Below are 70,025 nucleotides of genomic sequence, written 5' to 3'. Positions count from 1 at the left end.
TGCTGATGGCAGCGAGAGCCCTGAGCTGGAGGAGGCACGCGGAGACCCCTGCCAGTGCTGAGATGCTCACAACACCACTGGATCCACAAGATTTCCCACCCACTGGCCTGCGATCTTCCTGCATTGAGCATCATTGCATGTGTTGTGTGAATCTGAAGAGGACTTTATAGATTGGTATCGGACATATGGGCTAATATCGGACTTACGGACTTGATCTGGACTGGGCTGGGATGTTTTCTCAGTATTAAACTGCTCTTGTATTTAAGGTTCTTTCTTGTACACCTATGAGCGTCTATGAATTTGTTTCTCTAGTCCACGCAGACTCACACGAGATTGTTGGGAAATGTGGGGGCCTTGTTTGTCATTTGTGGACAGACAGTTCACCCTTTCACCTTGCCGGCCAGCCACAGGTGGTTCGCACAGCAGACCAGGGGGCTCCGGTACGTGAACACCCTCCCCTCCTGGGTGACTTGGGCAGAACAAAACCCCAGACCACCCTGCCCCCTGTGTTCACTGCCGTGGACTAGACATTGTGAAAAAGCAGGCGTGGCTCTGAAGGCTTGAGGGTTTGCTAGAAATAAAGACCTGCCCAAGGCCCGGCAGGAGCACAGAGCTTCCCTGTGAGCGAGGGATCTGGGAATTGTGGAAGACACGCCCAGAGCCTTGGTTTCTCCAGGACTCTCTCTGAGCTACTGCATGCCCCCTCCCTCGTGGTCTGGCTGTTTCTCCATTCCCTCTGCTGTTTCATAACTCCGTTTGCTGAAGCTGCAGCCGTGGCTTACACATTCTGGGGGGCAAGTGCTGGAAAGAGACGTATCGGTTCCCTCTGCCCATCAGGACACCCAGAAGGTGTCCCAGATGGTGCGTTCCTTCTCAGTGACCAGAGGAGGGACGCAGGACCCGCCCGGCGCTGAGCTGCCAGACACACTGGGATGGACGTGGCGTCTCAGACCTGTCGCCGGGGAGAAGCGCCAGAAGAGGGGGTTAGCGTGACCGCTTCCTCTTGACTGGCACTTGATGTGACGTGTCTGAAATGGTTCCAAACCCGACAGATGTTGCCGGCTTCAGAACAGAATGCATGCCACACGGCCCATTGGGAGCTCCAAAATGCACGTCTCATCTGCGCTAGTTGCTCCTCTTCAAAGCAACCCCCTGAAGACCGTTGCTCCTCAGCCAGCCGAGCGGTGGCTGCATCCGTGGGCTCAGGTCCGGGAACAGTCGTGAGGATGCGGCGGGAGCCGCAGGGTCTCCTGTTGGGCCTAGAGTCCCTGTAGGTCAGAACCAACTCCATGGTCCCTACCAACAAGAACAAGATGCAAAAAAAAAAAAACCACACAAAACTATGTGTAGAACGGCGTGCGATGTTGCCTTGCCTAAAATAGCAAAATACTGAACATCTCTTGGTCCGGTGGGATATTGGGCAACCATCCAGATGGAAAGTTCTGCGGAGCTCCAGGAAGCAAGTCTCCTCTCCACTCCCGGAGTCATTTATGACTCACAGCCTCACTACGGGGCAGGCTAGAGCCGGCCCTCTGGGTGTCCGAGGCTGGGAATCTTTCCCCGAGCACCGAGTCTCAACGTTCTCCTCGGGAGTGACTTGCGGGTTCAAACTGCTGGCCTTGCAGTAAGCAGCGCAAGGTTAGCCCGCTGTGCTGCCAAGCTCCTCCCTCTTTGTGCGAGGGTGTGATGCCACAAAACCAATATGCAGAAGCGAGCCTTGCCTCTCCTGGCAGGTTGATCAATGATACGTATTCAGCAATAAAGCCTGGCAGCAAGGGCAGAAAAGCTGACGTATTTGGGGTGGCGGGACGATGTGCTGCTTTTTCTTGCTTCCTGAAATATTGTCTTAAGACGGTTAGTGTGGACAACACGACTGGGAGGGGAAGGGGAGACACAATTCCTGTGACTTCCGAGGTCAACCTCTCTGGAACTGAACAGAATGCAGTATCCCAGGACAGGACTGACCCACCCTCCTCCAGAAACGGCCTGTCCCGGGGGACTGGAGCGAGGTGGTGGCCTTTGAACATTTGCATCCCCCTCTCCTCGCTCCTACAAGCAACAAAACTCAAGCGAGAATGTGCGCGGTTCTTCTCCCCCAACCAGTGCAATTTCCTTCCGGTCCTGCTCACGGAATGAGTCGTGTTCCCCCCTGTCTTGCCCAGGTCAGGCCCTGAGTTACTTCTGCTTTCAGGAGGGTGCAGCAGGACGAATCATCTGGGGTGGTGGCAGTGTACGGCTGACCCTGCCCTGCAAGTAACCTCTAGCTAACCACGTTCAGGATTTCCAAGTCTCCTACAAAGTCTGAGCTTGATAACTTCGCGCTTGATAACTTACCTTTCAGTCTCGTTTCTATCCATTTAGAACCTAAGTCCACAGCCTCCGTCACACCTCACAGGCGGCAGCCAGCATCCAACGGACTCCCAGTGATCTTCGTCTCCTGATCTTCATGCATTCGGGAGCCCTGATGGCACACTGGGTGAGGCATGGGGCTGCTAGCCGCAAGGTTGGTGGTTCAAACCCACCAGCTGCTTCATGGGAGAAAAACGAGACTCTACCCCAGGAGTCTCAGCTCAACCCCTGTCATTGAAATCAATCCCAATGCTCAGCGACCTTATGTGACCCGGGAGAACTGCCTCTGTAGGTCTCTGAGCTGCTCGCTCTTCGTGAGAGTAGAAAGCCCTTCCTCCAGAGGAGCAGCTGGTGGTTTCAGAATGCTGGTCGAGCAGTTAGCGACCTCAGAAACCCTACTTGTAGGGTCACGGTGCGTTAGAATTGCTCGCTTTTTATCCTGGCTTGCATGGCTAATAGGATACAGAAATGCAGTGGTGTGCCTTCCACGGCTAGTTTAGAAAAGACATCTCAATTTGTGCCTTCCTCCCTGGGATTGCTTTTATGGAGGGAAACAGCCACCATGCCATGAGGCCACTTAAGCAGCACTGTCACGAGACGTTCATGGAGAAGACCTGCGCTCTGTCACCAACACCAAGTCGCCGACCCTCTCTGCGTGGGCTGCAACCCCACGCAAGCCGTCAGATGACAGCTGCTCACAACATCACAAGACATCCTGAACCAGAACTTCTCAGCCAAGCCACTCCCGAGCCCCTGACACACATAAGCATGAGAGAGAAGATATTGTTGTTGGTTTAAGTCACTAAATCTGGAACCATGTATTATGTGTCTTTGGATAGTTAATACAAGCTACCATTGAACATGCCTGGAATACTATTCCTCTGCCTCTTTTGTCATCCTTAGACACTCCTGCTTGCTCTCCAGGGACCAACGCAAGCTGTCACCTCTCCTGACAAGCCTGACCTGATTTTCCTACCCACACCCAGGCTCTGTTGCATAAGCCACCATGAGAAGCCCCCATACGAAGATCTTCCTGTTTAGGAGTTCGTTTTTCCCACTGTGTTCTGAGCCTGACGAAGGCAGTAATTTTGAGTTCTCTAGATTCCCACGGTGGAGCATGGTACGTGACCCATCCGAGGAGAGTCGCTGTAATCGGAATCAACTCGACAGCAATGAGCTAGCCAGTGTTGATTAAATAAAGACGTCAGCTCTGGGAAGACAAGGAATTCCACTGGAGCAAAGGAAAACGCAGTAGTGAGAAGGACCAGTGATATCACTGTCGGACGGGTCTACTTCTTTGATCTTGTGAAGGCAAATCTAGAAAAAAAACAAACAACCCTGAGATACTGACATACCTGAGTTGGATCACTTCACTTCAGACCTAAGGTTAAGCATCATCCACTTTGAATTAAATTGAAAATTTCCCCTTTTTACTTTTCTAAGTGAATGTAGGAGCCTTTTTGTTCATGTTCTGCTGCTTGAAAAGACACAAGGTTAAAGAATTACTTGGTGCCTGTTGGGAATGTCTGTGCTGCTCTTTCTTCTCGATGGAAGTTCTGCTCTGTTTACTTTGTGGTCGCTCCTGGCTCGCTGTTGTTGTGTGTGTCTCTGTATATGAAATCAGGTGTGCTAAGTCTATAGAGACAGTAACTAGATTAATAATAGTTTCTTGGGGGCATGGCAAGGGAGGTTGGGGGGTAATGAGGCGATGATAACAGTGAGTGCAAGGAAGAAGGGAATTTTCTGAACTTGATTGTGGTGATGATTGTACAACTTTCTTTAATATGACTGTGGCAGTTACACAATCTGTCAACTTGCGGAGGGTGGAGTCTAGCCTGTCAATCAAGTCAATCAAATCATTCGGAGGTGCCACGGAGATAAATAGCTCACTGGAGGCCAGATACGCACAGACTCTGTGCTTCATCTTCCTGCTGACAAGACACATGGAGCTACGCTAGAGCCCTGGAGCTGGAAGAGCCACGTGGAGACCCCTGCCAGCGCTGAGATGCTTCCGCCGCCGCTGGATCCACAAGACTTCCCACCCACTGACCTGTGATCTTCCTGCATTCGGTACCATTGCATGTGTTGCATGAGTGTGAAGAGGACCTTATAGATTGATGTCGAACATATGGGCTAATATCGGACTTATGGACTTGATCTGGGCTGGGATGTTTTCTCAATATTCAACTGCTCTTGTATATAAAGCTCTGTCTTATTTATACACCTATGAGTGTCTATGAATGTGTTTCTCTAGTCCATCCTGACGAACACAATGACTGAACTATTGAATTGTATGATCTCTGAAAAAAAAAACCGTTAACAATCAGAATCTTTGTGTAGCTTTCAGGAGACTAGGAAATAGAACAGATAGTGTTAAATGAAGCTAGAACCTATAAATAACTTCGGAGCTAAGATAGGTCGATATCAAATCTTGCTCACATCCTGACTTCCACGTTAAAATTCTAGTGTGTGTCTATGAAACTTGTGGCCATCAAATCAATTCCAACTCACAGTGACCCTCGGGGACAAAGTAGAACTCCCCATACCCCCCATTTGGGTTTCTGAGGCGGTAACTCTTTGTGGAAGCAGATATAGCCTCATCTTTCGCCAGCTGAGCAACTAGTGGGTTTGAACTACAGACCTTCGGGTTAGCTGTCCAACACTTACGTGCCTCTGTGGCTGCTTCTGTGTGTCTATTAACCCTTCACAAGCTTGTAGAGGCTACGTTTGTTAAGACAGACTGCAGATGTGACAGGATGTTTCGCTAAGCAACCTTCAGGATGTAACCACACGTATAGATTGATTGATAATGGTCTAAGTTTACCGTTTACAAACCCTTGGTAACTTCTGCCATGCTTCCTCTACCACCCGGCCCCTCCCCGCTTCCCCTTCAGGCCTGGGAGCTCAAGTCCCTTGTTCACTACACCTTTTCAACCATCACTGTCGGCCTTGAAATGCTGAGCATTGGAACATCTTTCACCGAGATGTAAGCATATTCCCCTTTCAAAATGACTCTGTTATTTCATTTTCGTTTCTAGCAGTATATAAGGTTTTCACCAAGACACTCTAGCGCACACTGAGGGCTCGCCTCGCTCACACCCTGCAAAGAACCACAAAGACGAGGGAAGCTCCAGTGGGTGGGTCCAGAGTGTCTTTTGCCCTCAAAGCCAGATGGCAAGGCGTAATGACCATTGCAACAGCAGGCCAGCACAATGAGAGGACGGAGCTGAGTGCCAGGGTGATGGCAGGGTGGGGCGTGTAGTTGGGGTGTAGGGGGGGTCGTTCTGGAAGCTAGCAAGTGTCTCGCAAGGAGGAACTCTGGTTTCAGACACTTCCTGCTCACAGGGGAGAGGGAGGAAGTGCTGTTTAACAAGGGACTCTCCAGAAGGCTGAGGGGAGCCATGGGATGGGGGTCATTTCGCAGAATCTTCACAATGAGGCTAGAGATATCGAACATATGGGCTAATATTGGACTTATGGACTTGATCTGAACTGGGCTGGGTTGTTTTCTCAATGTTCAACTGCTCTTGTATATAAAGCTCTGTCTTATACACCTATGAGTGTCTATGAATGTGTTTCTCTAGTCCATCCTGACGAACACAATGATTGAACTATTGAATTGTATGATCTCTGAAAACAACCGCTAACAATCAGAATCTTTGTGTAGCTTTCAGGAGACTAGGAAATAGAACAGACGGTGTGGCTAGAGAATGGGAAGGGCTCAGAAAACGTCAAAACACACTGGGATTTGAGGAGTTGGAGAAAGGGCCAGTGAGAACCCCGGAAGGGGAGGGGGCGCTTGGAACTATTCAGAAAGCTTAAAAATCAAAACCAAATGCACTGCCATCGAGCCACGTCGACTCAGCGGCCCTAGGCCAGGGTAGCACTGGCCCCGCGGGTTTCTGAGACTTAGCTCTTTCGGGAGAGTAGAAAGCCCCGTCTTTCTCCCTCGGAGCGGCTGATGGTTTTGAACTGCTGACAGTGCACCCAATGAGTAACGACGAAGGAAGGACAAATTCAGATTTATAGATATGGAAATTAGCTGGTTGATCTCAACCACACAGTAAGATAACATTGATAGATGGCTATTAAGGATTGACTTTCAAAGAGAGAACACATTTTTTAAAATCTATTTTAAAAAGTCATTAAGGCCCCTTTTTTCAAAACCACATCTTTTATTTACAGTAAGAGGGACGTTCAATCAGTTCATGAAAAACGTTTATCGAAAGATTAAGCAATTATCCACTAAAGTGATTTAAAGGGAAAAAGAATAAGCAACCAAAGGAATTCCATCTCTCAATCTTTGAAGTGACGACTGGCCGCATGGGAATGTAAATGGTGATGTCTTGTGAGCATTCAACTCACCCAATCAAAAAATGAAAGAATTAAAAAATAAAGGCCAAAAGGCAAGAAAGGCGATTTTTCTTCCTCCTGGTGAGTTTAGATGTGGGTTTGAAGTGGCTCTTAATGGTTTTGAAGTTCTGAGCATTCCAAGGTCACAGCCAAGTGCTCGCCTTTCTGTGAAAACCATTCCAATTTGATGTATGTCCCCCAAAGTCAGAAATAACGAATACCCAAGTCTCTGACCATGATACCATAAGGTGAAAAATAATAACAATTAATTCAAATTCCATTAAAATGCTTGATTCTCAGAAATTGAAACATGTAAGACTGTAGAGCCATTGTTTGACAGACAACAAAGCAGCGTGTTGTGGGTGGATAGAGGAGGGCCCTGGGGGAAGGACGGCCGTACAACTCAGAGGTGGGACCCACGTCTCTGACTGTCCCGCTCAGACGTGGTCGAAGCGGAGCGTGTCCTCACCAACCTCAGCAAACATAAAGCCCGATAAAATAACTGTCATCTGTTTCCAATGATAGTGACACAGTGCTGGCGACAGAGCTTCACTGAGCATCGATTTGGGGCCCAGCACAGTTTGAAGTGTGTTCTCTCATTGAATCTCCACAGAAATGCTCTCGCGGGGGATTAATATCCTAGTTTCTAGATTTAAAGCATCCTGGGCCATGTAGAAGCTACGGAATGTTATCCCTCGTTTTCACAATATCGGTAGGGATGGGTTGGGCAGCAAATAACAAAATGTAATCTGTCACAGAACGAGATGAGAGGGGGGTCCCTGGTCTCTAACTCAGTAGCTCTGGTCTCCTCTCACTTCGTTTGAAGAGCCTTAGGCTGAGCTGAATGACGGCAGTCAAGGGCCTCTTGACTGCCATGCAGTTTCTCCGCGTGTCCTTTTCCATAAGAAAATATGGTGCCCTCGGCTAGAGTGTGGCTTCCCCAGCGTCGACCACTGCAGTTGTTTTGGGTCTTGTGGGGCCTCCCCAGTGAAGTGATGAACCCATCGATGTCCTTAATTAATGTACTGCTAATCAAAAGGTTGGAAGTTGGAGCCCAGACAGAGGTGCCACAGCTGAATTCCGAAAACTCAGCCAGTGAAAATCCCAGAGAACACAATTCTACTTTGGTACAGAACTTACGCAACGGCAATTTTATATGTATAAGTACACATATGCACATACACACATACAGACACATACACATGTGAATACACATGCATATTTAAATACACATACAGGTATACATACACATGTACAGACACATACAGATATGCATGTGTGTGCGCGCACATGCACATGCATGTGTTCATGAACACTCACACTTACATGTGTGTACATACACGTGTACATACGTGTACATATGCACCTGTGCATACACATATACATACACATATACATATGCATGCACATACACATACCTCAGACATTTAAGGATGTAGATCAGTGGTTCTCTACCTTCCTCATGCCATGACCCCTTCATACAGTCCCTCATGTTGTGGTGACCCCCAACCATCAAATTATTTTCGTTGGTACTTTATAGCTGTCGTTTTGCTACTGTGATGAATCGGGTGACCCATGTGAAAGGGCCGTTCGCAGGTTGAGAACCGCTGCTCTAGACTTTAAGGACACACACGGTCCTTGCTGTCAGGGACCGCGCGCTCTAAGCGGGGCGGAGCGCAGCAGACCCATCGTCCAGTGCTGCCTCTCAACCCTGCGGACTGTAACACACGCAGGCCTTTCTGGTCCGTTTCCAGCAGGCTGCTCCGCCCGCAGCCATCACGTTAGAAACAACCAGAGATTCAGCTCGCTGCCGGCAAGTCGACCCTGAAGGACAGAGTAGAAATGCCCCTTTCGGGTTTCCAATACTTTACATCTTTCTTTTCTTTCCTTTCAGGTTTGTTTTCCTTCAGCGTCTAGTCTTTTTTTTAACTATTTATTGGGAGCTAATACAGATACCATATCATTCCATCGTTCAATCCCATAAAGCAGGACTGTACAATTGCTACCACAATCAGTTCCAGAACATTCTCTTCCTGCTTGGACTCTTTGATAGCGACTCCCCTTTAACTGCCCCCCTCACTGTATCCACCAGGAATCCTGATCCTGCCTGTTTTCTCTCCATAGAGACAGCCGGTTCATCAATCCTGGATTCCATGCGCCAAGAAACAGAAAACCCTAGAGCAAAATCCAAGAGGGCTACCCCAGTGACAAAATGCATCAGACACACACTCACTCACACACACACACACACACGTTGAAAACCAGCTCAGGCCCACAGTGTGTCTGTCAGAGGGGAGGATCCAGGTACAAGGTTTTCATTGTTCCAGTCGGTTTACCACTTGGCTCTCCTATGATCCACTCTGTTGGGTAACCAGTTTATTCCCATCCCTCCAATGTGGACAGAGGGGAATCACCGAGGCTCATTCCCTGTGTAGATCTCACAAACGTAGCTTGGGTTCCCACTGTCCTCCACTGCCTTGTCTGCACACCACCACCTCACACCGGAAAGCTTCACAGGGGTAGACACCCACGCTTTCCCCCACGGAACGAACATCTACTGGGTTCGAACCACAGAACTTGTGGTGAGCAGCCCACTTCGCCACCAGAGCTCCTGCCGGGCTAAGAGCATCAATCCCCCTGCCCCATGTCTAAAGCGGCTCTAAACCAATCACTTTCAGAAGCAGCTACAGAAGCACCGCAGCTGCCTCACACCTCAGGTGGGAAAATTCTGAGTGGTGTATTTTTTTTAATCATTTCTCAGATGAAAGTCCAGTCACCCACTGAGATAAGACGCTTAATATTTTACCTATTCTTGTCTACTTTCCTTTCCCTGTGCCGTTTCCCTACTCCTCTGCCAGTGACCCTCGAACCTCCCAAAGAAGCTACTTAAACTCCCATCAGTGGGATAGGCTTCCGCATGAGGCCGAACCAAGAGGTAATAAGCGAGAGTGCGGCGATGGCTACAAGGAGGTCAGAGCTGAGCTACATCCGAGAGGGTTAGGGGAGAACAGAAACCTGGGCCTGCACCAAAATGGCCTTGAGGAAGGCAGACGCCGGGCCTGTGGCAGCCAGCCTACAGTGGCTTCAAAAATAAGCAGATCTGATGTCTGCACCAGAGGGGGACAGGATGCCACTCTCTGGATCGTGAAAGAAGAGGAAATGAGGACAGGGCCCTTGCTGGATGAGAACTCTACCGGGTCTGGACCCACGGAGAGGAGCTCTCGACAACTCATTTAGGAGGAAGTGCCAAGGGAGATGGAGCCCCTGGCTAGTGCACTCGGCTGCTAACCCAAAGGTGGAAGGCTTGAGTCTACCCAGAGGTGCTTCAGAAGAAAGGCCTGGCAATCCACTTCTGAAAACTTAGCCACTAAAGACCCTGAGGGGCCCCACTCTGCTCTGACACACAGGGGGCTGACATGAGTGGAAGTCAGCTGGTTTGCTAAGGCAACGCCACCAACAAAGAAATCAAGACAACCAGTAACCAGAGAGAGCACAAAATGTTAAGCAAGAAAGGACAAAGCGGGCTACCAAAAGATGTAGCATCTAAAGTCTTAATGGCTTGAAGGTAAACAGACGGCCATCTAGCGGAGAAACAACAAAGCCCACATGAAAGAAGCACACCAGCCTGTGAGATCACAAGGTGCCAAAGGGGTCAGGTGTCAGGCATCAAAGACAAAAAAAAAATCATAGCATTGTGAATGAGGGGGAGTGTGGAGTGGGGACCCAGGGCCCATCTGTGGGAAACTGGACATCCCTTTGCAGAAGGGTTGTGGGGAGGAAACGAGCCAGTCAGGGTGCAGGGTAGCAACGATGAAACAGAATTTTCCTCTAGTTCTTGAATGCTTCCTTCCTCCCCCCACATCCCCCCCCTATCATGATCCCAATTCTACCTTACAAATCAGTCTGGACCAGAAGATTTACACTGGTACAGATAGGAACTGGAAATACAGGGAATCCAGGACAGATGAACCCCTCTGGACCAGTGGTGAGAGTGGTGATACAGGGAGGGTGGAGGGAAGGTGAGGGAGAAAGGGGAACAGATTACAAGGATCTATATATAACTGCCTCCCTGGGGGACGGACAGCGGAGGAGTGGGTGAAGTGAGATGTCAGATGGTGTAAGATATGACAAAATAATAATAATTTGTAAATTATCAAGGGTTCACGTGAGAGGGGGAGGGGGGAAATGAGGAGCTGATACCAAGGGCTCAAGTAGAAAGCAAATGTTTTGAGAATGATGATGGAAACATATGTACAAATGTGCTTGACACAAGGGACGGATGTATGGATTGTGATAAGAGTTGTATGAGCCCCCAATAAAGTGATTTTTAAAAAAGAAAGAAAGGACAAATCAGGATAGGTGACACACCTGACCCATAAACAGCCTTCACACCATCTTACTAATATCAACCCAGAGCCCTGCCTGAGTGAAAGGAGAGATTTAACTATATGAACAAACGGGGGAAAGGAGAGAGAACGGGGTAACAGACAGCAGAGCTCTCACAGCCATGGGAGAAAGCATGATCCACAACACCTGACACTGGGAAAGACAGAGGCAGCGCTCTGAGCGTGCTATTGAGAGCTATGGAGAAAAATGCAAAAGGCACCGCTAGAGGAATCGAGATGACTGCCCTGGGGAGGGGGAGGTAGAGGAAGAGGAACACGGGGAGCACTGGGTTTCTGAGGACCCTTGTGTAAATATTTGACTCTTTAAACCAGCGTTCCTCAAACTTGTCTGAATGTAAGCCCAGTGAAAATGGGAACCTGACTTTACACCCCGGGAGCCCCACGTTAGTGTGAGGCTGTGAATCCATGCGTTCGCGAATGTATTGCCAGGTGGTGTGAAAACTGACAAACCACACCTTAAAATGCAGGTTTGACCACTGCATCGTTTGATTATTCTTTGACCCAGAAACCCCACTTTTAGGTACCACCTAAAATAAATGTCAGCATCTATGGGCTAGGAAATGGATGCAAATATGCTCATCGCTTGTTGTTGTTAGGTGCCGCTGAGATGGGTCCTATTCACAGAGACCCCCGTGCACAGGGGAGTGAAACCTGCCTTTCCCTGCCCTGTGCCGTCCTCACCAGTGTGCATGTGCTGAAGTTCTTTGGGCGCTACACTGCCCATCCCAAGAGGACACTGCCCATCGCACAATGGATACACGGAATATCTTACAGCCAAACGGAACACCGTAGATTAATCCTCGCGTCGTGATCTTCGATTGGCTGCTCCCTGGGAGTCAACGGTCTTACGGATTTATGCTGACTGTCAGGTCTGACCATGGCTGTATACCAAAGGGGATTGTTGCAGACACACTGAGGTTAAAAGGTAGCACCTATCGTTTGAACTTCCTCTGATCCACGTAAATTCATTCCGGTTTTTAATATCTGCGGTTTTCTTCTCAGTGGAGGGTCTTCCTTTGTTATTCTTGTTCGGTTGGTTGGTTCTTTCCATGTCTGAAACCTGGGAGCAGTCGATCTAGAGAGATGGGAGCAGGATGGAAATGTCCTTGGGCTGCGACGGCAGGGGGGCTTGGAGGGAGATAGGGAGCTCGTCACGATGAACACAGAATGAAGAAAATGGGGAGACGGGGAAAAAGAGGAGCTGATGCCAAGGACTCTAGTAGAAAGAAAATGCTATGAAAATGATGAGGGCAATCTATGCACAAATGTGCTTGATACCGTTGATGGATGAATTGTTATAAGAGCTGTAAGAGCCCCCAACAAAATAATTTATTTTTTAAAAATGAAGAGATGTTCTAAAACTGACTGTGGTCATGATTGGACAACTCTTTTTAATGTGATTGAATTGTAGGCTATATGAATTATATGCCAATAAAACTGTTCTTTTTAATAAGAATGGGTTGGAAGGGAAAATAAATAAGAATATTTCTTTAAAATTTTAAGTATGAGTTTTATGAAATGAATCCATCAACAGTTCCAGCAGAACAGAAGAGAAAAAGGAAATCCCGCTGTTTTTAGAGGGGAGCGCAGAGCGGTGCAGCTGAAACGATGTCTGAGACTGGCTTTCGATGAACCGCGTGAGATCGATGAACCACGCATAGCCCAGGCTCGACCACTGGGGAAGCTGAGTCGCGGTAGACAGAGATCCTGGGGTACTCTTCTCACTGGTTTGTAGATTTGAAATTTTATTTCTTTTTCTTCCCCCAAAAACCATTTTATTGGGAGTGATACAGATCTCCTGTCATCAAGCAGTATTGGACAACTGCTACCACAACCCGTTTAAAAAAGACTTGACCTTTTCATAATCTCTTTTGGATGTGTGTGTGTGTGTGTGTGTTTTATACCTTTTTTTACAGAAAAATGCATTTTATTTAATGACCAAGGACACAGACAGAAATATGAAAACAATATTTGCTCTTTCCACATGGGATGCATTTTTAAATCCATGTTCTTTCATTAAATGCTAGTTAATTTTATAAGCTATTAATGTTATACTCGATAATGACTCTAGAACACTAATACTGTCTAATTTATCACTTAAGGGGCACATGAGTCTTCCTCCTCTTGGGATTGGGTCTACCAGCGTTCTCGGCACTCAGAGGAAGGATAGGGACCTCGAACCGTGTTCCCCATGGGCGTGGGACTGGCTTTCCTTCCCAGGCCCCACAGCTGAGAGAAACGACCATAAGTCTGTGCTGTAAACAGGATTTCACTTTCTCCTCAAAACAATCCTGTGAGGTAGGGGCGGGAACTATGATCAGATTCTCTTTACAGATGCTGAAGTTCAAGTCCAAGTGCGGTGCAGTGATTTCCCCAGTTAGCATTTCCCTGGTCAGAGGCGGGGGGCCGTGGGAGAGCTGTGGAACTTGGACTTTATGGGGCGGGCTCTTTCCTCCAGACCCCCTCATAGAACATGCGAAAACACAGTTCTTCTCACTACTTTATTTGGACATTGTTGACTCAAGTTATTAAACAAAAAGCTGATTCGACAGTTATGACAAACTTATACCAGAGATTCAAACTGGCTCATTCTGGTTTGACAGCCACCCCCTGGGAATCTGCATTTTCCTCCCATGAACTTCAAGATCTTCAGGTGAGGGATTCTTAAGAGAATCAGATCTTCTTAAAGGAAGGTTCAGCTGGGGTGGGAAGGCGAATTCTCAGCAGGGAGGTAAACGAATAAACCAGTGTGAGGCCCTGGTTTATACTTTTTTACCAATAAAAACTTAGGCCACGAAACATGTATTTTGGGGAAAGCACTGTTTCTTTGACGGCAGTCTAGAAGAACAAAGGCAATATGACCCCAAAGGCCGAGGAAATTGAAAACGGATGGCAGGCTCCAGAAGGAAATCATTCGTAGGCTTTGGCCCCTTTAAGTTTTCACTTGTCAGCAGGACTCAATGGAGAGCGTTATCGCAGAAGAAACTTGAAGCTTCGGAAGAGGATCTGAGTCGTGATGAGATTATTCAAACTCAGATCTTGAATGGGTCAGGATGGGACCCCATGGTCTTCAAAAACGTGATACTGGATGCTCTCCCGGAGAGTTACGATTTGAATGCCACAATACAAACAGATTCATACTTGTGTCCTTTGATGATCCATCGTTTCTTTAAATGAGGCCCATGTTAGAGTTCGCAGATACAAAACTGCCCCGGGTCCAAGGTGCCTCCAAGCCTATTCCTTCATAGCATGCGTTTAGAGGAAGCAACTCCAGTCCCAGGTGACGATGCCGTGGCCAGGCCCCTTTTATGCAAGGCCAGGAGAGAGGAAGGCTAGCCCAATTGATGACGGCTGGGAAGGAAGGGTGATACCTCACCCAATACCGGACATCGCAGGATTTAAAAACTTAAAAATGTAAAACAAAAAAACCATGTAAGTGTATGATCTCTGTGCGGAGCATCTTATACTTCTTCCAAAAGAACCCTGCGCTCGGGGGTCAGGGCCTCTGTCTCCTGGCCCTGGTTCGGCACTAACTTGTCCTGGTGCTTTGAACACTAGGTTCTGTGGCTGGACCTTGGTTTCTCCACCAGTAATATGAGTGATGTAAGTCAAGCCGTGGCTGAAGTTCCCATTAAGAAAGGAAGAAGGGAAACCAGACACAAGAGATAGTCCTGGCAACAGGCTTCCGGACCGTCTCCACAGCAGACAGACCTCATTCCAGCCCTCCTGTAGACCCACCCTTGAATTCCTACCCACCTCCGCTTCCCAGGACCAAGGGTCTGGCCTCTGTTTCTTCCCCATTCCTCTCTCTGGGAGAACTGGTGTTAAGCCCTTCCCCCCACATCCCCAAACCCAACCCCTAGCGACTTCCACCGCCCCTGCGTGCGCTCCCCACTCAGAAACCCAGGTGGCCCAGCCTACCTTCCGGGCCATCGAAGGCCTGATGGTTCACAGAGCCACTTCCTTCACCAGCCGGGAATAGTCCTCTGGCACTTAAGGGGTGGCACGGCCAGGCATCGCAAATCCAGCCCAGAAAGAATGGAGCTTGATCCTCCACAAGAAAGAAGCACCATTGCCACCCACCCCACCCCGGGAGCAGCTCAACTTCAATGGGTCACCTGCTTCGCTGCTGCGTCCTCCCCACTCGCAGGCCAGCTTGACTTGTCCCCAGCACTCTCCGCTGTCTGGCTCACATCCCAGGACTGAAGACGTCAGTCCTTTGCGGAAGCCAAGCAAAGGTGGAGGACACCGACGGATGCTGTCCGGCCCCAGACACAGCCCATGGGTCTCGTCCCTTCCATGTGCTCCGGAGACTTCCCACTGCCCAGTCGGCGGCTCCCTGCCTGGACCTTTTCTTCGAAGGCCTCGTGGAGCTCAAACCAGAAGTGCCGAGGAGTGAACGCCCTTCGAGGACAGCAGCCCGGATGGCGGCGCGCTTCCACATTTGTGCTGCAATGGGAAAGGTTAGCGATTGGAGACCACCAGCTGCTCCCGGGAGAAAGGCAGGACTTCCTCGTCCTCTAAAGAGTTCCGATCTCGGGCACCCGCATGGGCAATTTGACCCTGTCTTACTGGGCGGCTGCGCGTCGGCGTGGACTCCGTGGGAGTGAGCCTGCATGTAGAGCAGTCCGCGGTCAGTGACTGCTAGCCGCAGACCCCGGGCCTTAGTGGAGGGTGAGCTCTGTGTCCTTTCACTGTTCTCCTGGGCCACGAAGCTCACATCTCCCCCAGTGCTGCCCTGTGCTGAAACATGCCACCCCGTTTTGAGAGAAGCCCTGCTTACCCAATGGCCTGCTGACTGCCAAGGTTCAAAACCACCAGCCTCTCTCTAAGAGGAAGATGACACTTTGACTCCCATAAAGAATTGCCGTCTCCAAATGCGAGGGGGAGACGGAGATGGTGGCAGCCCAGCCCTCTGGCTCCAGCCTCCCATTATCCCACTGCCCAGCCTGGGCAAGCCAGCCCCCAATCGGCACATAATTGGATGAGGTCAAAGGAGACCAACTAATTGAGAAACTGACTCTTGATAAGAAGAAGAATTACCTATTGGGAAGAAATCCCAGCCAGTGTGACTTTACCACTGGCTACTCAGGTTGCTCAGGAATCCACGTGGCCCTGATCCACCTGGAGCATCTCAAGAGAGTTTCCCTAACAGATCCCAACAGGGCATGTGGCGCTTTCTTGGGTCGCATCGGCTGAAAGCTCACCGACCACGTCAATCCCCGTTGACTCCACGGTGTCGTTTGGTGCATCCACAGGCCACACACTCCACGTGAGAAGTCTCGGCCGTGACCATGGGCTGTGTAAACAGATAGAAGATGGCTGACCGGGGCTTCCAGAGGGGGAGGCGGCTGAGTTTGATCACCGGACAAGAGCTCAACACTGTCCACAACAAGCGGGTTTCCCCCCTCACCACTGAGGAAAGGAATCTGGCCATTCAGAGGCCCAAAACCCTTGGTCCTGAGTGACTGCCCGTGCGGATGATGAGATCAACAGTCACTAAGAAGTGGGTCAAGGGTCCAGGCTCCTTGGGGCTGGAAAATCAGCAAGCAGGCGCCAAGAACTTTGGGTTCAGTGAGGACTCTCGTAGGTGCCTACCCCGCCGACACACACACAGTGAAGCAGGCCCCAGGCGCATGGCATCCACGGACCACACTCATCGGTCGCTCGCCCATGCTGAAACCAAACTTCACCCCTGAGGTGGACTTGACTCCCGTGGCGTCATGAACCCTGCCCCAGACCCTGCAGTCTACAATCCTGAAGCTGTCTGTGAGCTCGGGAAGAAGATGCAAAAGAGTCGTGGCAAGAAGGCCCCACCTTCCTGACAGGTGTGATCTTTCTGGCCATGGAGAAGGCGGGGTATGGTTAGCAAGAGGGGGTGGAAGGCCACAGAGAGAGCTAATGAACTCGGAGAGAAACTTTCCACCTGTGCGGGACCACCTTTCTGAAAGTCTCCTGGAATATTAAAGCCGGTGGTAGGGTTGAAATATCCCATAAAGACCTATCTTCAGAACACATTCATGTAGAAAATGGTGTATGTGTGTGTGTGTGTACTTTTAATAGGAGGCCTGTGGGTGTGGTGGTTACGTGCAGGCGGCGAGCTTCATGGTCAGCAATTGAAAACCACCGGCAGTTCTGGGGAGAAAGATGGGGATTTCCACTCAATGTTTAGAGCCTCGGAAACCCACAGGCAGCCGCTGAGAGTCCGCATGTCGCTGAGAGCTGTGGATACGGTTGACTGGCTTCCTGGGCAGCTCCCCAGACCTCCCATCGTCCTCTTTCTAGGACCCTTGTTATTCAGGGTCCCATGGCCTGGAGAGGGGCTCCAGGCGCTCTGGTTGGATCCGGGGCTGTGGGGCTTACAGTAGCCTTCCCCAGCCCCACAAAAGACTGCCGTGGGTCTCAGGTTGATCAAAACAGAGGGTCTAGAACGCTGGCTTGAGTTTGCTTAAACTCAGACGTGTTTTCCCGAGGTCGGTGGTTTGAGGTCAAAGAATTAGGCTTTTCGCTTCGGTCCTTCTTGCTGGAAACGAGAGCCGGGGGTTTCTTTGTCCGTGACCAGGGCCGTAGACACAGGTGGATAGTTTTAAACAGTGCGTATTTGTTTAACTTCACCTGTTTTTCCTGTTAGGCCTGAGCAATCTGCACGCCGCCTTTTCTCCCTTGATTCAGGGGACTGTCCTCCACTCTCTCCAGGAGTGTGATGACGGCAACTATGAGGTGGGGGGGGTAGGACCAGCAAGGGCGGCTCAAGTCCCCTAGGCAAAGATTTTCCTTTGCGGGGACCCATGTCTGGAGGCTTCCCGCTGAGATTGGAGGCTTTTGCTCCCTCACTGGATGAATGAAGAACTCGTGGATCAGACCCAACCCTGTAAACTTTGTCACATTCTAAATTCGATGTAACTCTGTCAAAAAAAAATTTTTTTAAAGAGTGCCATCTCAGAAACCCATGGGGCAGTTCTCTGCCTTAGAGGGTGGCCTTGAGTCGGGAATCTCCTGAAGGCAGTGAGCAAGTTACCACCCCTCCACCCTCCCCAGCCCCCCATTTACGCTTGACTCTTCACCCTTCGCAGAAACGAAAAACTTGTGTCAAAGACAGCTGTTGAAATCATTCGGTAAGCCTTCGCTGGCCTGTAGGATGCAGATGGGCAAATTTAAACCAATTCAATCCTCCTCCTGCAGGTGAAGTAAATGGCCGCTGATCATGTTGAACGTCCCTTTGCCTCCCCTGAGAGTCTGTGCTGGATGTAAGCTCACCAAGCTCGTTGGGGGACAAGTTCGTCTCTTCAGAAGGATGTTCCCCGTTCGCTGTTCCTCCCCGCAGTCACCTTATAACTCTAAATCCTTGCTCAGATTGTTTCCCTTCAACCTCTGCTTCATCACTGGACCCGCACAAGCCATCCTGCCTTCCAGTGTCTCTGCCCAGCTCCCCTGCAGGTGTTTGCTCCGCTGGCACCTTTACCTATAGGTCTGATCCCGGGAGAGTCCAGACGAAGACAGTGGAATCTCAGAAAATGCCCAAGTCCAGCCCCTTCCCACTACAGACAAGGAAACTGAGACCCAGAACAAAGAGGCCGTCTGTGAAGATCACACATGGTGCTGGAAACCAGAACCCAGACATGGGACCTTCGAAATCACTACAAACGCTTTCTAGCCACGTGGCCTCTTCCACGTGAAATGGAGCTTACAACCCCTCAGATAATTCTCTCACCGCTCACCTGTCCTTCGGCCCCTCTCGCCTTTGTCACTCCACCTTCCCAGCCTTTCCCACCTTTCCCACTGTCCTTCAGGAACCGGACGTGGCTCTAGGTCAATTAACCTTCCACAAAAGACGACAATGAAAACAGTTGGCCCTGGATAAACTGTGATGATTACATCATTTCATGTCAATGTGAGTGTAGGGGTGGAGTCTCGCCTGTCAATCAGGTCAGAGCCTGATGGGGCCTCCTTGGGGGCGTGGCCTCCCCATAAGGAAGGTCCTGGGAACTTCCCCTCTCTGCCTTCACCTTCCTGTTGATGCCACGTGGAGACATGTGAGAGCCCTGGAGATGTGTCTACAGCCATTGGATCCACAAGACGTTACACCCACCGCCCTGTGATCCTCCTGCATTCTGCATCGTCGCACGGGACAGCCTGAGTCTGAGGAGGGACTTAGGCACTGGCATTGGAATAATGGACCTGATCCGGGCCGGGATGTTTGCTTGATACAAAATGACTTCTTAGTGGAAAGCTCTCTCGTTACACACATATATGAGCACCACTGGATGGGTTTCTCTCATCAGCCCGGCCTAACACACAGTCCTTGACATGCCTGGACCAGCTTCCTTTTGTGTTTCAGACTGTGGGTTGCCTTGAAAGATGTGAAGAATCAGAGTTTTGCAACGGTGGATGGAAATTAGGAGTTCTGAGCCAAGGGGTGGGACCTAGGAGTTCTCACTCAGAGAACTGAAGGGTTTGTGATGACAGCAACCATGGAGCTTCCTCCTGAGAGGGCGCCAGGTGGATGATCATGGAGTGTGGTAGCTATAGAATCATTTGTCAGTTTGAGGGTTAAGAGTGTAGGGGTGGAGTCTAGCTTGTCAATCAGATCATAGCCAATGAGGCCTCTGGGTGGGCATGGCCTTCTCCTGAGAATTCTGGAAATCTGGTACTTCCTCCTTGGAGATGGGAGACACTGTCTCTCTCTACTCACACCCTGGGAGACACAGCAGCTGACAAGACACATGGACCCACCCTGATGCAGAGACCCCTGCCAGCTCTGAGATGTTTCCAATGACACTGGATCCAAAGACCTTCTACCCACTGGCTTGTGACCATCCTGCATTCAGCATCATTACATGTGTTTTGTGAGTCTGAAGAGGACATTATAGATTGCTGTCTGACATATGGACTAATATCGGACTTATGGACTTGATCTGGACTGGGCTGGGATGTTTTCTCAACATACAGTTGCTCTTTGATATAAACTGCTTCCTTATACACATAGGTGGGACCATGGATTTGTTTCTCTGGTCTACCCAGACTAACACATAGAGTAAGATGAGACTTGAATATTTTAAATAAATCTCCATAAAACATTAAAAAAGTGTGTCATTCCACATGAAAGCCTTCAATAGTGACTGAACATATATGTAAGTTTGCTTTTTGCCATTTTGACTCCCAGTTTTTAAAAACTCAAACTGTTTAAAACATTTTATTGCATAAAGGTCTGCTGAGCCAATCATCAGTTCCCCGTTCAACCGTTCATATACCTGTGGTTCCACCTCTTTCATCGCAGTCTCCACAAGGAAGCATCCCTGTGTTCCCTGTGTTTCCATTCCTCCTCCTTGCCAATCCCTTTCTAACGTTGTCCCTGGGTCACCGCTGCCCTTTGCATCTCAGATGGTTGATTATTCTAAGAGGCATACACCTCACTAATGCTATTCTTCCACTGGTCGACCTGTCTATTGTTAGGAATGAGTTCATTTCCAGACCTGAAGGGTCACATAGCCTCAAGGGTTACACCAGCCTCGATGTGACCAGAGCACCTCATTTTTCTTGTTTGCAATTTTGAGTTTGGGTCGCCACAGTCTTCCCATTCCAGGCAGGACCTGCGACTGCGGTCCCTTGCGAAGCAGTTGGTGGTGGTAGCCGGGCACCATCTAGTGCTTCTGGTCTCAGACCAGTTGCTGTACCTTAGATGACCCCACATATTTATATTTATATTTTTGATGATTTATGATTTAGTATTTGATCATTCATCATTTGGAATTTGAAAAGTACAATGGGTATGGTGAGAACTCTCCCCCCCACCTGCCACACTGCCCCTGGTGCCCCAGAAACAAAGTACCAGTGTCCGGTCTTCCCCACGCTCATCTAGGCTCTGCATAGCTGCCCGTCATTTTCTTCTAGTCGTCGTGTACTTCAAAGGTGAGTGTTATATTCATGGCACGAACGAGAAGCCAATATCACTTGCTCCACATAAAAGTTGATAGTCAAGATAAGTATAATGGATACAAAACAAGTTCCATCGTCTTGCATTTATTATGTACTACTATTATTTTATTATAATATAAAATGCATACTTTACTACACGATATCATGAGCAATGTATCCCATGAGCATTATTTACTCTCTCAACTGATCATGCCAGATGGAAACTTGGATATTTTTAAAGTTTTATTGGCACATAGTCCACATACCCAATAATCCATTAGTTCAATCACATCCAAAAAGTTGTACAATCATCACCACACACCGTTTTAGAACATCCTCTCTGTTATTGTTGTTAGCGCTCCATCTCCCCGCAGCCTCCCCTGTCATTCCCACAGGAACAACTAATCCAGTTACTCTAAAACTTACCTCTCCTGGATTTCGTATACAGAAAAGCATTTTTTTATTAAATACTTTTATCGGGGGCTCTTATATCTCTTATCACAATCCATACATTCATCCAATGTGTCAAGCACATTTGTACATAGGCTGCCATCATCATTTTCAAAGCATTCTCTTCACACTTGAGCCCCTGATATCAGCGCCCCATTTCTTCCCCCTCCCTCCCCTGCCCTCCTTCACGAACCCTTGATAAGTTATAGATTATTATTTTCATATCTTACATTGTCTTATTACATAGCTTACATTTTCTTACATTGTAAGACATTATTTTCATATCTTACATTGTCTTACATTGTCCTCACCCACTTTTCTGTTGTTCGTCCCCCTGGGAGGGGGTTATAGATGGATCCTTGTGATCAATTCCCCCTTCTGCCCCCACCCTCCCCTAATCCTCCTGATATCTCTACTCTCATTGTTGGCCCTGGGGGTGAGGGGCAGTATCTATCCTAGATTCCCTGTGTTGCAGGCTCTTATCTGCAGCAGTGTGCATGGTCTGGTCTAATCCGATTTGTAAAGTAGAATTGAGGGCATGATAGTAGGGAAAGAAGCACCAAAGAGCTAGAGGAAAGTTGCGTGTTTCATTGGTGCTGTACAGCACCCTGACTGGCTCATCTCTTCCCTCTGACCCCTCAGTAAGGGGATGTCCAATTGTCTACAGATGGGCTTTGGGTCTCCACTCCATGCCGACTCCACCACCACCCCCATTCACCTTGGGTATGATTTTGTTCTGGGTCTTAGATACTTGGTACCTGATCCCATGGATACTTCATGATCACACAGGCTGGTGTGCTTCTTCCATGGGGCTTTGTTGCTTCTCAGCTAGATGGCCGCTTGTTTATCTTCAAGCCTTCAAGACCCCAGCTATTATATCTTTTAATAGCCAGGCACCATCTGCTCTCTTCACCACATTTGTTTATGCAACCATTTTGTCTTCAGCGATCGTGTCGGGAAGGTGAGCATCAGATAATTGTTAGAACAAAGTGTTCTTGTGTTGACGGAGTACCTGAGTTGAAGCCCAATGTCCATCTGCAACCTTAATTCTTAAATACAGATATGAGTAAATAGTTCTGTTCCCCCTCATTATATATAAATATATTTACATGTGTGCATGCCTGTATTTAGACCTCTATAAATGTCCTTTGCCTCCTGGTTCTTTCCTCTATTTCCTTAGACTTTCCTCTTGTCCCATTGTCATGTTTGGTCTTCATGCGGATTTAATAATTCCTTGCTGCTACATTACCCTTGATTAAGCCCCACTGGGAATCCTATGCCCTTCTCTCCATTGATTGTAGTTCACTTGTTGTTCCCTTGTCCCTGGGTTTGTTGCCCCCACTTTCCTTTCTCCCACCTCCCCACCCCCCTTATCCCCCAGAACCATTGATCCCATTCATCTCCAAATTATTTATCCCGACTATCTTATCTAGATAGACATGATGCAGATACACTAAAAAGCGCTAAAACAAACCCAAAAAAAGCACTAAAACCCAGCAAAGCCAAATTTTAAAAAAGGAAGTCAAGAGCAAGAAAACAATAACAACAACCAAAAAACAACATGAACAAAAAGTAAGCCACTGACAAAAATGGAAAATCTTATAAATAGTTCTGGGTCTGTTTGTTGGCTTTTATGAGTGTTTTCCAGTCGAATCTGATGGGGTGCCACACTCGGTCTCCAAAGGCTATTTCTGGTATTCCCCGGGGGTTTCATCACTTTGCTCCCCTCACTGCTCTGTTGCATGCCCTTAATGTTTCGCCCCAGCCTGATGGGGTCAGATTGTGCACAATTCCCACACTGTGTCTCCAGTGTTGTCTCCCTCAGAGCTATGGTTCAGTGAGGGATGTTGTGTCTCATGGAGGGGCCGGCTCTATGATCCTCTCTGTGCATTATCTGCTCCAAGCAGGAATTTCATCCTCAGGGCTTGGTGGGCCAGGATGTCCACCCCTCCCTCTCCATCCCTTTCCTTTCTCCCGTGTGTCTAATCAGATGGGCCCCTCTCCCCAAGCTGTAGCCCCAGTGCTGTTCTCTGAAGTGCATTCTTGTGTGTGCGGGGGGGGGGGGGGGGGTGTGTGTCCAAATCCATAGTTGGGATTGGGACAGATCCCGAGAAAAACTTTTTAAAAAAAAAAAAACTACCAACCATGACAAAGTAAAAAAGATAAAAATCTCAATCAGAAAGAAGGCAGAAAATATTTTAAAATTGAACTTTAAATGACACAAAAGAGAAATCACATGATAAGGTGTTTAATTTTAACCTACCTGCAATGATTCACACATATTCTACATGATAGCTAGAGAGGCCTGGGTATTTTCATATAAACCTTTTGATTTGGTTTTTTTTTCCTTTTCCTGTAGATATCTATAGAGATCATTGACTCTTTTGCTTTCCGCTTCTTTGTTGAAAATCAGGTGGAGGTTTAGGTTTTAGATCATCAACTTTGTATCCAACAGTTTAAAATACTCATCCATGCCCCTTCACCCTTGGTCAGTCCTTGTTGTCCCTTCTCCCTCTTGTGGGTTGTAATCACCCGTTACACCCAAGCTTTCTCCGCCCCCTCTTACCCTCCCACCCTTGGCAGTCTCCAAAGCCTGTTCCCTTCTTTGACGTGAATGTTTCTCTTGTGTGTGTTTTCCCCTCATAACCGTGGTCTCAGATAATAGTCGTCTTTTCCAGACTAACCATGAGGGCAGCCATGCCAGGAGGGGGAGGGGAAGGTGGGGAACAAGGAGGGGACCGCTCACAATGATCTACGTAGAACCCCCTCCCTCGCACAGGGACAAGCAACAGAAAAGTGGGTGAAGGGAGACATCGGTCAGTATAAGACATGAAAAATAATAATAACTTGTAAATTATCAAGGGTTCAATGAGGAAGGGGGGGAAATGAGGAGCTGATGCCAAGGGCTCAAGTAGAAAGAAAATGTTTTGAGAATGATGATGACAACAAAGGTACAAATGTGCTTGACACGATGGATGTATGTACGGCTTATGATACGAACTGTATGAGCCCCCAGTAAAATGATTTTTTTTAATAGTCATTGACTAATTCCACCAGTATGATGCTCTCCAGGCCCATCCATGCCCCGAGATGCTTCGTGGCTGTGTTGATCAGTAAGGAGGCTCAGTTGTCCCTCGTGTGCCAGGACCAGAGTTCCTTTATCCATTCTTCCGCGGCTGGGCACCGCGCTGCTTCCATCCTCTTGCCTCGTGAACAGCGCTGCAGCAGCATGAGTGTGGGTGGTGTGACTGTCTCCTCACCGAGGGCAGGTTTCCCCTGCGAGAACACTGGGTGTGTTTGTCAGGAGACGTGGTTGCTTTCACGCGGAGGAAGCAGGAGAGCAAGACTGGCTTCCTGTGGGTGGAAACATCCCGTAAAGCACAAGACCTTCTTTCACAACAGCGAATGATCGAATCCGGAATGTCAAGACTACCGAGGTTGACAGAGAGATCCCTAGATACTAGCTTCATTTCCTAGGGCTGACACAACAAAATAAAATACGTAGGCGGTTTTCCAGAAGATGAATGTCTTACATCACCCGTCCAGAACGTGGAAGTTCACGTATCAGCTGGGTGGATCCCTTGCAAGGTCTGAATGAACTGCTCCCTGCCTTTCTCCTCCGGATCCTGAGCAAGCGCTCCCTCATGCATAGCTTCTCCTTGTGGATGACTCCGCTCTGATAAGCTCTCCCTAGGCCTGTTCTCACCACGCAGGAGAGGTGACAGTTACCCCAGTATGACCTCATTTAATTTAACTAGTAACAGAAGAACAACTCGGGTTCCAAGCAAGCATCTTGCGTCTTTAGCTACTCTGTGTTTAAACACGTTCCAGAGTCTCTTCTGACATCCGCTCTGATCGTTTCCTCCTTTCTTGTTTTTTGTTTGTTTGTAGGGTTTCTGTTTTGTTTGTCTGTTTGTTTATTTTTAATATTCGCTGGAGAGTTTAGTACAAACTAAGCTTCACAGGCCACAAAGAAATCAAAAGATATGTACAGCCATATAGGAAACAGACAGGGGGCTGAGGAGTCTAGGGCCTGGGTGGGCACATTTCCAGGGGATTGGAGCCCTTTAAGGGAAACCAGACAATCCGGTGAGACTCTGAACAACAGCACAACAAGCCCTGGGAAATTGGGCCCCGGCTGCTGTACAGCTACTTTCCTAACTCTGTGGTCAAGGGTCAAAGGAGGTCGCGCCTCGCTGGGGGAAGTGGCCGCATCCCTGGAGAGGATGTGCCCATTGGAGTCCCCTGTCAAGGGGGATCCTCACTGGGGTACCCCTGGGAGGCTTTATAGCTGGAGGTAGGCCCTTCACACCTGGTAGGGTGTCCCTCAGCCCATAGCGGGTGGAGGGCCTGCACAGACAGGCGAAGACCGGGTGTGGCCACTGCGATACTACCTCTTTGTTATGAGGTCATCACCTGTTGGGACAGACGACCGACTCCACAGACAGGACTGACAGGTCCTGCAGGAGATTGGGGTGTTGGAACACCGGCTGGAATTCCTCTGCCAGCTGCCCCACTGATCCCAGGCCCTCCGGCAACGCCAGCAAGTGGTACTTGGGCCATGTCAGTATCTTTGGGCAATGGCCGCCTCGACAATGGAAACCAGGTTCTCTCCGCGAAGCAGCTCCCGGCCAAGGACTCGCTTCTCTCTGACCCTGAACTCATCACAGGCATGGAGGAATGAGCTCGTGTGCTTGTCAAACACCTTGAAGGCTCCAAGGAAGACACCACCGTCTTGCAGCGAGATTCCAGCAGCATGTGCCTCACCCGACAGTCAGTGTGCTGCAGCATCTTGCTGCTCTTGCCGACAGTCGTGGAAGCGGTTCCGAAGGGTCAGATTCTCGCCAGATTCCCCTCAACAGTGACCTGGATGCCCCTCCAGAATCCGATTTCTGGGAGAGAGGGTGGAGCACATCTATGAGACTCGACGTCCCTCACTGACCCCTAGCCCTACAGGGGACAACACTGGAGACACCGCGTGGGAATTGAACCCGATCTGACGCCACCACACAGAGGCAAAACACTAAGGGCGTGCAGCAGAACAGCAAGGGGAGCAGAGCAAGGAAATCTCGAGGGAGTACCAAAAATAGACTTTGGGGTGAGGGCGAGGCACCCCATCAGACTCGACCGGAAAACACTCCTAAAGGTCAACAAACAGACCTTGAACTATTTACAGGCTTTTTCTTTTTTTGTCACTGGGTTTTGTTGTTGTTGCTGTTGTTTTGTTGCTTTATGTTGCTCTGTCTTGTTTTGTGCATAGTATTATCTCTGCGGGTCTATCTAGATAAGATAGACTTGATAAACAATCTGGAGGAGAAAACAACAGGATTGATGGTTCCGGGGGGACATGGGAGACAGGGAGGCGGGGGAAAGGAAGTGGTGTTAACAAACCCAGGGACAAGGGAGCAACAAGTGATCCAAAATCAGTAGCTAGGAGGGTGTAAGAGGCCTGATGGGGCTTGATCAAGGGCAATGTAACCGAGAGGAAATTACTGAAACCCAAATGAAGGCTGAGGAGGATAGTGGGACAAGAAGAAGGTAAAAGGAAATAGAGGAAAGAACTAGGAGGCAAAGGGCATGTATAGAGGTCTAAATACGGGCATGTACATATGTAAATATATTTATATATGATGATGGGGAAATAGATCTATGCACATATATTTATAGGTTTAGTATTAAGGTAGCAGATGGACATTGGGTCTCCACTCAAGTACTCCCTCAATGCAAGAACACTTTGTTCTATTAAACTAGCATTCCATGATGTTCACCTTCCCAACACAATTGCTAAAGACAAATGGGTACATAAGCAAATGTGATGAAGAAAGCTGATGGTGCGTGACTATCAAAAGATATAGTGTTTGGGGTTTAAAAGCTTGAAGGTAAACAAGCTCAGAAGCAACAAAACCCATATGAAAGAAGCACACTAGCCTGTGCGATCACAAGGTGTCAAAGGGATCAGGGATCAGGCTTCAAAGAACAAAAAATCATATCATTGTGAATGGTGGGGAATGCGGAGTGGAGACCCAAAGTCCATCTGTAGGCAACTGGACATCCCCTTACAGAAGGGTCGTGGGGAGGAGAGGAGCCAGTCAGGGTACCATGTAGCAACGATGAAACTTACAACTTTCCTCTAGTTCCTAAATGCTTCCTCCCACCCACCCCCACCCCAACTATCATGATCCCAATTCTACCTTGCAGATCTGGCTAAACCAGAGGATGTACATTGGTACAGATAGGAAAGGAACTGGAAACACAGGGAATCCAGGGTGCATGATCCCTTCAGGACCAGTGGTGACAGTGGCAATACCAAGGAGGGTGGAGGGAGGATGAGGTGGAAAGGGGCAACTGATTACAAGGATCTACATATAACCTCCTCCCTGGGGATGGACAACGGAAAAGTGGGTGGGGGGAGACATCGGACAGTGCAAGATATGACAAAATTTATCATTTATAAATTATCAAGGGTTCATGAGGAAGGGGGCAGCAGAGAGGGAGGAGGAAAATTAGGAGTTGATGCCAGGGGCTTAAGTAGAATGGGAATGTTTTGAGACTGAAGAGGGCAACGAATGTACAATTGATGTATGTATGGATTGTGATAAGAGTTGTATGAGCCCCTAATAAAATAATTTTTTTAAAAGGTTCGCTCTTACACGCCTATGGTGTCTATGTTTCTCTAGTCAACCCAGACTAACACAGTGACCCTGGAAGGAAAAGGGTAGAACAGTCCCTGTGGGTTTCCCAGGTAGTAACTCTTTATGGGAATAGAAAGCCTCCTCTTTCTCCCAAGGATCAGCTGCTGGTTTCAAACTGCTGACTTGTGGGTAGCAGCCCAACGTTGCCGACCGTGACACCAGTGTTCCCGCTGTCATTGTTCCCTTCATAGACCTGTTTGGTTGGTTGGTTTTCACGGACAACTGAACCACGGGAGCGCGATCCTCTCCAGACCTGTAGGGCGCCTACAGACTGTCATCTCAGCGAATTCATAACTCAGTCTGACCAAGGACCCTGGTCCTTCATGATTTTGTGTGTTCTTCCATATTTTTGTGATTCCTCTCGGAACAGTGGGTATTGATGGCCGGGCACCATGGGCTTATTCTGTTTTTACAGTCATGGAGGTGGGTAATCTCACAGCCCATTAGCCCATCAGAATCACTGTTTTCCATGCATCTCCCATTTTCCTCACTCCTCTTTCCTCTGGACGGAGTCCAATAAGGGTACCTTAGACGGCTGCTGGGGGGCTTCTAAGGCCCCAGCCACTGCTCACCAAAGGCAGAGGTAGGACATTGACTTTGTGGATTACGCTACACCAATGGATGGACGTGCTCCCTGAGACGAGGGTCCTGCACCCCCAGGCCCAGCCAGTTACTTCCTAAAGGTTGTGTCAAGGACGTTTGCACACAGTGGCGGCAACGTGGACTCATGCCTAACAGCGATCGTGAAGCTGGCGCAGGACAGGGCGGTGTTTCCCTCTGTCGTTCATTGGGTTGCTACGAGTCGGAATCAACCAGACAGCACCTAACCAGCACCGCCAAGGGGTTCCATCCCTTTGTCCTCTGGATGTGCGCCGCCTTCGCGGATGGAGTTGCAGGAAAGGTAACACCTGCGCATGAAAGCCCTCTCTCCGCTGACAGGCTTTGAGCAGCTGAGCCGCCTGCCTAAATGCGTGCTTTTCAAAAGATTGGACGGGGAAAGAGCAAGAAGGCCTAGGAGGGCAAGAGGGACGTAAAAGCCGCTTGTATCTTCACACCGACTTAACGAAGGAGACAGAATACAATCGCTTTGTTTGTTTGTTTGTTTGTTTATTGATGAGGTTAGATTGTACAACCAAATCACCCTTTAATTGTATCGCTTTAATTGTATCGCTTTAATTGTTCTGAAGGACGGAAGTGCTACTCAGAGTAACCCTCTCTCTTGTCACCAAGGGTCAGGGGTCTGCCAGGGCTTTCCTGTGGGCGTCGTACCCAGGCATCGCCCTGCTCCAGCCAAACTTCACCACCAGACACGGTTTCCTCTTGCCAGTGTTTGTGCCACCCCCACACCCCCAAGAGCAACATTTTCCAGCCCCTTCACGTCGCAGCAGTATAAGCACCCTGCCCCCCCCTCTCCCAAGGAAAAGACAGAAGTCCTGTCTCCCCAAGGTGCCAATGGCCCTTCCTCCCCTCCAGGGAAAAGAGACCCTCACTCCGGGCCCCAGGGATGACCCCAGACCCCCAAGAAATGAGCCTTTGAGTTAAACCCAAAGCAAGTGAGAATGGACAAGTAAGCAGTTGGGGGAGCGGGGCGTTTCTAACATCCACGAGCAGGGAGGCCCAAGGTGGGGTGAGTATCTGGGTTGACAATTTGGGGACAGTCCTCAAGGGCCAAGACACTCCGGAAGCATAGTCCAGAAGCAAAGGGAGTAGGTTCGAGGTAGATTCTCACCTCCCTCTAATTCATCTCATCACCTAATTCTTCTCTGTAGCATTCCGCAGAGAGTCTGGCAGATGGGAAAGGCCCATTGAGCAGAGAAATCAATTTGGGGGTTTCTGGGTCCCAAGCTACACTGACTACTGACTCAACAGTCAGTGTTCGGTCTGAGTGCGACCCTGGGACCAAGTTCTCCACCTCGGGTGATGTCTCGGGTCATCTGACACTGGTAGGCTCTAGCCCTGGCCATTTGTGCTTCCGCAAACCCTCGGGGGCACTCAGACACACAAACCAGTTGGAGAGCTGCTGTCTAAACCAGTGCAGCCCGGAGGTCGGCCAGCTGGCTCCACAGGGCGCACCTACGACAGCCCGCTTGAGCCATTGCATGAGGGCGGAGCTAATGAAATGTCTGAAAGGCCCCCTTGCCTGTGCCACGGATTCCCAAACTTATTGTCCTCCTGCCCCCTTCTCGGGGTAAGAAAAAACACGACTTGGTGTACCCTACTGGCAACGAAGAACTTTTGTGCTAGATCCCGTCCTCCAAGATAAAATGTAGGCATCTGCTTCTGCAGCCCCCCTGCATCCTTCCAGGGCCCCCTAGGGGGGGAAGTACCGCCCACCTTGGGAAACCCAAGGCCTTTGGGTAGGGTGGAGTCTGGGTATCTGGTACCCCAATTCTGGGGGTGGGGGCCTACGATTCTTCCCTCTCTCTTCCACAAACCAGACCCCTTTCCCCTCCCTCCCTCCCTCAAGCTCAATCTCCTCCCACAATCCCTGGGGGGTGTCCCTCAAACCCACCCCTGAACCCCGATGTCCCCAAACTCAGATTTGGGACCTGCCTTCACCATCCCTTCCTTACCGCGCGCTGTTCAGTGTCCCCAAGCCCCACTTCACTCAGCCCGGCACAACCCCCCTCCCCCCAACACACTCTTCTCAAAATTCCTGGAGATCCCTCCCTCATCCCTGGATGCCTTGGTACAGACCCCCGCCCCCCATCCCAGGTGTGCCCCCAGGTGCGAGCCCACGCCCCTGCCCACCCGAGGCCTGGAGCTCAGGCCTCCGCGCCCTGGGGCCCCACCAGCAGCAGCGGCTGGGCGTTCTTGCCCTTGTCGTGCCAGCACACGTCGAAGAAGGGGTACACGGGCCCGGGCAGCCGCTCGCGGAAGGCGTAGAGCAGGGCGAGCGCGTCGGCGTCGCTGGCGTCGTAGAAGGCCAGGAAGCCTTCGCCGAAGCTCAGGTAGACGCCGATGCGCGTGGGCCGCCTCTCGGGCCCGCTCAGCGCCTGCGGCTCCTTGGCCTCCACGTGGGCCTCCAGGACCTTGCCGTCGCGCAGGCCCAGCAGCCACAGCCCCTGCGAGGGCACCGCGTGCAGCCGGCCGCGGCGACCGGCCTGGGCCGCCATCACGCCGAGCGCCCAGCGCGGCTTGTCGCCCACCTCCACCTCCCAGTAGTGCTCGTGGTCGCAGAGTTGCTGCCGGGCCACCACCGCCACGGCCTTGTCGAACTGGCGCGGGTCGTCGCTGGCCGGCGGGGCCTTCTGCTCCGAGCATTCCACCCGGCGGCCCGACGGGGCCACCACCAGGCTGGGGTGCGCCGTGCTGGGATCGAAGGTCAGCTCCTCCAGCGCTGCGGGGTGGGCACCGAGCTCAGGCCACGGGCATCTTGGCCGGGCTGTGCCCCTTTCCCACCGGGGTTGACTCTGAGCTTATCTCTGCAAACCCCATCAACAGCTGGGGACCGTGAGCCCTCCTGACTGGCTGGGTCAGAGATTGCACAACGTAAAACTGGGCCATCACCCCCTCCCTGCCTCCCTGCCTCCAGGGTTCCGGGAAGGGCTAAACTAATGCATGTGGAGCTCTGCTGAGGCCTAGGAAACCCCGGGGCCCAAGATCACCGAGCCAGGAAAGTTCTAGCCCAGGCCCTGCCCCATCTAGCTTCACCCGGATATGGCGGGGTACGTGGACCGCAGTCTCCCCTTGGACCAAAGGAGAGTTCTGCTAGCCCCATCTGTGCTCAGGGAGGGCCAGCTACTCGGCTGGCCTTGGCTGTGGGTCTCGGGGCTCCCTAACCCGGAGCTTTCTATCTTAGGAGGAGAAAGTGTGTCTGACTGGGGCCCCAGGGCATCTGCAAAAGGTCAGGCCCCAGCGAGCAGGGATTATGCTCTCCTGTGGATGTCACAGGAGCCCGGGGCAGAGTGGGTGACACATTGGGCTTCGAACCTCAAGGTCAGCAGTTCAACACCGCCCCTCGGGAGAAAGAGGAGGCTTTCTACTCCTGTAAGGAGTCACAGTCTCAGAAACCCACAGGGGCAGTTCTACCCTGTCCTATAGGTCACTGTAAATCAGAATCGACTCGATGGTGGTGAGTTTGGTTTTAGGGCAGGTGGATGTCACAGGAGGTCAATGAGGGGGCCACACCGAGGCAGATCCACCCAGGTCCCAGCTTCCCGTGGCTAATTCCAACAGCGGCATTCCTGGGGTAAGCAGCATCCTCTCCATCTCAATCTCCCACGCCCCCCAAAGCGGCAAGAGTTGGGGGGGTGGAGTATGGAACCCCAGAGGGAGTGAAGCAGTAACCCCTCTGCTTTTGAGTCGACTCTGGCTCCAAACAGCCTGATAAAACAGCGTGGAACTAACTACTCCACAGAGTTTCCAAACTGTAAATCTTTCTCCCGCTGAGTGGCTGGTGGCTTTGAACTCACCACCTTGCAGTTAGCAGCTGGACCCACTGGTAACCCACTGCGCCAACAGGGCTCCTTAGGGGCACCCTCTGCTGCCTGAACCAGCTGAGATGGGGAGACCTTCCTCTATCGAGGGCTGTTGCCTCCCCTCCACCACACAGTCACACACACCAACCCAGTGCCCGTCCCTCCCGTACCTGGCATCAAAGCCCGGAACATCTTCCTCCACACATGGAATTTGAAGTCATCTGAAATGATGGGCAACTGGATGTCCAAGCGGGCCGGCGGTGGAGACTCGGCCAGGATCTTCTGCAGTCTAGGGGTGGGAGGTCAGGAAAGGTGTCTGAAGCCTTCTGGAGGAGGCGTGGGGTGGGGGTGGGAGGAGGGACAAGAAGAAGGACCCCCAAGGAGGGCCGGGGGGGGGTTGCATCGCAGGATCTGGCCACACCGCACCCCTGGACTCAAACTTTCCTTTGGGAGCAGATCCAAGCTCTGAGCCCCTCACTCGTTGCCCCCACCTTCCAGTGTTATCTGCTTTCACTGGCTCAGCCTCTGCACACAGAACCCCTCCTCCAGTCCCTGACCTGGCTTATGCGAGCCATCTCTCCAGGGCCCTGCCCAAGCACCTTCTCTTCTTCGGAAGCCTTCCCTGACCACCCGTTTCCCGCCACAGCAGCATGGAGCACACAGGCCCTGCCTGGAGGCTGAGAGGGCCCCAAGAGAGGGCAGGGACCGGTTCTGGTTCATTTCTGGGTTTAACATGCGGTGTGGTGCAGTGGACTAGCAGTGGGTTGGTAGGGAACAGTGCAGGAACCGTGGTGTCCCTGGAAGACTGGGGTCAGTTGGGGGAAAGGACGGGACTAGGTTGATCTCACCTGCTGGTCACCAAGCAGTATTTCTGGAGAGAGAGAGAAAGAGATCAAATAAGTGAGGGAGGCAGGGAGGTCCTGGGGACTTCTGAGGATGAAGCAAGCATCAGATCAGGAAGCATCAGAGAAGCCTGCCCCCACCAAAGACCAAAACAAAACTCAGAACTGGAGGCCATGACTAGCCTCTCACCTCTCTGTAAATTAGAAAAGGCATCCCCTTCCTGGCAACTCCAAGGAGACCTGGTGGCCTACTGGTTACACAGTACCACAAGGTCAACTACAACCACAAGGTCAACCGCTACGCCTCGGGAGAAAGACAATGCCTTCTACGCCCCCAAAGATTTAGTCTTGGGGACTCCCAGGAGCAGTCCTACCCTGTCCTAGGGGGTCACCAAAGTCGGCAGCCACAAAATGCAGTGAGTTTATTTTCTGCTTCATCTCCCCCCTCAAAAAAAATGCTAATCCCACCTGTTGGAAGATTATCTTAATGCATATACAAATCTACTAGCCTGTGATACACATGGTGCCCAGTTAAATAGAGTGTCCTTGCGTGGTGCTCACAGAGTCCTGGTAGCCTAGTAGTTACGCACTGAGCTGCTAACAGCAAGGTCAATGGTTCGAAACCACCAGCCCTTGTGAGGGAGGATCGGCTTTCTACTACCATAAAGAGTCACCGTCTCAGAAACTCACAAGGACACTTCTCACCTGTCCTACAGGGTTGCTCTGTTGACAAGGACTCGCTAGCAGGAAATTGAGTTGCTGTACAGTGTTCAAGGTCAAAAGCCATACAGCAGTCTTGGGGCCCCCCCTCTCCTCGGTGAGTGACCCAGGCTGGTCCCTGCCTCTCTCTTGGCCCCTGTCGAATACTGGGATGAGGTCTCCGGGGGCTGGGTACTCACCATGAGAAACTCAGTCTGCGGCTTTTCGGCTACATCCTCCAGCACCTTCTCCATCTGCCGCAGCTGCTCCAGGTAAGAGCCCAAGCCCCCCAGCTCCCGCCGCAGGGCTTGCCCTGCTTCTTCCTGCAAGCGCGCTGCCTCCCGGTCCAAAGAGCTCTCCAGAGCATCCAGGAACACCCGCATCTTCCCCAGCTGCTCCCCCACGGCCTCCCGGAACTGTCGAACTGTCTCCTGAGGAAGGGGCAGAAAGGCAAACGCGCTTAGCTGGGGACGCCCAGCCTGAGCCCCCAGCCCCCAGATGCTGCCAGGCTGTGCCCTCACCTCCACCTCGGCCAGCTGGTGCTGGAGCAGGGCCACGCTCTTCTCCTTGTGCGTGCATGCCTCCTGCAGCACCTGCTGCTGCTGGGGGAGCTGCGTCTGGGGGGGGGAGGGGGAGGACACAGAGAAGTGAGGAAGAGACCACCTCCCAAAGCTGCAGCTCCCACCCTGGGCCGCTGTCCCCAGCTCCTCCGCCAGCCAGGCTGGCATCTGATCCTTCCTGATGGGAAAACGCTTGCCCTTCCTTCCCGGGCTGGTTCCCTAACCTTCCCTTCCCTGGTTCATCCCCTCTGCAGTCAGCCCCCCAGCACAAGACCTTGGGAGGGTGGCAGCTGTGGCCACCGACCCACCAGGAGAACAGGGGCTCCGAGCACGGTCATGTGCTTAGAAAGACTCTTTCCAGCCTGCTGCTGCTTCTCTGCCCCTCGGAGTGCTCCATTGCCATCTGCCTGGGGCTTTGTGTGATGGCCCCTCCTTTGAAGTCATCCAGAATGAACTTGACTTCACCCTCAAAGGCAGCCTCGGCTTTGACTGGGTCAGCCAGGTGTATACGGTCCCACGGCAGAGCCCCTCCCCCCATGAACCTGATGTGTCTGCTTTCCCTTCCCCTAAACCCACGGCCAATGGGTCAGTTGTGGTTTCTGGCGACCCTATCGCACAGACTAAAACTGTCCCTGCGGTTTCTGAGGCTGCACACCTTGACAGGCGCAGAAAATCTCATTGTTCTCGGGAAGAGCAATGGGTTGGGACTGCTGGCTGGCCTTGCGGTTTGCAGCCCAACCTCGCAGGCGCTGTGCCCCTGGGGCTTGTCAGGGTGGTGAAGGAGGTATGAAGGAAGAAAGGCACCCTCCCCTGGGCCTAGCCTGCACACCCTCCTTGAAAGTAGAGCACCATCCAAACACCTTAGCCGGCTTCCTGAACACCCACGAGCTCTGGAAAGAAATGCCCACTGGCCACAGAACCCCAAATCACGAAAGAAGAAGACCAGGCGGCCTGGTCCGCTGGAGCCTAGTGGGCCACCACGATGATAGCCGTGGCCCTTCTCGTCCAGAAGTGGACACACCTCCATGTTAGAAATCATCACCCATTTGCCATCAGAAGGGCAGCATCTGTCCCAGGACGGTGCTCCAGAGGTTGGGAAGCAGGAGCCGTAGGGAGGAGGTGGGGTAAGTGACGGGATGGTGAAGGGCGTTAAATGACCTCCTCTTAAACCTTCCTCGGATTCCCAAGCAAAGGTTGAAAACACTGCCATTGGGATTGTTCTGACTCATAGCAGCAACCTTATCCTGGGGAAGAATCGTACTGCTCCTTGGGGTTCCCAAGACCCCATCTTTACGGGAGCAGACAGCTTCACCTTTCTCCTGCACAGCGGCTGGAGGCTGTGAATCACCCACCTTGCCGTTAGACATACGGATGCTTCACCCACAACACCACCAGGGCTTGCTCACTCACTGTCCTCCAGACCACGTGAATTCATAGCGACCCTGTAGGACAGGGTAGAACTGCCCCCATGGGTCTCTTGAGACTGAGACTTTACGGGATTAGAAAGCCTCCTCTTTCTCCTTCCAGGCAGCTGGTGGTTTTGAACTGCAGACCTTAGGGTTAACAGCCCAGTACATAACCCACTACGCCACCAGGGCTCCTCTCTTTGTGGGCTAGGAGGAGGCAATGTCAGCAAGTGTCTGCTGGCTGAGCAACCAAACTCGTCTGTGGGCAGGCTCCCAGCCCGGCCCCAGGGTTTGTGACTGCTGACAAACAGATACAGGTAGCCACGTTGCTGGGATAAGATGTGCAGGGCTGCGGTCCTGCATCGGCTAGTTCCCTTCTCTGCAGAATGGGGACAGCGGGCCATCCCCACCTCCCCTGTGGCTGGGACAAATGGACCTCTCCCTCCCCACCCACCCCACCCCCACCCCCAGCCTCTGGGTTGGACCCTGGGCGCCCTGGCTGCCTGCCTACCCAGTCTCCTCCTGGGGACCTCCTCCCAGGTAGCAGCCCCACCAACTGAGGGGCCAGCCTAGGCCAAGCTGGTGACTTCTGGGTGCTGGACAGACAGGATCTAGAGGTGGCAGACTGAGCCATGGGAAACAAGCAGGGAGCCATCCTGGAGGCACTGGAGAACCTGACCTCCGATGAGCTCAAGAAGTTCAAGTTGAAGCTGGGAGCAGCTAAGATGCGCGGTGGTTTTCAGAACATCCCGCGGGGGGGGAGGGGGTGTGCTCTGGGACCACTCGACACCAACACCGTGGACCTCGCAGACAGGATGGTCACCTGCTGCGAGGCGTATGCCGCGGTGTTGGCAGCAGACGTGCTGGTGGACATGGGCTCGCAGGACGAGGCCAGCAGCTTTGGAGCGTCCAGTGAGTGGCCAGGCTGGCCTTTGCTCAGGTGTCTGGTCCCTGCCCCGTCCCCTCCCTAGAGTCCTTTCACCCCTCTGGAAGTTCTTGCATGCCCCTCAGGACTGGGCTGAAGCCTCAGGCCTCTTGCCCTGGCCACAGTGGTGCCTTCTCATCCATCCGCTCTGCTTTCTCTCACAGATGAAGCTGGCCAAGGTCAGGTGCTCTGGAGTGGTCAGCAGAGGTGAGCCTAAGCAGGAAGGCCGGGGCAGGGGTGGAGTGGGGGTAGGTGGGACACTTCGACTACCCTGGGCATGGAGAGCACCCACCAAAGCTGGGGGGATGGATTAACAAGGAAATGGGGACAGTGGACAGCAGGACTGTGCCCCAGGAGAGCCTGGGGGCCCCTCATGCTAGACTGAAACCAGGGTCTGCCCCACTAGGAGTCTAGGGGCCAGAGAGCAGCCGAGCGCAACACTGGTGTGCACAGGATCGAGACTCCCCTCACCTCCAGAAACCAGTCGAGCCCCAGCCAAGACTCGCCCCGTCCTCTGCCCAGCCCTGCCCTGAAGACCAGGGATGTCTCCTAGCTAATCTAATAAAAAGATTTCATGGCAGGCCTTCCTGGCGAGTATGTGCCGAGTGCATGCGTGCACCGGTCCACCCACACCTGCTGCCGGTGCAGTGGGTCTGCGCCAGGGCGTGTCCTTTGGAGCCCTTTCGGGGTCTGTGCTTGCGTGGCTGACCGTGATGGGGCCATTGGGGGCTCTGCGGGGGTGGGGGAGGGGTGTGCAGAGGCAGAGGTAGGGTATGGCCGGTGCCCTGGCACGGGTGGGGAAAGACGCCAACAGGTCGCAGGCTGCCCGGGACCCTTCAGCAAAGTTAAAGCGAATTGCCGCTGGCTGCGCACACACAGCTCCGGGAGAACGAGCCCCCGACTAGATGAGGGGAATAAAGACGCATCTGCACATCGCCATGAACCCAAAGACCCACCGCGGTCGCCCTAGGGTCGCTATGAGTCAGGAACCTCCGGGCGGCAAGGGGAAGCAGCAGCAGAGCCGGGCTGGGATGCCGAGGGGAAGCAGGAGGGGGCTGTGAAACCTCCAGGCGCACCTAGGGATGTGCTCAGAACTCCCACCTCCAACTCCAGCGACAGCCTGTCCTTGGGTCTACCCACCAGCCTGTCCTTGGGTCTACCCACGCAGCCTCCCTTTCCGGGAAGCCCCGCCCCGTGACTACCAAGCCCGGGGGCGGGAGGACCACCTCCGAGGGGCATCCTTGCTGCAGCCAGCCCGACTGGGAGAGTGCACCTTCAGCCATTAACCACCAACGGCCACGGGCGCTGTTTTCCGTTCATGGCGCACGGGGGCCTGCCTGCAGGCCACGGAGCCCATTGCGAGGCCGGATTGCGTCTGGCTGCCGCGAGGCTCCGCCCGCATCTTTAGAAGCAGGGGCGCTTTGGGATAGTGGGGAGCAGGTTTCTTTGGAACCTGGCCGTCAGGACCCGCCCCTAACCCACCAAGACCCTCCCCTAACCCACCAAGACCCTCCCCTACCCGCCAGGACCCGCCCCTAACCCTCCAGGACCCGCCCCTAACCCACCAAGACCCTCACCTATCCGCCAGGACCCGCCCCTAACCCTCCAGGCTTCCAGATGCCCCCTGGGCACCGCACCTCTTGGCCCTTCTCACAACCCCAGGCGTTCCAGATGCTCAAAACCAAAACAGACTAAAACGCTCAAACCAGACTCACTCCCATCGAGCCGATGCCAACTAATAGCGACCCTCTAAAGTCTAGGACAAAGTAGAACTGCCCCCCTGTGCGTTTCCAAGACTGGGAATAGAGAGCCCAGTCTTGCTCCCGAGAAGTGGCTGGTAGTATCCAACTGTTGCCCTTGCAGTGAGCAACGCGTAACCCCTACACCAAGGCTCAGCATTCCAGTAAATGCTAAGACCTGCCCATCAGGCCCCGTCCCATCCGAACCATCCGGTTTGGCCCCCCCAACAGATTCCCATCCCCGCCACCACCACCCACCCCAGCCCCCGCCTCCCCCGAGTTCCCGCACCTTGAGACGCGCGTGGGCCTCCGCGGCGGACAGCAAGCGGTGCCCCCGGTGCGCTCCGAGCGAGGCGCACACGCCACACACGAGCGTGCGGTCCTGCTCGCAGTAGATGCTGAGCGGGTCCAGGTGCTCCTCGCAGTGGCCCTGTGGCACCTGCGCCAGCCCCTCCACCAGGCGTGCTAGCTGCAGGTTGGTGCTGAGCGCCTGCGGCCGCGTGGGTGCTTGACAACTGGGGCAGGGCACCGTGCCATCCCCACCGGACTCCCCCGCCACGCGGCCCAGGCAGGCACGGCAGAAGCTGTGGCCGCATTCTGCTGTCACGGGCGCGTCGAACAGCTGCAGGCACATCGGGCAGGACAGCTCCTGGTAGAGGAGGCGCGGGGCAGCTGACATGGTGGGTCTAGCTGGAGGAAGAATGGGTCAAGGGAGCCTGTGAGCTGGGCACGGCACCGTTCTCGGTCCCAAGGCCCCAACTGCGACCCCCAACGCTGCCACCACTCTGTGCCTCCTGGAGGAGGCTCTGGTTCAAGGCCCACGTCCCAAACAGGAAGGCTGTCCGTCCTGGCCAAGGGGAAAGGCATAAAGGCCGCTTCAACGGTAGTGGTCTGATACAAACCCCTCTCAGACCCCAACACCAGCCTGAGTGACACACGCTGTGTCCCTCGCTGTCCTTGCTCCTGTCTAAGCCCCAAATTCTCCAGCCCCTCTCCCCTCCTCTCACCCACCTTTCTAGGTTCCCCGGCCCTCTCTTCCCCCACATCTCCAGAACCACAAGACTCACAGGTCCAGTTGGGGGTCTTGGGCCAAAAGGAGACTCGCCGGAGACCCAGAAAGGTCAAGCTTCACCACAGGCTGCTCTGGAGACAAAGAGCCAGCGGCAAGCTCGGAGAAGGGGAAAATGGGCACCAGAGGGCGAGGCTCTCGGGCAGCTGGCAATGGATGTCCTGGGTGTGGGGCATTCAGGGAACATTGGACAAGAATCCAGCCTGAGCCATGGCCCCCGAACTATATTTAGCTGTCCTGCCTACCCTTAAACATCACGTCTGGAAACCGTTCTAAAAGGGAAAGCTGAGTGATCCTGGGATAGCCATGTCAGGGCCACCTGTCCTGGTCCATCTTATTAGCTCCTCCCCCAAGCAGCCTGAAGACAGAGCTCAGATGTAGCTAGGAGACAGGCTGCCCAGCCCACGGAAAAGACTAAAGCCTGCGGGCTGCTGGTCTCCTCTTTTGTCCCTATCCCCCCACCAGCCCATTCTTACTAGCCTCCCTCCTCCTCTTGTGTGGCCCCTCCCCTCTTTGTACCCACTCATTCCCCAAGCTTAGGGTTCAAGGTCACCGGACCTGCAGAAGGGCAGGATCTCACCCAAGCCTGAAAGAGTATCTTTTTCCAGGGTTGAAGTGTGTGTGTGTGTGTGTGTGTGTGTGTGTGTGTGTGTGTGTGTGTGTGTGAAAGTCAGGGAGGGGGTCTTATTTATATGTTCCCCCAGCACCCCTGCACAAGCCCTGGGCTAAGTGGACTTTCCTACGATGCTTGGACAATGAGCACTAAAGGGACAGCAGACGGAATGACTGAACTAAATTCAAAACCTGCAGCCTGGAGGCCACAGTGTGGGGATTGCGCCCGATCTGACCCCACCACACTAGGACGTGCAGCAAAGCAGCAAGGGGAGCAAAGCAATGAAATCCCTGGGGAATACCAAAATTAGACTTTGGGGCCAGGGCATGCCACCCCATCAGGCTTGACTGGAAAACACCTAAAGTTCAACAAATAGTCCTGGAACTATTCATAGGCTTTTCTTTTGTGTGTGCCTTTGGGGTTGTTTTTTTTTTTTTCCTTTGCTGTTTTGTTTTGCTCTGCCTTGTTTTTGTGCTTTTTATTGTCTCTACATGACTATACAGATAAGATAGACAGGGAAAATAATCCAGAGGAGAAAACAAGACTGATGGTGACTGATGCTGGGGGGCAGGGGGCGGGGACACCGGAGAGGGCTAGCCAGGGCAAGGAAGTGGGTGTCAACAAACCCAGGGACAAGAGAACAACAAGTGATCCAAAATCGGTGGCAAGGAGGGTGTGGGATGCAAGGGCAATGTAACCCAGAGGAATTACTGAAACCCGGATGAAGGCCGAACATGAGAGTGGGGCAAAAGGAAAGTAAAAGAAAATAGAGGAAAGAACTAGGAGGCAAAGGGCATTTATAGAGGTCTAAGTACAGGCTGTACATATGTAAATATATTTTTATATAACGATAGGGAAATGGATCTATGTACATATATTTATAGGTTTAGTATTAAGGTAGCAGATGGACATTGGACCTCTACTCAAGTACTCCCTCAACAGAAGAACACTCTGTTCTAATAACCCAGCATTCTGTGATGCTCACCTTCCCAACATGATCACTGCAGACAAAATGGGTGCATAAACAAATGTGGTGAAGAAAATTGATGGTGCCTGGGCATCAAGAGATATGGCGTCTGGGGTCTTACAGGCCTGAATACAAACAAGTGGCCATCTACCTGAGAAGCAACAAACCCCACATGGAAGAAGCTCACCAGCCTGTGTGATCATGAGGTGTTGATGGGATCAGGTATCAGGCATCAAAGACCCAGAAAAAAAACAACAACATATCAATGTGAATGAGGGGGAGCACTGAGTGGAGACGCAAAGCCCATCTGTAGACAACCGGACATCCTTCACAGAAGGGTCACAAAGAAGAGATAAGCCAGTCAGGGTGCAGCATAGCACCAATGAAACACAACTTTCCTCTAGTTCTTTAATGCTTCCTCTGCGCTCCCCGTCCCCACTATCATGATTCCAATTCTACCTTACAAATCCCACTGTATGGAGGAGAGCACGTACACGGGTACAGATAAGAAGTGGAAACACAGGGAATCCAGGACAGATAAACCCCTCAGGACCAATCATGAGAGAAGTGATACCAGGAGGGGAAGTGGGAGATGGGGGGGACAAAGGGGGAACTGATCACAATGATCTACATAGAAACCCCACCCAGGGGGATGGACAACAGAAAAGGGGGTGAGGGGAGACATGAAAAAATAATAATAATTTATAAATTATTAAGGATTTTGGGGGGAGAGAGGGTGGGAGAGGGAGGAGGGATAAATGAAGAGTTGATACCAAGGGCGCAAGTAGAAAGAAAATGTTTGAGAATGATGATGGCAACATATGTACAAATGTGCTTGACACAATGGATGCATGGATGTACTGTGATCAGAGCTGTATGAGCCCCCAATAAAATGATTTTTTTTAAAAATACAAAAAACCTGCAGCCTAGAGCTTAATCCTTCCCCTGGAGCCTGGGTGCCCCACACCCCCAGCCTCTGGCAACAGAGAGCAGTCTGAAACCCAAGGCACTTGGCATAGCTGAAGTTTCTGTAGCAAGTGCAGGCCTCACCCCACTTCGTGCCCTAGAAATGCAGGCCTGACTCCATTTCACCCCCTTAACCTTCTCAGCAACCATTTCTGCTTCCTTGTTCTCAGCGGATACGCCTGCACGTGTCCAAACTACATCACGGACCCGGCCACGTGCCTGCTGGCGCTGAGATGTGCCCGAGAGAGTCCTCTCCTTCCGGGGGGAGGGGGAAAAATGAGGAGCCGATGCCAAGGGCTCAGGCAGAAAGCAAATGTTTTGAGAAGGATGAGGGCAGCCCTTGAGCGCATGTGCCCGACACAATGGCTAGGTGTATGGATTGTGATAAACGTTGTACGAGCCCCAATAAAATGATTTTTAAACAAAGAGAGTTCTCTCGTTTGATGACACTGGCCAGCCAAGCAGAACTGTCTCTAAACCGGAGTGGGATCTAACCCCCCACCCCGAAAAAAAAACAACCTTGCAAGCAACCTTATAAATGTAAACCAATCGAAAATGTTTCCTCTGAGGTCCTTGACTTAAGGCTCTTGCCTTACAGGGAATCCAGGACAGATGCCTCTGCCAGGACCAGTGGTGAGAGTGGCGATGCCTGGAGGGCGGAGAGAGTGTGGGATAGAAAGCAGAGAAGAGGGCAGGGGGAGACGTCGGAGATTGTAACATATGACAAAATAATAATAATATATGAATGATGAAGGGTTCATGAGGTAGGGGGAGGGAGGAGGGAGGGGGTTCATGAGATGGGGGAGTGAGGAGGGAGGGGGGAAATGAGCAGGAGATATTAAGGGCTCAAGTAGAAGGCAAATGTTTTGAGAATGATGATGGCCACAAATGTACACATGTGCTTGACACAATGGATGGATGGATGGATTGTGATAAGAATTGTACGAGCCCCCAATAAAATGATTTTTTAAAAAGGTTCTTGTCTTTAATGAGACGGAAACGGACTGTGTCCTTGAAGCTTCCGTGGAAGCATTAAGAGAAACCGCTTTCGTCCTGTGCCTCTGGGTTTACGCTGTGTTTAACCTCCTGCGTCGAACGTTTCAGTGTGATCTTGCTATTCTCCTGCACATCGGGATGGCAGGAAGTGGGACCTGAGGGAACCTCGCCTGGGCACCCGAGGCCGTGAGGACCTGGAACTTCTGGGACCAAGCAGGAGTCCCTTGTGCCCTCAGGAGCTGCCGTAAGGCTAAGCACCCGCTTAGCCTGGAATCGGCACATCCTTGCTCTGAAATCCCCCAAGCGCATGGGCTTGGCTTGTCTCTCCTTCTTGCCTTTGCACAATGGGTGTGTGATAGCTCTGTGTGATTCTCTTGTGAGACGTTGAGCTCACAAGCTTCAGGTGCCTTCTCTGGGGACGCTGCCAGAACTCCAGGTGGTAAGAACCCCAGTTTCTCTGTGACGGGTCAGGAGAAAACTCTCGTGGCTCCTGCAGGACTTCTCTGTGGGGACACCAGATCCGACAGTGGTTGGGAGAGGCTCCATCAGGGACCCCCAGTCCATTATGTGCAAGGAATGTTGGTCCTTGCCTTTCGGTGTGGCTGGCCCTCACTTAGGCATGTCTGTCTGGAGAGCCGGTGGCTCCTTTGCGGAGTCTCTTCCTTCTTTGCAAGTTCACTGTCCTGCACCGGGAACTGGAAAATAAAGGCCCCAGTAAAAGAAGCGAAATGCCAAGCTGGGGCTGGAGGCTTTAGTCAATCCTCTCAGCCCGGGTGGTTTGCCATCAATGAGGAAGGGTGTCGGGAACAAGGGAGGTAGCGGTCAACTCAATCCTTCTCTGCAGATGGGACAGGGCTGGCCTCTGATCCGTGGAAGGGACGCCGTGGTCTGTGGTGGGTCGGAGGCTAAGGTCGAGCCAGAAACCATGTCTAGGGTAGGAGCAGGTGAGGGGCTCTGTTGCTGACCGTATAACCAAGTTCTGGGACGTGTCTCGGAGCACGAGCCTCTAGCTCTTCCTAAGGGAGAGCAACCAGAGAGCAACGCGTGCCGTGGAAGGCAAATGCTCCCTGTCATGGGCTAACTGCAAACAAAGAGCAGAACATCACCCACCCCCACCACCACCACCCCAAATCAGGGCCAGGGCAAAAGCAGGTCCTGAAAGTCCACACTAGAAGCTTCGGCTGGTTGTCCCCAAAATAATCACCTAAACCCTTTGGTGACAGCATCTTCGAAGAATATACGGCAAAGAAGGTAAGAAAAATTCCTGCTAGAACCTGCATGAAGCTCCTCGCTGTCCTCAAGTCAATCCCGGCTCCGGGCCACCCCCCAGGCCCGGGTAGAGCTGCCCTTGTGCGTTTCTGGGACGGTCGCCCTTTCTTCTGGAGGGGAAGCCTCCTCCTGGTCACAGAGCAGCTTCGGACCTTGTGGTCAGCAGGCCAGCGGGTGACCTTCGGTTGGAAGCTGTGAATGTGTCCCATCAACACCAGGCACCCGGGGCTTTAAGACGCCGTGACTGCCAGTACAAGGCTCATGCGGCTATTTTCTTGCTGGGTGGCTCTGGGCAATTTTTTTCACCCGTGAAACAGGGGTGTCATAAGGATTATCAAGGCTGCTGGAGCATCACGCTAACCGAATCAGGTAATTCTTACAACAGGGTCCCGCTCACAGGGTGTAGTCACCACATACTGGCCGTTGGTTCTATCACAGCTACTCCGAACTAACAAACCCTCCTAGTGGTCTTGGGAGGTCAGTAGCATCACCCCCACTCGCAGATGGACACCAAGGCTCAGAGACATTAATGACAACCACGCGCTCCTTACGAGGTGTCCGGCCTGTTCTACAGCCTAGCTCCATCTTTGCCCTTAGCTTACGGGAGGCCAGGAGGAGGAGGAGTGACATGGTTTGCCAAGGTCCCGGCAGCCTATAACCCTGAAGACCCAGCAATCAAAAGATGGGCGGGGGGTGTCCTAAAAAGGAAGCCTCTTATCTCCGCCAAGCCCTCTGGCTCTGGTGCAGCGAGAGGCCAGAGTGAGCCCCAGGTGAATCCTGGTGGTTCTCTCCCGCGAGAAGTCAGAGCTCCAAGCACTCCACCCAGAGAGAGATGGGATTACTGGTCCCCACCCGGCAATCTCTGTCCCCTTCACCCTGGCGGTGGTGGGCAAGAGGGGTGTCATGGGCAAGTCACTGCCCTTCCCAGAGCTCTGACTGTCTTATGGCCTGGTAAGGTGAGCTTAGTATTGCTCCTGGATCCAGACCCATAGATGGCCTGTGACTTCCGGCAGTCACCCAACTAGGAAGCAAGCACGCTTCCATGGGTCTGACACCCCCTCATCTCCTGCTTTTCTCCCTACTCCAGACTCTTCTGGGTGCATTTTATAAATCCTACAGCATTCTGAAACTAGGAGTAGTAGTTAGGAGTTGAGACGCTAACGAAAAGGCCGGCCCTTTGGAAGACGAGGCTTTCTGCTAGAGTGTCGGTCTGAGTGTCATCTATTGCTGTACCAGTGACATGCTGCTTGCGTGACTTTCGCTGCTTTGAGATCAGGAAACGTGAGTCCTCTTACTTTATTCTTAGAATCTGCTGTAGCGATTGGGGCCTCCTGCCAGTCTATATCTATTGGGAGATTGGCTTTTCCATTTCTGTAAAGAAGACTGTTAGGCCTTGGCTCAAGATTGGATGAAATCTGTGAAGCTCTCTGATGGAGGAATTCCTGAAGACTCGTTTTCTCCTCGGCAAAGTGGAGACACACACACACACACACACATCACGGCATTGTTGGGAGAATTGAGATGTTCAGAGCTTAGCTCAGCGCCTTGCACAAGGGTCAATCCTGTTCCTCAAAGCAATTTAAATATCATTTTACAAACAACTGAAATCACAATTATATCAATGATAATCCCCCCCTTTTTATTTTCAATTTTACTTCAAAGCCCAATATGGCTCAAGAGCAGGGGTTCTCAACCTGTGGATCTCAACCCCTTTGGGGGTCGAATGACCCTTACACAGGGGTCATCTAATTCATAACAGTAGCAAAATGACAGTTATAAAGTGGCAATGAAAATAATTTTATGGTTGGGGGGGTCACCACCACATGAGGAACTGTATGAAAGAGCTAAACAAGCTCCCATCTAGCTGAGAAGCAACAAAGCCCACATAGAAGAAGCACTCCAGCCTGTGTGATCACGAGGTGTCAACGGGATCTGGGATCAGGCATCAAAGAGCAAAGAATCATATCATTGTGAATAAGGAGTAGTGTGGAGTGGGGACCCAAAGCCCATCTGTAGGCAACTGGACATCCCTTATAGAAGGGCCGCCGGGAGGAGATGAGCCAGTCAGGGTGCAGTGTAGCAACATTGAAACATACAGCTTTCCTCTAGTTCTTTAATGCTTCCTCCCCCCGGCCCCTGCCCAGGTCTCATGATCACAGCTCTACCTTACAAATCCAGCTAGACCAGAGCATATACACTGATACAGATAGGAACTGGAAACACAGAGAATCCAGGACAGATGAACCCCTCAGGACCAATAATGAGAGTAGCCATACCAGGAGAGGAAGGGGAAGAAAGAAAGAGGGTACCAATTACATATGACCCCTCCCTGGGGGACAGACAACAGAAAAGTGGGTGAAGGGAGATGTCGGACAGTGCAAGACATGACAAAATAATAATTTATAAACTATCAAGGGCTCTTGAGGGAGGGGGGGCAGGGGAGGGAGGAGAAAATATGAGACGCTGATACCAGGGGCTCAAGTAGAAAGCAAATGTTAAGAATGATGGCAACAAATGTACACATGTGCTTGACACAAAGGATGGATGGATTGTGACAAGAGTTGTACGAGCCTCCAATAAAATGATTTTTTTAAAGAAAGGGTCGTGGCATTAGGAAGGTTGAGAACCACTTTACTAAAGTGAACTCCTGAGGTGGTAAAGACTTTTATTTATCATCTGAATTTACATAGGGCGTGTAAGCCGAAGTCAAAGCCCGACCACCTCCCTCTTGTTTTCTTGCTTTCCTTCTCATTTGGGTGATGGCTACCATAGTTCTAAGTCTACTTTACCACTAGCCTTTGAACTGTCAGCTGTACATAATACCAACCCTTTCATATTGGGAATATAATTTTTTTATTTTTCTAAATTAAATAAAACGTGCTCAAAACAAAAAAAAAACAGAAACTAAGGTGGGAAACCTGGAAGCTAATGTTATTGTTGCTGTGTTGTTGTTGTTATCAGCTCTCACCGGGTCTGGGCATTTAGTACATCTGTTGAAAGTAAAGTGCATGCTTTCGATACTTTGTACCCTTCTCTACTGGTTCAAGTTCAGAATTGCCATCTTCACTGGGCAGCAATACGTTCTCTGGCCACAAGGCGTCGCTGGAGAACACTGGGCTCCAGCTGGACACCAGCGACCAGTGAGGCGTCCAGCCCCCTAAGGAACCCTGGTGGTGTCACAGCAAAGTGCTGGTGCTTGTCCTGGGAGGATGCCAAAGGGGAGACCCCAGCCTGGTGGCTCAAGTCTCTCTGGATGTGTGCATGGGTAGGAGTGTGGGATGGGGTAGGGCACCTGCTAGGGGCAATCTGAGTCCCAGAGAAAAGCTTTGGACAGAGACACCCTCCCTGACACATATTCTCACCCGGGAAGCTGGGGTGCCCTCACACCCATGGGTGTGATTTCCCGTTACCCCAAAGCTTCTGTTGAAATAATGGTGGCCTCGTTCGGATGGACCCCCTTATCAGGAAGATGTGTCTTGGTTCAGTTTTGTTTCCTAATTCTACTGATCGAATCAGGAGCCCCGGTGGCATAGTGGTTACACATTGGGCTGCTAACCACAAGGTTGGCAGTTTGAAACCACCAGCCGCTCCACAGGAGAAAGGCAGGGCTTTCTACTCCCGTAGTGAGTGAGTCTGGGAAACTCACAAGAGCAGTATAGGTCGTTATGCGTCGGCATCGACTCGATGGCAGTGAATTTGGTTTAACAGGTCAAACACCAAAGCATCTCAGATTCAACAACTTGTAAAAAGAGTGCGGTGCTATGATTCTAGGTTCTGAACGACTTCCGTCAATCTTCTGTCATTCGCTGTGGCTTCTCTGGACCAGACAGGTGGAAAGTCTGTGCTGGAGAGGGTGGGCCAGAGGGTGTGGAGATCTGGCTTCTGCCCTCACGAAGCTCTCAGTAGATCGAGACCTCAGAGGAGCCACCTGAGTCCATGACCCAGGAATTATGTATTTTTCCCAGCAGAGACATGGAAGTTTTCCCAAAGGACAGGCTCAGAAGCTAAATCCCCCTCATCGGGTGACCTGGGAGGAGACCTGGTGGTGTCCGGGTGATGGGGTTGGGTTGCTGACCACGGGGCTTTCTACTCCCGGAAAGATGCGCAGCCTCAGAAACCCACATGGGCCGTTCAACGCTGTCCATTAGAGTTGCTCGGAGTCAGAATAGGCTTGCGTGTGGTTTGGGGCAAGTCTTTCAAGTCCTCCCAGTCCGTTTACTCAGTTGTAAACGGAGACTCCTGTTTCCAAAACTCAAGCCAATGAAACCCCACGGCTCCCAACAGTTTGAGCCGTGACCGACCCCGGGGTGGCTCAGGACCCACCGGGTTTGGTTCCATTGTGCGTGGGGTTACCAACGGGCCTGATGACACCTAACAACGTGCCTACTACAAAGAGGATGCTGTGGGGCTTAGAGAGAATGCAGGGGAGGGAGGGTCACATCCTACAGAGTGGCTTCAATGAGTTCTAGGGAGCTTGAGAAGCAGATGATCCCCGATGACCAGGAGGGACAAGAGGACCAACCAAGAGAGAGCAGGTGCCAGGTGTGTATGGGGTCAGAGACCAACAGGGTGGAGGGGGCAGCTGAGGTTGATCAGGGTCTTAAAAGCCAGGCCAGGAGGTTTCTGAGCTGGGGAGGCCCTGGGTTCTGTGAGTGGGTTCAGAAGAGGTCTCTTTTGGAATGGCGGTGCTGGGAAAGGAAGACAGTGGTGGGTGTAAGACATGAAAAACGAACATTTATAAATTATCAAGGGCTCATGAGGGAGGGAGAGTGGGGAAGTGGGGGAAATGAGCTGATACCAAGGGCTCAAGTAGAAAGCAAATGTTTTGAGAATGATGATGGCAACAAATGTACAAATGTGCTTGACACAATGGATGGATGTGATAAGAGCTGTAAGATCCCCCAATAAAATGATTAATAAAGTAAAAAACAGAGTTACCAGCGCCTCAGAAACCACGGGGACAGTTGTGTGAGTTGATGGCAGGTGAGAGGATGCAGAGATTCGGGAAACGTGGGGGTTCGGGGTTCCAGAGTTTCAGGACTTGAAGCCTTGGGGTGAACTCTGGTCCCTTGTTTTCCCAGGCCCTCAGAGACATCCGCAGCCGTCCCGGGCTCCCTGGGCCCAGCTGGAGCACGGGGTCCTTGCGCCCCCCGATGGCAGGAACCAGAGGGGTGCCGGGGGGTGCCTTTGTCCTCTGGCAGCTGTCTGGACAGGAAGGAGGCCGGCGTGGGGTGCGGTGCGGAGGGCGGGGAGTCCCGGGCCCCACCCTGGCAAACTTCCTGGGCGGCGCGGCGTGGGGGCAGCTCGGTTGAGCCTCGGCGGTGGCGGACCCCGGCGCCATGGGGGACGTCCGGGAAGCCATCCTGGAGGCGCTGGAGAACCTGACCCCGGAGGAGCTCAAGAAGTTCAAGCAGAAGCTGCTCTGGGTGCAGCTGCCCGAAGGCAGCGGGCGCCTCCCGCGGGGCACCCTGCAGTCCATGGACGCGCTCGACCTCACCGACAAGCTGGTCTGCTTCTACCTGGAGGAGCCCGCCGCCCGGCTCACGGACACCGTGCTGCGCGACATGGGCATGCAGCAGACGGCCGAGCGGCTGCAGCGGACCCTGCGCCGGGGTGAGTGTCCCCCGGGCCCCTAGGGGCGGCTGGACCCCTGGGACCAACCCCGTCACCCGCCCGCCCCAAACGTTTTCCCCTTTTCGATTTCAGTTCCTCCTACTGTCTGTAAAAACAAAAAACAAAAGAAAACTGGGCTCCTTCTGCTAGCAAGGAAGGTTCCTCTCCCTTGCCTCTGACCTTGGCATTCCCACCCACCCACCCCCGCGTCGGGACCTCGAGGCGGGAGGAGATACTAGAAGGGGCAAAGGGACACTTCGCTCTTACTTGCAGGACCTGGAGCCCAGCCAGCTGGCCCAGCGTGTCTTGCCTCCAGGCAGGTGACAGCCCAGGCAGGTGAGGCCGCCACACCCCCACTCCTCCCTCCCTCCCTCCCTCTCCAGCCGGGCGGGGGGGGGAGTTCGACCTGGGGGCCTGGCGGGATTCCCCTTAGGCTGCCCACCTAGAAGGGACTGGGGCCAAAAGCGCAGCCCAGGTGGCCCCTGCGGGGCGGGCGAGCTCATGCGCGCGCTCTCCTCCCTGGCCCCCCAGGCCCGCACTTTGTGGATCGGCACCGGGCAGCCCTCATCTCGCGGGTCACGGCCGTGGGCCCAGTGCTGGATGCCCTGTACGCCCACGCGCTGACGGAGGAGCAGTACGAGGCGGTGCTGGCCGAGACCACCAATCCCGCCAAGATGAGGAAGCTTTTCAGCTTTGCTCCTGCCTGGAACCTGACCTGCAAGGACCGGCTCCTCCAGGCCCTGAGGGACACCCAGCCCTACCTGGTCGAGGAACTGGAGCAGAGCTGAGATGTCTGTCTTCCCCAGGAGCACTCCCCCACCCCCACCCCTGGCCATTCCAGATCGCTGAGTCTGTAGACACAATATATGGAAAAACCCTGGCCCTTGTGTGTTTCCTACTTTCCAGCCTGCAAGCTACAGCGGGGAGACCCCTTGGGAAGTCTTGAGGCAGCAGAGCCTCCCCCATCTTGGGATCTGGCCCCCCAGGTCATGGTGTCTCAGTCACCCTGAAATATTTCTACCTCGTTCACCATTTGGTGTCTCCTCCACTGTACCCCCTTAAGACAGCCCTACAGCTCCATTCTAGGAAGACAGGCAGAGCCTGCAAGCAGAGGGCGGATTCTCAAGGCCTTTAGAAAGAGGCTAGTTACAGACTTGGAACTGACTCAGAGCAGAGTGGTTAAGAGCAAGACAGCTTTTTGCTCTCAACTCCCTGCTGGGAGCAAGGAGCCCAGCCTTCAATGGAGGCAGAGGGTCTGCAGAGAGGCCAGCAGGCAGACATCAAAAGGACACCAGATTTTGTCTTCAGAATGCAGGGTGTAGGGAAGGGTGGCTGTGTGCCATTTGCAATGCTGCAAGCCCACAATGAACATGAACCCATGTTCATGTAGCCAGCTCACCCCCATCCCCACCGTGCAGACGGCTCTCGCGGGAAGGCACTTTCTGTTCTAAGGAGCACTGGTGATAGTATGGTTACACATTGGACTGTGAACCTCAAGGTCAGGAGTTTGAAACCATCAGTGGCTCCGAGGGAGAGAGACGGGCTTTCTACTCCTGTAGTCGGTGAACTTACAGGGCAGGTCTACCTTCCTCTAGGGCCACTAAGGTGTCGGCATTGACTCGATGACACGGAGATTGGTTTTGTGGTTGGAAAGATCAATCACTCCTGGGCCTGGACTCTTACAAGCAGGTCATCTATGTTCTCCTGCCAGGCCAGCCCTTCATGATCCTACGCAAGTTCCTCAGCAGACAATCCTGCCCCCAAGCACATGCTCACACCTCCACTTCCTTCATCCAAGCAGCTTGTTTGCTGAGCTCTGGGTGTCTTGCCTTCTCCTTACCCGGCCCAGCACACCAGTTGGCGTGCCTTCCTCTGGCCTCCAGCGGCACTTCCCAGAACTAAACCAGTGACAGGGTCAATTACCCCACAGCATTACCTCATGGGACAGAGCCCCACCTCTGTTCATGGAAGTGCTTATCACGATCTTTCTCTAGCTCCGCACAGAAACGACTGAAGGGATATGCGAGCCTTAGGGAACAGGATCATGCACAGCGGGTCTGCCAGAGCGGCAGCTGGACACGCACATGCACACAACACACCACACACACCAGTGCAGGTCTTCCAGAGCGGCAGCTGCACACACACACACATACACACACCACACCCCCTTGCAGGCCTGAAGGAAAGGACAGTATTCTGTAAGATGCAAGTGTTAGACCCTCCGGAGCAGGGCCCAAGTCTGAATCTTAGAGGACAGACTCAAAATCTCACCAACTGTCAGAATGGAAGTGCTTCCGCCACCCCCATCCCCACCTGTAAAGCAGGATTAGGACACGGCTTGTCCCCTTAGGACACAGCAAGCAGCCCAGAACAAGTACTTGAAAGATGTCACCAACAACCTCCAGTAGGCTGTGCAACTTCATAGAACACACTTCTTTAAAAACTGTAATAAAATCAATAAAATGAGGGAAGGCTCACAGCCTTAAAAAGGAGAGGAAAAAACCCTCCAAATCCTTTACCCCTCAGATCTAATTGGCTAAAAAAATAAAGAATTGAAATGAACTTGGAAACTTTAGGGACCTATAAGGTCCTCTCAAACACACGGGGCAGAAGGAATCCTACTAGGATTGTTTCTCTAAGCAGCGCTGATAGATAGCACTGAATTAACCACAAGGTCTGTGGTTCAAACCCACCAGCTGCTCTGTGGGAGAAAGGCGAGGCTTTCTGCCCCTGTAAGATTTACAGCTCCAGGGAACTCTACTCTGTCCTAGAGAAGAATCCGTGCTGGAGAAGTGAGAACTGGCCAACGGTCTTGAAGCACTGCCAGAATGCTCCTTACAGGTCAGGGAGCAGTGAGACGGTCTCAGGCACTTTGGGCAGGTGGCCCGGAGACCAAGACTTCATGCTTGGTAAAGCAGAGGGGCAGCAAAGGACACACTGGCCGGGAGATGGATTTATGAAGACCCAGGCTTCCCCCCAAGGATGGTCAACAACCGATGAGGCAGCCTGTCCACAAGAGGGAGGCCTAGAGCAGCAGTTCTCCACCTTCCTAAGGCCTCCACCCTCCCAACCACACAAATTACTTTTCTTGCTATTTCATCACAGTAACTTATGAATTGGTCGATCCCCATGAAAGGGCCTTTTGACCCCCTCAAAGGCGTCACGACCCCCAGGTTGAGAACCGCTGGCCTAGTCATGTGCCCGAGCTTGAGGGCAGCCCTGGTGGGAGGCCCGCCACCCACTCCTCACCCTGGAGAAAGCTGCTGTCCTGCCAACAGCCTCACGCTCCCTGCCTCCAACCAGGGCTGAGGATGAAGGTAAGCTCTTTCCCAAGGAGGGGCCCCAGGTAGCCCCCTCCAAGTTGTGCTCCAGATGGGTTCTTGGCTACAGCCTCCCTGATGGAGCCAAGATTCCTATGGAAGTTGACATGCAACTCATGCATTTGGACACAAAGCCGAGCCCTGGCATCTGGCTGATGCCGAGCGGCTGGCACTCATTAGCCAGTCCCATGACAGAGGCCTAAGCTTAGTCAGCCTTCACCATACCAAACCCAAGTCCTCTGGATCCCTGTGTCAAGGGGGGAATCCTGTCCCCATGGGAAGCGGGGGAATGCCACACACTGGAACAAGCCCTCTCGACAAGCTCACTGACATCAATTCTTAAAGCAACCCTACAGGGCAGGGAAAGCCACCCCCGCCTTTCTCCCCTTAAACTCCTGCTTTCCAACTGCCTAGTTTGCAGCGAACAGCCTGCTGTGGCCACATGAGGCCCAAGGACATTTATGCTGCCCGCCAGGTGTTTTTGCCCCATTTTGTTTTACTTCAAATATGTAGTGTACATTGCAATGTTTTTTTAACTATAGTCCGGCACTCCAACTGGTCTGAGGGACAGTGAACTTGCCATTTTAAAAATTTGAGGACCTGTGTAATCTAGAGGGGTACCAAGGCAGACATCAGCACTCCACCCTGCATTCCGGTACAAAGTTCATGTCAGGGTACGTTTGAGAACAGTGTTCTAGATGGGAGGCTAAGTGGCTCCCTGTACCAAACACACGTGTACCCCCCTCCTGTTTCCATAACTACCTAAATCTCAGCCCAAGGTAACCCCTCCTGATACACAGGTTTGTAATAGGGGTGTCAGGTCCCCTCAGAGGATGGTCCTAGAACAGAAATGCCAACGAGTTCTCAGCCCCCAACCTTCACTGAGACAGAATCCACTCTTGTTCATCCCATTTCAGGAATCTCCCAGTACCCAGGGCTGAAGTCTACACAAAAGCCCCGCCATTCCCGACTGGCTGTGTACTCCACTCCACACTGCCTTGAGCCAAACCTAAGACCCCCCCACTCTGGCACACCTGTCAAAACCAGCCCGTACATCATGTTGGAGACAGAGCCGCCGTCCCAGAGGCTGTGCAGCAGCACCGTCAGGCAGAGGTGTGCTTCATGGATGCCATTCTCCTGCCAGGAGCCTCTCCTCCCTGGGCCCAATATCCCACAATTCCCCCCAAAGTTCCCTGTTCCTGCCCTGCCAGCTAGGCTCATCTGGAGAACCACCCACATTCCTGACCCAGTTGACCTCAAGCTCCCACAAGTGCTGGGGAGGGAGGAGGGGTAGGACACCATGTAACTAAAACGATGGTTTTAATGGGAACCAGAGGTATGTTACAATTACCGAGTCCAACACAAAAACCCGAGGGGGAGGTTACAAAAACAAGGGGCGGTGGGGGGTGCAGGACAGCTGTTCCAGAATCCAGGAGCCAGGTTAATACGGCCTCTCCCTGCGGTCCTGCCTGTGGTCCCCCCTGCAAGGACAGAAGTCACAGGTTTGCCTTCCTAGCTGCTCCCTCGGCCCTTCCCCCCCATTTACCCTGAGTCCGCCCCTCCCCACACACCCACCTACCCTCTCCAACAGCCAGCAGGGCCTGCAGAATACCCTGAAAGTAATTTTTCTTGCTGCCATGTCCCCCACCACCCCTCCCCAACCAGTTCTCTAGTTCCAGTCCAATAGAACCCTCAAAATAAAACAAAAAACCATCCCAGTGGTGGACCAGCCCCAACCCCGCCCTGCACTCACCTGGAGTCCATCTTGCCAGGGCCAAATCCACCTCTGTCCCCACCACCCCGGCCCCCTCTGAAGCCCCCTCGGTCCCCGCCTCGGCCTCGGTAGCCGCCCCGATCGTAGCCGCCTCTGCCACCTCGACGGTCATCTCCGTAGTTGCCCCCTAAGACAAAAGAAACTGATCATCTCCCCAAATCCTGCCTCCCTGACCAATCCTTCCAGCATCCCCTCGAGCTCTGACCCCCGTTAGCAGCTTCGCCTCTTACCCATGTGCGAGCCACCAGGTCCCCCTCCTGGGCCGTCTGGTTTCGGGGCCTTACACTGGTTGCACTCGTTCCTCCAGGAGAAGTTCATGTTCTCACATGTGCTGAGGGAAAGCGGGGGGGGGGGGGGGGGGGGGGGGGGGGGGGGGAGAGGGGGGCAGATTAAGGACCATAGTGACCTGACAGATGGTGTAGTCCCCAAAACCCCACCAGTGCAGACAGACAAGACATGGAAAGACGACCCGGGCTTGCTTCCACGAGGCCTGGTTACAAAAGCAGCCCAGGTGCCGTTCCCACCCTAGTGGCAGCCAAAAGAGCAGCCACCTGTCTCCACGGCAGCACAGCCAAGACGCTCCTTGGAGGGGAGGAGGCTTCGGCTCACGTGCTCTGACACGTTAGAAGACCCCAGCCCTGGAGGGGGACCTCGTGTTTGGTGAAGGGATAGCAAATAGGAGGAACCTCGATGGGATGGACTGACACAATGGGCTCACAGCTGTCAGGTCGGCCAGGACCGGGGCCTGGACATGGTGAAGCACACAGAATTCTGCCACAACGACAGACGGCACACATAACTGATCAGAGAAGCAACAAACTGAGGTGACACGGGCTCTTCACTCACGGGTTAGGGCATTTCCAGTCTCCAGCTCGCTGCTGTCCTCCACCCCCTCCTCCTCCACTGGGGAATCCTCCTCGGCCGCCGCCACCGCTACCACCACCTCCGTAGCCTCCACGGCCCATGGGACCTGCACAACACACGAGCCTGTTCTCCATGCACGCCCCAGGAAAGCCCTTACACCACCATCCCCCTCACCCAACACCAGGAAATACCCCCAGACAGCTCCTCACCTCCCCGTCCTCGGCCTCCACGACCATTGCCGCCCCCCCGAGTGAAGTCTGCTCGCCGCGTTGCAAAGGAGACCTTGATGGGATTCCCCGAGAACTCTTTACCTACAGAAATGAATAAAGTGAGAATCGTTTACTCACAAGCAGAGGCTTTCAAAACCACATTTGGTACAACTAGAGTGCAAGAAGACTCTACCTTCCCTAGAGAATTAGCTATGAGACAGACAGCAGGCACAAGGACTAGGACTGGCACTGCCCCCTCCCCTCCTCCCGCCAGCCAGAACCCACCTGTCAAGCCTTGGAAGTTTCCGAGGCTGAACCAGCTGTGCTGGAGCAGCCCACCCCGTTTCTCCCTCAGAGCAAACAGTGGGTTCCAGCAGCCAGCCTGCCAATGAACACACCCCTTTCACAAGCCACAGCCATACCGTCAAACCAGTCGATAGCAGCTTTAGCCGACGGTGGGTCATCAAAGGAGACGGTGGCCTCGCCCTTCAGCTTGCCTGTCTCCCTGTCTGTGTACAGGTTGATCATAGGCTGCCCAGTCTTCTTGTTTGTCTGGAGGAGGGGAAGGGGTCAATGGGCTTCCATTCACTTTCAAGGACACAGCAGTACCCCCACCCCCACCCTCCCGACTTCAGCTCGTCTGGTCTCAATGACGGTCCTAGTCTCAGCACCTTGCCCGCTCAACTGGGTGCCAACAGTCCCTCACTTCCAGTCTCAAGAGACAAGCCAGGACTGACACACTTCCTGAGGACACCTTCCTGTGTTGACAGGATGTTTGTACAAAAACAGAGGCATCGGTATTCTTCAACACATCGAATCGGCCCTCATTTAGACAGTTTGTTCTCCCTGAGTCTGTGCTCCCCCCTCAACACCCCTGGTACCTTGATGATACCGATCTGCTTAAAGTAGTCCGCCACGGACTCGATGGTCACGTTCTCGCCCAGACCTTGCACAAAGATGGTGTTGTTGTCGGAGTTATCCTGTTCTGCTCACAGCCACCACAGCAAACGGGGCAAGGGGGCAAGAGGAAAGAAACAAGATCAACAAACAAGAAGACAGTGATTCCTAATCGTGACCACCTTTAAGATACTAAGTTTCCAACCAAAATTAATCTCCGAATGATTGAGATCAATGTTTCCCAGAGTGGGTGGACCGAGTGCCCTGCGAGGACCTAGGGTGCTGCAGAAGCCACCTGGACTATCTTCACTGCCGGGGGACACTGGGCCAGTGTTCTGGAAAGGTTAAGGGAGGCCCCATCAACTTGGAGGCCAAACTTCAATAGTAACAAGTAGACCGAATGTGTCAAACTTCCAGTGTCAGACTCCATTGTAAAAACAAAAACAGTTTCCTATCAAAACCTATGCACCCATAATCAAAACTGAGCATTCAGGTAGTAGCCCCTCTGCTGTTCACACGACTCCAGCCCGAGTAGCAGCCGTTCGGCATGGTCCCATCAGCATCACCTAGGCAGGGTGCAGCTCCCTGGAGCCCCCACACCAAGGAGCCCATTACTGACGCCTCTGACGTCAGCTCGATGCAGGCACATCTCCAACGCCCCGTCTGGGTCTCCCCCACGTGTCCCCACAGCTGTCTACACTCTCCACTTCGGTTTTAAGGACTGTGCCAGGGCCCCACGAGGCCTTGCTGTTCCATCCTGCGTGGACTCACCTGAGTCATGGCGTGGGCCTTGGTCCCGAGGGCCTTTTACAGTGACATGGGGGGGAGAGAAAAAAAACAAACAAGGAAAAGGGATCTCATTAGTTAACACAAGTGGACAGAGGCGGCAACAAAATCAAATCACATCAGAAAACGACATCAACTTCAAAATGGATCAGGTTAAGTGCTCACAGCCTCACAAAGCCTGGTCTGGGTGTTTCCTGTCTATGCCAAGTCCCAGGCAGGGTCAGGGAAGACGCAGGTTCCATAGGGACAACTCCACACCCCAGAGCATGCTGGGAATGTCCTCAGCACCACGGGGCAGGGTAACAAACCAACTCCTAGCAGAGCACGGCCCTCTCTCAACCCCGAGAGTCATGGGCTCAGCACCAGCAATCGGCTCTGCAGCCATCCAGTTTCTCCACACTCATGATGGCCCAAGAGTCTTATCCCTCGTGGAATCACGTTTAAGTTCACCATTGGAAACCATTCTCTTAAAACCATGTTACATTTCCCCAAACCACATGAAGATCATACATACGTAAGAACTAGTTTTAAACCGTGGCCCAAGAGATCAGAACAGACGAGAAATCTTATTTCTGTAATGTAGTCTTTTTTTTCCCCAGAGACCCTTTCACACCAATGGTTTATCTGAATTCGCCAATCTATATGTAAACATTGTACCCACACGCAAGGACACCTAAAATCACAAACCCAAGCCTCTGTGGCTTTGAATGTTGAGACAAATCAGCAAACCTTGTGTTAAACCAAACCAGAAAAGTTCCAGCTTACTGGGACACTTCTCAAACTTGCCATTTTCCCATGGATTCAGTTTGCGGTAAGACCTCAGGATTTCCCATGAGCCACACATGCTCCCCACCTTTCTGAGAGTAGTCCACACCTTCCTTCCTTCCTTCCCAGAGCTACTTGCTATTAACCCAGTTCATGGAGCGTAAGTACATTTATGGAGCATTGCATTGACACCATCCAAGTTAAAACATATACCAACTTCACCCCGTCCTCGGGGTACAGCCATGACTTCATTCTTCCCCCGAGTCCAAGTGTTTGGGGGTGGTTACTCACGCACTCTCTCTCACACACACACCTCGGACAGCGCACCTGAGCGCCCCGCTCGTTTCCCAGTGGTCACTAACAAGTGGCAGGTGTGGCAGCACCCTGTTCAGAGGCTACTGAACACCTCCTAACCCGGTCACGCCGCCGCGGGGCCCGAGGCCGGGCCGCGTCTAGTCTCAGGGGGCAGGGAAGTACCTTTCCCCACCACCCCTTTTTTCTGGAGGTGACTGTGACCACTTCCAAATCTTTAGACACTTAACACACTAAAGACATCTGCAATAGAACAATAAGACAAAGCATTGCCAGGAGGTGGGAATTTTGGAAACTCTGGTCACTTACCACCAAATTTATTGAAGCCACCACGGTCACTTCCGCTGGAGAAGACAAGTTAGAAGAAAGAACATGAAGCTTCCAACGGCTACAAGAGGGTGTTTTGTTTTGTTTTTTGATTTTACTGTCCCCCAAACATGGGTAGGTGTTTTGGGAAAAAAAAAAGATACATGTGGCTACTAACATACATTCCTTCCTGACCACCCCTGGTCTGACCTTAGAGCATGTCACACACACGTGTGAAGTTTCTCAAGACACAACTGTAAGATTCTTTTGTTGTTTTGCTTTTAAAAGGTTGTAAGTCTATTTCCTCTGGGGAAAAATTGACCTATTTTCCTTGGCTGTTCTTCCGACGTGGCAGATGTTTTGTTTTTTTTTTCCTCTTGTCGTGAGTGGTTGAACAAACACAGTAGTTGGTTTTTAAAAACCCTACACCTCCCGTTTTTAACCCAGGAGACACTTCGACACCAGGCTGGGGCAGCCCTGAACACATTCTCGTGTTGTGTTGGTTTGATTTTTGTTTTGCTTTGAAAGCAGCAAGCAAACCCGACTCCGTTCCATAAAAAGTCAAAACCAAAGGCAACTCCCCCTAAAGCAAGACCAAGCTCACTAAGCCCTATCCTAGCTGAGCTGCCTGGCCCCGCCCCGCTACACTGTGAGAAGAGCCGTATTTTGCAATGTCACCTTTCACACCTGTGGCACATAAAATGCAGAGCAAGTTAACAGTCACATAACAGTTGGTTTTTCTTTTTCAAGTTTTGCATTAAACACCCGCACAACAGATTCTCCTCATTTGGGGTACAATGTTAGGAGCTTGCCCCCGCCCACCTCTGAATACTTACCAGATGCAAACACTCCATTTCAAACAAAAGAAAAAGCCCCACCCTACCCCACCCCAGCCCCCAAAGGAGTGACACCTTGACCATTCCCCCCTGCTCAGGGGAAGACAATCCTTCAGACCTACAGATCTGACCATTGCTCAAACTCCCACTCAATTGGTGGGAGGGGCAGAAAGTTCCAGTGGAATGAGTTGGTGCTCGGGTAAGTAGCCGGGGCGGGGGCAGTGGAGCTGATAGGTGGGAGGCCACCGTCAAACATGTTGTGTCCAAAGGCTTGCACACGTCAGTCACATAAATCCCATGACCCAAGGCACACACAAAATCATTACTTCACTCTGATTAGTGCAAATCAAGCTCATGGATGAAAATGACTGAGTACAGAGGACTAACGGTTCATTGCTAGAGGCTGAAGGCAGGTTAACCAAGACCAAACTCCCTTAGCAAACACCTGGGACGAACAGTAGGAAAACCCCCTACTTCCCCAGACAGGGGTTGTCGGTCTCCCTTACAGGAGGGGAAAGCCTTTAGTCCCTTGTCTCTTGCCTAGGACATGATGTAAATGGCTCAAATCCATACACACCTAGCATTTTTTGTTGGTTCTTTTCTGAAATAAGAGATTAAAACTCAAAATATCCACAAGCATGAAGTCCAGGCTCCCACATTCTCACAAAAATAAAAAGCAATAAAACAGGTGGGGTGGGGGGGTCCCAGGCCATGGCCCAAATCCAAGCCCTCACAGGTCCCGGAGGACGAGAAAACCAGCCATGCACTAGGGACTGGGCTTGGGGAGATGCATGCACCCGCCACACGCCCAGTGAAGGCACTCCCTGCTCCTGAGACACCTACCCCATGCCACCTCTGCTGCCACGGCCGCCACCACGACCTCTGGGCTCATAGCCGCCACTGCTGCGGTTGTAACCACCGCCGCCTCCGCCGCCACCACGGCCCCGGCCGCCCCGGTCCTGGCCTCCATAGCCGCCCTGGTCCTGGTTGCCATAGCCGCCGCCGCTCATGGAGGACTGATCTTGGCCGTAGTTACCTGGCAAGAAAGAAAGGCAGGGTGTAAGGAACGAAGATGGGGGTTTAGGAACTTTAAAAATCATTTTGAGGAGGGCTCGATCACCACCCATACATCCATCCATCGTGTCCAGCACATTGGTACATTTGTTGCCATCATCATTCTCAAAACCTTTCCTTCTACTTGAGCCCTTGGTATCAGCTCATCCCCCACCCCACCCCCACCCTGACACTCCCCCTCCCTCTTCACGAACCCTGGTAATTGATAATTTTTCTCATGTCTTACACCAATTGCAATTTCCCTTCACCCACTTTTCTGTTGTTCATTTCCTCCCCCCCCCTCCAACTGGGGGGGTTGTTATATGTCGATCACATTTAGGGGTGCTTTTCAAAGCTGAGCAACAAGACATAAAATGGGGGGGAGAGACAACACAAAACAGAGAGCTGAAGATACTGCCTTCTCACCTCCACCTCCTCCTCCGCCGCTGTTACTGTTGTACTGGTTCTGCTGCCCGTAGCCCTGAGGGGGGTTGTAGGAGCTTTGCTGCTGCCCATAGCCTTGCTGCTGCCCACCGTACCCTGACTGCTGGCCATAGCCGCCACTCTGGGGCTGCCCGTAGCTGCTGCTCTGCGAACTGCTGCCATAGCTGGAGGAGAGGCAAAGAGTCACCAAAGCAGGCCCAGCATTTCCCGTCCTGGTCAGTATTTCCTAGATGCAAGCATTCCCAATACCCAATCCCTCATCCTCCCCTTCACATTCTCCCCATTTACCTTCCCGAGGTGCTGCTGGGAGCTGGCTGCTGGCCATAGCCAGGGTAGGAAGACTGCTGCCCGTACGATGATTGTGGACTCTGGCTGCTACTGCCGTAGCCTCCAGATGAGCCGTAGCCCTGGGGGGCTGACTGGGTGCTGTAACCTGCCACGGGAGAAAGGGGCGGGGAATGCAAAAGCTCGCAGATGAAAAATGGAGTGAAGCAGACAGTGGCTTCCAAGAGTTCGAGAAAAACAATTGAAAACTGGCAAGCACACCACACACAATAGGACCTGAACAGGGGTGCCCACCCCAGCCAAAACAGTATATTATAAACCCTACCCCCAAGACATATACAAGCCTATTGTTCAATAGGTTTTGTTATACTGAGGCAGAGTGTAGTGTCTTACATCAACCTCTTTGGGGATACCAAGAGCAGACTAGGGAATCAAAAAGGTGAGTTAGTAGAAACAGGAAAGCGACAAGTCACATGATGGCAAAGAAACAAGACACCCCTCACTCTCCTAGGCCAGGGCCCAGCAGACAAAACTCTAAGCCCCCAAAAAACTGGGAGAAAACAAAATTTGTGAAAGCCACTCACTTCTGGGATTTGTTGTAGCAGCTCCAGGTAACCATGACTACCTAGGGGATGCTCACCCACACTTGAAAAGTGGACTTTCTCAGATGCTGCTAGCGTACTTGTCACTAAGTTTTAAACTTACCCATTCTTTCACCTGAAGGCTAATGCTCCAACTCGTTATCAACTCTTGTTAAAATTTAGGGTAGTTTCCCCCAACCATTACAAATTCAGTCCCAGGACCACTTAACACTGTAGCCCAAGAGAAGCCTATTTCTGACAGGCATCTTAATATGCTAGTGTGTATGCAACACAGACAGCCCACCTACCTATCACGGCATGGTGCATAGCCTGACTTGACACACCTAAGCAAACCTTTGGTCAGCCCCCGAAACTGGTTTTCCTTTTAGGGAGTACCTTCCCCACTTTGCACTTTCATGTCGAGAAGGAGAATGGGGAAACAGCACAAGTAAAATGTATAAAGTCAAAAGGAAACCATCCCAAGTTAACAAGTATTGGTGTGAAACTAAGGAGCCAGGTTTCACATAGTAAAGCCTGCTTATGGGAAGAAAACCAACACACAGACAATTGCAACATCTCAAGGTTCAGAGGATCGAGAAAAAGCAACATTTCAGCAAGAGGAGGGCCCCCTGGAACGAAGGGACTCACTGCTCTGTGTCTGTCCATAGGAAGAACCATAGCTGCTCTGGCCATAGCCCGACGTGTCCGCTGACTGGCCGTAGCCACCATAGCTCTGCTGACCGTAGGGCTGACTGCTCTGCTGGGAGTACCCCTGCCCGGGTTGGGTGGGATAGGCCCCGTAGCTGGACAGGGAAAAAACACCACAGATGAGGAAAAGGTACCTTGGTCACCCAGGCCTTTGCAAACCCTGAAATCCAGAATTAAACACGGCTCACCTTTGGGTTGCTTGTTGGGTATAGTCTGCGAAAGAAAAGCACAAATCACATTACTTTCAGAACAGAGAAAATCCCTTCATCTGGGGCCCTCCAAGAAAATTAACCAACAAAGCTGTGCACGGGACTGAAGTACACCCCCCTTCCCGGAGACGGAGTGCAGCCGCCGGCCACAGTAAATGCCAATGCCTGACCATTTTCCAGAGGAAATGGTCTGGGGCTGGGGTCAGCCAACTGCAGCTGCCCCGCTGCGAGGGGACCTTTTCAGTCAAGAGATGGGGCTCAAAAGTGAAAATGAAAAAAAAAAAAGTGAAAGGCTACCATTCAAAAAAGAATGGCCATTTCATTTGCTTGTAAAAAATGTGTTTATGGCTTTCGAGTATTTTTTTGAACTGTTGCCAGGGGCAGAATGGGCTCCTCCATCTCAAGTTTGCCGACCGCTGGGCCATCGTTTCATTTCCAGCAGCACGCTTTGGGGAACCAAGCCACTCCACGGCCACCCTGCCACCAAGACGGGAGTCAGAGCCGCTTGGCTCAGCATCCCGGGAGCTCTAGAGCCGTTTCCCGACCTCTGCCCCGTCTTAAAAGATTGACCACCCACCGCCAAGCCAGGCCAGCAAATGAAGGGAAGCCCCTTGACCCCAAGTGGGGGCGCCAGCCATCACTTTAATACGTATTCGCCCCGCAGAGCTAACGTGGCTCCTTCCCTCGTCCGCCCGGCGGCTTCGGCGCCCTGGGGCGACATAGCAACCGAAGGTCCTTTAACGCCAGAGCCAAGGCGTCCCGGGCTGGATCTCCCCAAGGAGAGCGCCCAAGGGGGAGGGTGCGGCCTCGCGCGCCCCGCCGGCCCGTTTCCATCCCCCCCAAAGGCGCAATCTGGGCGGGAAAAGGCGGGGGGGGGGGCGCACCCCGTCACCAAGTCCGTTGGCCCGCCTCCTGCAGGGCCCCCCGCCGGGCGGTTAAGCGGGCGCGCGGGCCCCATCCTGAGCCCCCACCCCCCCGGCCGCGTGGCCGCCAGGGCGGGAACGGAGCCGCCCCGCCCTTCCCCAGGGATCCCCCCCCGCCCGGAGGGAGGCGCACACCGGACGCGGGCGCCGAGCTCGCTACAAAAAGCCGGGCTCGCACGCGGTGGCTGGAGGGCGCGCGCCGCCCGAGGGAGGAGCCAGCAGGGCGCGTGCGCGAACCGAGTGCCCGGATGCAGCACTGCGACAAAGCGGGCCAGGGCGCGGGGCTGAGACAAGGGGGGGCGGGGACAGACGGCGGCGAGTGCTTTCCACGCGGAGCTCACGCTTCCAGCCACCACGAAACGCTCCCCGTGGCCTCCCCGCTCCCACTTGTGGTAAAGAGGGCCTCCACCCGCTCCCGGCTGGCGGAGCCTCAAAGAAGTGAAACAAAATGGCGCCATCGGCCTCCCCCTCCCACCTTTCTCCGCGGCTTCCCGCCCCGGGAGTACGAGGAAGCGGCCCCGCACGCAATCGCCGCCCGCCCCGAGAGCCCCGAAAAACGCACGCCCGGCGGGGAGAGAGCCGCGGCCGGGGGTGGGCGCGCAGCAGCCGCCTCGCGCCCTCGCTCACCGTTTGAGGCCATGTCCGCGCACGCGCGCACAAGCCGACAAGCAACAAGGTTCCAACTCCGCAAAGCACCGACGCCGCGAGGACTGAGCGGCCCCGCCTCCTGCGCCGAGGCTTATGTACGCCTCCCCCGCCTACGTACGGCAATGGGACGTACCAAATCAGGACGGAGGGAGGGGGAGGCGGGCCTGCTCCCGCCGCGCCCCGAGGACTACCAACGGCACGACCCGCCGCCGAGAAGCGTGTTCACCAAGAATCTCGACCGTCGCCATGTCGCTAGTCTTCGCCACCTATGAAGACGTGTCGTTCTCGCTGCAGGGCTGGCCTACGGGTTTCCTCCACCCCCGAGTGGCAGAGTGGTACAGTCTGATGACCCGCTGGGGGCGGGGCGTAGGGCCCCGGCGACTACCGACGCAACTGTGGTTGCCGGGAGCCCGCTGGGCGGGAACTGAAATTCTTCGCGCTACCCCCTTTCGCGGGGCCCCACTTTCACTCGAGCCCGGGAGCGCCCGCCTTCCGCTGCGCTTCCGCTGCCCGCGTGACGCTCCGCCTGCTGCGGCCAAGTTCCGCACGCGCCCTCCCGCTCCGGCTCTCCGGTGCCCTTCCCGGCCCAGCGTCTCCGTTTCCACTGAATTTTTCATGGCTGCCTCCCTTCCCTTCCCTTCCCTTCCCCCGGCCCGACGGGGTTTGTCGATTGTGACGTCTTACGTGAACGCGTGGAACTTCGCCCCGACGCTGCTCACCCCAACCTGCGTGGCTTTGCTCGCCACCAGCGTGGGACTGGGGAGCCCAGACCTCCAGGGACCCACCTTTTTAAGAGGGAAATTCCAGTCTTCCACCAGCCTTTTGGGGGCCCTTCCCGTTGTCCTGAAACTGTCAAGGGACCCGTTTCAGAGCCCCCCACCCCCCCGTAATAACTGAGGTTTGTTACGAGGCGTTCAGTGATTGCAAAATGCGGGCTAATTTCACTGCTTTTCCGCCACGACCTCGTAAAGAAAGGGAAGGGATACCCGGGCCAAGTGTAGGCCAGGGGTGTGACTCGAACCCAGGTCTGGGTGACTGCAAGCCTTTTGTCGGCTGGTTTAGGGTCCCCTTTCCCGCGTTCAGAAGCCTCTTCACTTCCCTTTCCAGCAAGGCCAAAAGAAAAACTCAAATTAACCCTCCACTTGCACTCTATAATCAGCCTTGCTTGGAGAAGGGAGCTTAAAACTAGAATAAAACAAGTTTATTCCTGGCAGATGCCATGCAAATTTTCCCTTCCCACTTTCCTTGCGTTGTCGTTTGGAACCATTTTCCTAAAGAAACCCTGAGGAGAGTGATCCAGGCCTAGACAGAAACTTCTATTAAAGTCCTGATTTGGGTGATGGGCCTTGAACACACACATGCCTACACACATGTGCACACGTGTTTGAAGGATAAGGAGATTGGGGAATGAGGGCAAAGAGAAGTTATTCATTCACTCACTCATTCATTCATTCATTCAAATATTTATTGAACTCCTGTGTTCCAGGCAAGGAACCCTGGTAGACACAGGTCTAGGCACTGGCAGTGGCTTGGTTACAAAACAATGAAGCTATGATACGTGTGTTAAATGCTTATTTGTGTGCATTGGCTGCAACCCACAAGGTCAGCAGTTTGAAACCACCAGCTGCTGCTCAGCAGAAAGATGAGGCACGGGGCTCCTGTAAAAAGTTCCCATCTCAAACGTTTAAAAAAAAAAAGTTACCGTCTCAATATTGATGTATTAGTGTTTGAATTGTAATTAAAACTGTATAATTTTTAAAAGTTATAGTCTCCCCCCGAAAAAAGAGTTCTAGTCTCAATGCAGCGGTAGGAGGTGGGTGATAGGGGGAGAATGGGGATTTCAGGAATAAAAAATGAAGGCAGGAGGGGGCAGGGGCACTAGAACCGATTATGACCCCACAACTCATTTTATTTATTTTTTTTAATCTTTTTATTAGGGACTCATACACCACCCATCTCGATCCATACATACATCAATTGTGTAAAGCACATTTGTACATTCGTTGCCCTCATCATTCTCAAAACGTTTGCTCTCCACCCAAGCCCCTGGAATCAGCTCCTCATTTTTCCCCTCTCTCCCCACTCTCCACTCCCTCATGAACCCCTGATAATTTATAAATTGTTATTTTGTCATATCTGGCTCTGTCCCACATCTCCCCCCACTTTTCTGTTGTATGTCCCCCAGGGAGGAGGTCAAATGCAGGTCCTTGAAGTAGGTTCCCCTTTCAGACCCACTCTCCCTACGCCCTCCCCGTATCGCCATCACTCCACTGGTCCTGAGGGAATCATCCGCCCCTGGCTTCCCTGTGTTTCCAGCTCCCACACAACTCATTTTAAAGGCAATTTAACCATGGGGGGGGGGGAATGTTCTAAAATTGACGTAATGATTGTACAATTTTTTATTTGTTTGAATGATTAAACTATTTAATTTACGATGTGTAAATTAAATGCCAATAAAGCTGTTTAAGAAAAAAAAAGTTGGCCATCTTGGAAACCCACAGAGGCTGCTCTCCCCTGTGCTATGGGATGGCCAGGAGGCAGCATTGACCGATGACAGTAAGGATGTGGATGAGAGTTAATGCTCTGATAAGGAATATCAAGTGTCAGACACTTCCGAGTATAACTTGCTTGAGGATAATGGAATTCTTTCCAATAAACCTCTGAGGCGGATGTGAGGATTACATTTTCGTTTGTCGTCAGGGCAAAGGGCACAGACAGGTTGAATGCTGTGCCCAAGGCTACATGGAAAGTGGCACCACGGGGCCCCCAACCCAGGTAGCCTGGTCCAGGGTTCCCACTGCCACTGTCCACGTCAGCGATCATCATCTGAGGACCACAGGGGATGGGCCGAGCATGAAGAATAAACCAGAAGCACAGAAGATGAAACACACCGGGTCTTGAACCACAGGTTCAGTGGGTAGGAGCAGCCTGGGACCCCCAACTCAGACCTGAGGTATTTCCTAAGATGGGATCGAGGGCTTTAGAATCCCGGGTGGGAAGGAAGGCATTCATGGAGGGAACCAGCAGCGGCTGCTGAGTTGATTCTAATGCCTGTGGGTGACTCCACCTGTGTCAGAGTAGAGCAGCAGGGCCAGGGAGCTTCATGGCTGGTGTTTCAGAAGTCGGTCGCCAAGCCTTTCTTCCAAGACACCCTGGGGTAGACTTCGACTTATATCTCATCCTGTTGATTAGCTACCTGTTCCAACCACCTGGGGATTCCAGGTGGACAACCCAAACAAAACACCATTGAAGAAGCAATGCTGCGAAGACAGAAGAGGAAGTGGCGAGCGTTAGGGTTTGCCTCCACCTGGCTGCCGTGGTTAAGAGGAGACGAGGACAACACGGATGACATGGCTTTCCAGCCAGCCGCTGTCATTGCCGCCTTCCTGTCAACTTCTTAGAGGTGTTTCCCTTGGGTCCCGGGGTCCTCTTCAGGTGCGAAAGCATTCAGCAAACAATGGCAAAGCCGCCAGACGGCCCCTGAATTCCATGATGAATACTGCCGTGCTGTTTGAGCCAGTATAGGTAGCCCGACTTTCTTTTTCTTAATTAATGAATTCATTGATTTAGAGCGACTTTCTATGTTGCTGTAGGGACCTAGACTGCAACGCAAATGGGAATCGAATGGAACCTGTCCCCTGTGGGCAGAGTCACCCCAAAAGAAATGGAGAGATTACTAATCTAACCGGCGGGTGGCATAAGACTGCACTGTTCCACAATCAACTTCAGACAGAGTCAAGGACTAGCCCATTAAGAGATGGCATTCTTGAAGAAGTAAAATGCATTAGAAACTTTAACGAAAGAAGGGTGGAGTGCAACCTTTCAGTCACACTGCAGCCTGACGACTCTCCCGGGTGTGCGGAAACACTGCGGAAAACTGACATTTTCCATGCTTCTTCCCCCACACCTGGCTACCACCTGACCCTGGCCGCTGCTAGCAGCCTACCAGCCTTAGACCCCCTCACTCTGTCTCTGTGGGTCCATGGTCTTTCTGCTTCCTGACTTATTTCTCCGGTGGCTCCATGAGGTGGGAAAGGCCCCCAGCTAGCGCCTGACTCAAGGACGGACGTGAGTTGGAACTGGCTGACCCGTTCTGTGGCTGTGTGGGCCGCTTTCTTGATACAAATGCTGTGTTCGTCCGGGTGGACGAGAGAAACAAATTCATAGAGCCACTCATCTGTGTATAAGAAAGAGGTTTATAGACAAGAGCAACTGAATATTGAGAAAACATCCCAGCCCCATCCAGATCAAGTCCATAAGTCCAATACCAATCTATAAAGTCCTCTTCAGACTCACCAAACACATGCAATGATGCCAAATTCAGGAGGATCACAGGCCAGTAGGTGGGAAGTGTGGTGGATCCAGTGGCGGTGTAAGCATCTGAGCGCTGGCAGGGGTCTCCACGTGGCTTCTCTGGCTCCAGAGGTCTGGCTCCATCAGGGTAGGTCCATGTGGCTTCTCCAGCTCCCAAGGTGTAGCAAGCACCATGTGTCTTGTCAGTAGAGCCTCTCTCAGGGAAGTGAGCAGAGAAAGAGAAATGTCTCCCGCCTCCAAGGAGAAAACACCAGATTTCCCAGAATCCTCAGGGGAAGGCCATGCCCACACCGAGGCCTCCTTGGCTATGGCCCGATTGACAGGCTAGGCTCCACCCCTTCACTCTTAATCCCGTCCAGTCCCAAATTGACACCAGATGATGTAATGACCACAAATTCATTTCTTGTATAAATTGCTTTCTTGTACGTATGTGTGCGTGCCAGTCACTGGCAGTGTTTCCCTGGAAAACCCAGCCTAACGTGCAGGCTTTATAAGAAAAGGGGTTCTCCAAGTCTCCAGGGAGGAGGGGCAAGCAAGCCGC

The 70,025-nt window shown here is 52.4% G+C and overlaps 3 protein-coding genes and 1 pseudogene across 3 annotated transcripts; 1 reads left to right on the top strand and 3 right to left on the bottom strand.

Moving 5' to 3' along the window:
* Window positions 1-25,415: 25,415 nt before the first annotated feature.
* LOC142422922 (small nuclear ribonucleoprotein-associated protein B' pseudogene) lies at window positions 25,416-26,279 on the bottom strand (annotated as a pseudogene).
* A 4,651-nt stretch (window positions 26,280-30,930) lies between these two features.
* TRIM72 (tripartite motif containing 72) lies at window positions 30,931-39,436 on the bottom strand. The gene is made up of 6 exons (XM_075528469.1): window positions 39,047-39,436; window positions 34,649-34,744; window positions 34,328-34,558; window positions 33,435-33,457; window positions 32,757-32,875; window positions 30,931-31,505 (listed from the first exon to the last, which is right to left on the bottom strand). Exons 1-6 carry the CDS (start codon window positions 39,434-39,436, stop codon window positions 30,931-30,933), a joined length of 1,434 nt encoding a protein of 477 aa, XP_075384584.1.
* Window positions 39,437-49,945: 10,509 nt separating this feature from the next.
* LOC142423241 (apoptosis-associated speck-like protein containing a CARD) lies at window positions 49,946-51,118 on the top strand. The gene is made up of 3 exons (XM_075528468.1): window positions 49,946-50,250; window positions 50,524-50,570; window positions 50,721-51,118. Exons 1-3 carry the CDS (start codon window positions 49,977-49,979, stop codon window positions 51,036-51,038), a joined length of 639 nt encoding a protein of 212 aa, XP_075384583.1. The 5' UTR covers window positions 49,946-49,976; the 3' UTR covers window positions 51,039-51,118.
* A 3,755-nt stretch (window positions 51,119-54,873) lies between these two features.
* Window positions 54,874-65,235, bottom strand: FUS (FUS RNA binding protein). The gene is made up of 15 exons (XM_075564817.1): window positions 65,150-65,235; window positions 63,579-63,603; window positions 63,331-63,485; window positions 62,105-62,249; window positions 61,799-61,980; window positions 61,163-61,355; window positions 59,487-59,521; window positions 58,086-58,118; window positions 57,299-57,402; window positions 56,840-56,969; window positions 56,418-56,519; window positions 56,191-56,314; window positions 55,575-55,675; window positions 55,324-55,471; window positions 54,874-55,051 (listed from the first exon to the last, which is right to left on the bottom strand). Exons 1-15 carry the CDS (start codon window positions 65,160-65,162, stop codon window positions 55,012-55,014), a joined length of 1,530 nt encoding a protein of 509 aa, XP_075420932.1. The 5' UTR covers window positions 65,163-65,235; the 3' UTR covers window positions 54,874-55,011.
* Window positions 65,236-70,025: the final 4,790 nt, after the last annotated feature.

This window comes from Tenrec ecaudatus, chromosome 12 (assembly GCF_050624435.1).
Source record: "Tenrec ecaudatus isolate mTenEca1 chromosome 12, mTenEca1.hap1, whole genome shotgun sequence".
In the NCBI taxonomy this organism is placed as follows: domain Eukaryota; kingdom Metazoa; phylum Chordata; class Mammalia; order Afrosoricida; family Tenrecidae; genus Tenrec; species Tenrec ecaudatus.
Note: the sequence above shows the minus strand (reverse complement) of the source record. Positions and strands in the feature narration are given on the sequence as shown.

Coding starts and splice junctions, on each gene's coding strand:
- FUS (XM_075564817.1), bottom strand. Junction 59,522..61,162: donor GGCAGCAGAGGTGGCATGGG/GTAGGTGTCTCA, acceptor TGTCTTCTCCAG/CGGAAGTGACCGTGGTGGCT. Junction 56,520..56,839: donor TGCTATCGACTGGTTTGACG/GTATGGCTGTGG, acceptor TCATTTCTGTAG/GTAAAGAGTTCTCGGGGAAT.
- LOC142423241 (XM_075528468.1), top strand. CDS start 49,977: ATGGGGGACGTCCGGGAAGCCATCCTGGAGGCGCTGGAGAACCTGACC. Junction 50,251..50,523: donor GCAGCGGACCCTGCGCCGGG/GTGAGTGTCCCC, acceptor TCTTACTTGCAG/GACCTGGAGCCCAGCCAGCT. Junction 50,571..50,720: donor CGTGTCTTGCCTCCAGGCAG/GTGACAGCCCAG, acceptor CCAAAAGCGCAG/CCCAGGTGGCCCCTGCGGGG.
- TRIM72 (XM_075528469.1), bottom strand. CDS start 39,436: ATGTCAGCTGCCCCGCGCCTCCTCTACCAGGAGCTGTCCTGCCCGATG. Junction 32,876..33,434: donor TACTGCTTGGTGACCAGCAG/GTGAGATCAACC, acceptor TCCCACCCCTAG/ACTGCAGAAGATCCTGGCCG. Junction 31,506..32,756: donor GTTCCGGGCTTTGATGCCAG/GTACGGGAGGGA, acceptor CCCACCCCGCAG/CGCTGGAGGAGCTGACCTTC.